The sequence below is a fragment of the Diceros bicornis genome, chromosome 20 (assembly GCF_020826845.1).
Source record: "Diceros bicornis minor isolate mBicDic1 chromosome 20, mDicBic1.mat.cur, whole genome shotgun sequence".
Lineage (NCBI taxonomy): Eukaryota > Metazoa > Chordata > Mammalia > Perissodactyla > Rhinocerotidae > Diceros > Diceros bicornis.
The window spans coordinates 43059526-43131614 of NC_080759.1; positions in this window are offsets into that span (position 1 = coordinate 43059526).

The following is a 72089-nucleotide window of genomic DNA, read 5'->3' on the forward strand; positions in this document are numbered from 1 at the left end:
GATATTGCTTATTTCAGCCCCTATTAAAGAGAAAAGAATAAAGGTAGCAAATATTAGGGTGGTTCAACCATAACTTATTGGAATCCTGTGATAGGTAAAGCATTGCATTTGATGTTAGGAACATATAGTGAATAAAACACAGTTTCTGAACTAGAGGGACAGTTACTTACTTGGAACAGCCACAAATAGCAAAAGATGTCTATATAACTGGGTAAGTACAGAGATGTAAAATAAAAGGTTTGCATGTTAGGGCCAGCCCGGTGGCCAAGCAGTTAAGTGCGTGTGCTCCACTGCAGCGGCCCGGGGTTCACTGGTTCAGATACCGGGCACGCACCGAAGCACTGTTTGTCAAGCCGTGCTATGGCGGCGTCCCATATAAAGTGGAGGAAGATGAGCACAGATGTTAGCCCAGGGCCAGTCTTCCTCAGCAAAAAAAGAGGAGGATTGGCAGATGTTAGCACAGGGCTGATCTCCTCACAAAAATAAATAAATAAATAAAAGGTTTGGCATGTTAAGTGGTTCATTCTGGAGAGTGGAATCTATTCTAAAACTCAGATTATGAATATAACTATACTAGTCAAACAAGTGAGTGGTGTGGTGTGAAACTGTAGACATACACAACATTTTTATGAAAACAGAGTACGTTGCATAGAGCATTTGTCCTGTCCTTCTTATATGTGGAATCTTTTTAATGTGGAAGCAAATTTGAAAATGTGGAGACAATTTGCTTACATTTGTCTTCAATTTTGAAATAAAATTTCTGATTTTCTTAAGAGGGGGAAAAGCATGAACAGTGAACCATGAAAGTGCATGGTATTTATGGAGAATTTAGATTTTACTCTGTAGATTAATGTTTGTCAAAGATTGGCCAGAAAACCACCTAGGTTCCATTCTACCCATAGTATCAGAACCCCTGGGAGTGTGAACTAAGAATCTGCTCCTGCAATTAAATTTCCAGTGTAAATCCCCAATTAAACAGACTGAATGGCAGCTTCCACTCTAGATGAGCTGGAGCTGTTGACCGAACAATTAGCATTTTTGCTAGATGACTTTAGTGGTTTCTAGAGAAACAATTTGAGGAGGACAAATTGGAAGGCATGCAGACAAATTAGAAGGCTATTTATTCATCTATGCAAAAAGAAATCTGCTAAACAATGGGTATACACAGCAGGAAAAAGTAGATACTTTCTGTGAACTCTTGCTGTCTCTATTCTTCCGGAAAATCAAATGGATAACAAATAAGTCCATGTGTATTTTTGAAATAGTTCGACGTCCTGTAAGGGCAAATACACACTGATCTAACCAAGACCGGTGAACCAGGGAAGGCTTGAAGGAAATGATATTTGTACTTAGACCAAATAAGTAGAAATCATATGGTTGAAGCCTGAAAGCAGAATAGAGCAGTATACGAGGTAGAGGAAACACAATCATTGCAAGCCCTAAGGCATGAAAGAACATGGTCATTTGGAGTAATTTAGTATTTTTTATTTTTAGCTGGAGGACTTCTTTAATAGAACAGTATAATCATATAAATCCTCTTAAGGATTTAAGAATTCTTGGCACTTTTATGTGGTGTATTATAAATTATAGGGGAAATTTTTTTAATTAAAGTTTGTATTGTGAATGTATTTCAGTAAAATCTTTTATAGCAATACGAACACAATGTATTTATACATATTTTAGATAAGAAACTTTGAGCCATTTAACAACAAAAAAAGAGGATTATTTACTTTAAATAATTATCTAAGAAAAATATAAGAATAATATGGTAATGAACAATTTATGGTGCATAGGTTATTTTGTGGGAAAGTGCAGGACTAGGTACATAATAAAATGTGGGCTGAAATGTAATTATATTTTATGGTATCTAATATAGATGAAATGCTTTCATAAGCTGTGGTTTGTGTTTCTTTCTTTTTTTTAGCTAAAATAAATGGATGTTCCATTTTAATAACGTTTATAGTTTACTTCTAAATAATGAGATAGTAGAGAGGGTGTTAGATTGCTATTTAAAAGTACAAGTAGCACATTAACACCTCATGTGTGCATATATTTTATTCCCAAGAAATATATCTAAAAACAAATATAATTGCTATTATTTTTTCTCTTTTTACCATTGACACTGGTTTTAAAAGTTGAGACATCTTGATGAGATGTGTATGATTTTAATAATATGAATGAAACATACAATGAGAGTCACCTCGTCTATTTCCAGAATTATTATTAACTTATAATTCAACATCATCATTGCTTATGCTTTCTATCTTCAATCAAGAGTTCCATGTGGAAATAAATTAAAGGCATTAAAAAAGAAGGCAATAAAACAAACTATTATTTTTAAAAGTGACACAGATAAAATAGTTTAGATGAATTGTTGGCTGAGTCACTAGCAAGTTTATCTGAAGTCAACAAATCCTTATATAAGTTCACTTAATATTCACTCAGATTTCATACCATATAAGTGGAAATATGTATGGTATTTATTTTATTATTGAAAAAAGGAAGTTAAAGTAGGTGTAAGTGTCACCTTTAGAAAAATGGACCAATGAAATACATTTGCAAATATCTGGATGTGAGGGAAAATCGCAGATTCAGAAACACTGGAGGATGGAGAAATTGGAGTTGAATGCAATCCAGCGAAGTGAGAAGGAGAGAGAGAGAGACAGGAAGAGAGAGAAGAGTGAGCGAGTTGTATGAAATATACTGGAGAGATAGATAAAAATTTCCAGGAGAAATTTTTAAGGATTTTAGTCTTTTTTCCTGTAACCATCATGAAACAATATAAGGTTATTAATCAGAAACTCACATGATCTAATTAGCATTTTCATTAAGACAATCTAAAAGAAGATTCAAAAATGAATCATATAACTAACAGTGAATAGAAGAAGCTTTGCAAAAGTTCAGGTAAAATTTGATGGAAGATAGACTTTTATATTGGTAAGGGAATGAAGAGAATTAAAGATATTCAAGGAAAGTTTAGAATAAAGCATTGCTGCAATTGTTAAGATGTGAGAGAGAAAGGAACTCCCTATTTCTGGGTTGGTCAACCAGCTGGATGTTAGTGATGTTTTCTGAGAAAGAGAATGGTGAAGGAGAATGAAGATGATGAAGAGGATTACTATTGCGTTGGTGGTCATAGCTATTGTTATTTTTTGTAATGGAATAAACTTAAAAATATATAAATGGTGATGGGAAGTGATGGGTACAGAGGGAGACATTGAAATAGTAAGAAAAGAAAATGTGTTACTATAAAAGAGAAATTGGCTTTATATAAGACCAAAACAGCAAGATACTTCATCTACAATATCAATAAAATGAAAGAAATAGAATGAGGATATATCAGAAAACACTATATGGAGCTTATAATTTTATTGAGATAGTGATACTTTGATACTCTCTCCAAATAGTTTATATTTTATATGTGCAGTAGGAGATAAGTGCAGAGAATTTGTTGGAGGTTTGAGAAGTGTGGAGACCATTTTCAAAATTCTTGGTGGGGAATATGAGACTAGAATTGCGTTGTTGAGGGCCCAATTGAGGTTACACGACCAAGAATTCGTTTTCGTACCACCCTGCCTAATTGTGTGATTTTCTCAGGCAGTACTCAGAAGTCGAGCTGTAGTTGTGGAGAAGATGGGATACTTGAATGCCCGGGGAAAGATTTTGCTAAAGTGGTTTTACCACAGAACGAAGAGACAAAATATTGGCCAAAGTGATTCAAATGGGAAAAAATGAAAAAGCAATAATGTTGAAAGAAATGACAAAGATCTGTCATTTCTGCCACATGTGTTACATTTGAGAATTATCTTGAAATTGACAGAACCTGAAGACTGAGTGGATGAGTGTGTGTGTGTGGGCATGTGTGCGTGCACATACACCTATGTATTATATGAGAGTATGGCTTAATTAAGAGGGAGCAACAGAAATTAAATTCCACTCAAAGCTTCTTTCTTGGATGACTAACAATACAGGAAATAGGGGAGAAACTCCAACTTTCTTGGGGTTGGATTACAAGTTTAATTTTAAATTTGTGAAGAAGTTTTAGGTGTCTGTGGGTGATCATTTGGGGTCCAACTAGAAGACAGAAACCACACTGTATTTTGAACTGGAAAAGTTTAATACAAATAACTATTATCTCTACCAGCGGACTGAAGTTTACAGGGGATTTGCTAATAAGAAGATTACTCCAAAGAGAACAGGAATGGGAGACGTGAGGTGCACTCAAGTCATTACACCCAGGCTGAGACAGAACACGCATGGAGGAGTCCCTCTCCCACAGCCCCCAAGACCTGAGATTCAGATCTCAATGGAAAGGGCATGGCCTTGGCTCATTGAATGCTAGAGAAACCTGAGGAACTAACCTGGCAAAACTTGCTGAAAATCAGCCCTCTGTGGCTCTGGGGCAAGCTGTCCACAGGAAGTGCCATCCCTTGGAACTCTTAGCAAAGCCACTGGAGATTTTGCTGAGCGAAGCTGCAGGCTGTCCTGCACTGCAGGACTAGCTGCTTAAAAAGCCATTTACTGATGGAGCTGAATGCCAGAGAAAATGTCCTGCAGGAACCTGCCTGGAGAAGAACTCTGGAAGTTAGAATACTTGTTTTTCCTTCACTGTTCCTCTAGTATGCTCTACTGACAAAGTTTAAAGTGGTGCCAGCCAACAAAGCACCAATATTTAAAGCGCCCAACTCTCCTTTCAGAGAAGGAAATAAAGAGTAAATTTGAAGGTGAGAGATAATAATTTGATAAATGGCAACTGCACAGGATAATTTGTTGCAGCATCTCCAAGACTTAAAGCATTAAGGAAAATATCAAATTTGAGAAGGGAGCATTGTCAACCTGTAGGAGTTGGAATGAAGAAATGAAACCAAGACATCAAAGATATAGAAGAGAAACAGGAAAAATTGGTGATTTGAACATCAAGGGAGTTTCAAAGTGAGAGAGTGGTCAGCAGGATCAGATACTGAGAAATCTAGTAGGATGAAGATGGTAAAAAATATTCACACTTTAATTAGAAGAAACTGTTAGCGGACACGATGAGAAGAGGCTCTATTTTACAGAAGATGCATGGGGTTTGCAGTAAGTGAATTTATGTTCAAATTCCCACCCCACCATTTATCAATGGCACGTCTTCTAGAGGATTTTTAAATTATTTTTGGGTTTCTTGAGATGTTATATCTAGCTAAGCAGCACTGCTGGGCTTCCCAGTTTTGTGAGCTACTAAACCCCTCTCCGCCTTTTTTTTTTTTTTTGCTGAGGAAGATTGGTACTTAGCTAACATCTGTGCCATTTGTCCTCTATTTTGTATGTAGGATGCTGCCACAGCATGGCCACCAACGAGTGGTGTAGGTCTGCACCCAGGAAGCGAACACGGGTCCTTGAAGTGGAGCTCATGGAACTTAACCACTAGGCCATGGGGTTCCCTTCCCTCTGCTCATTTTTTAGGTTTTAAAATTAGCTGGAGTTAAGTTTCTGATCCTTGTGATTAAAGAAATATTAACTAATAAACCATTTAATCTTCAAAAAAAATCTCTCTGAACTTCAGTTTTATCTGGAAAATAGAAATGTTAATAGCTATCTCAAAGGTTGTTTTTAAGGATCAAATAATCTACTAGTGTTGAATCAATTTAAAACTTCTATTTTGTGGCAATCAGTATTGTTTGTGATCATACTGAAGACTGAGAACAAGGGTTAGAATGTATATGAGAAGGGAGCAAGTGGAGCCTACAAATGTAGAGGCATATTTCAGGAATTTTGACATTTATAGACAGGAAAAAAGTCTATTTAAGTTAAGTGGGGCAGGTTGGAGATGGGGGTTCCAGTAGTCCCAAGTTACTGTGCAAGGCACGTTTTTAAAGCGATAGGGAACTTCTTTGCATAAATCGCCAAGACCAAGTAGTGCGTGCCATTTACATTTGTTAATCAGCAGATACTCAGAATTTAAGCTGCCATACATAATCCAGCATGCAAAGTAGTTAACATCCCCCTACCTAAATCCACTACTCTGAGCTTAATCATGCTATTTAATTGCCAAGCTTAATTTGAAAATAATTGTTCACAGCAATTAAGTAAATGCCCCAATTTCATTAACAGACTTTCTAATTAGAACCTACAGCATAAAAGTGCTAATGTTGCTTCATTAACTTTGATTTACTGTTTCTAATATCACCTTTTTTATTGTTCTTTTCTTCAAATCTGAAACTGTGTTTTAGGGTTAATTATGTTTGGTTCTTGCAAATATCAAGGGATAATTATTCCTGGATTAAAGTATAGAAATATCTTATATTAAAATTTCATTTTAACTTTTCACATTAAACACATATTAGGACCAACATTTTAAAGCCTCCTTATTGTAGAATAGTTTAAAGCAATTAGTGAGAATTGCATTTGGCTTGAATTGTAAGCAAGCAGGTTTTTCAAAATTGAATATGCTCCTTCACATATGGTATCTGATTGTAAAAGAGAACAGTAAAAAAAAAATTTAATTGTTGCATAACCCACTTTTGCAATTTTCTTAAATTGACAATTGAAAGGACTAAAAGGCAACTTGGGTTAGTGATAATATTTTAATCTAAGAGAGTGCCATTAAAAATCCTCAAGTAGGGGCCGGCCCGTTGGCGCAAGCGGTTAAGAGCGCGCGCTCTGCTGCGGCGGCCCGGGGTTCACTGGTTCGGATCCCGGGCGCTCACCGACGCACTGCTTGGCAAGCCATGCTGTGGCGGCGTCCCATATAAAGTGGAGGAAGATGGGCACAGATGTTAGCCCAGGGCCGTCTTCCTCAGCAAAAAAAGAGGAGGATTGGCGGATGTTAGCACAGGGCTGATCTCCTCACACAAAAAAAAAAAAAATCCTCAAGTATATTAACTATTGTCTGCTAACGGAAAACCTAGGGGATTGGTCAATTTTTCCCTCCCAGTTTCTGTCTTTGCCAAGTGAAAAGAACTTGCCTTTGTTTTCAAACAAGTATTGCTATATACCTATTAATAGCATGATGATATACCGAAAAATGAAAAATATACTGATTCCTTATCTTGGCAGTAAGATGAGGCTCTGATAATAGGGGAATCTTAAACATTGGTAGGACTGAAGTTGAAGAGCGAGGGAAGCAGAGCTCAGAGATTCTCTAGGCCAACTCCATTGTTTATGTATGCATGTGTGTATACATATGTATATATCCCACTATATAATGGTCTACAATATGTCAGGTGCTATTCTCAGTCCTGGGGATGCTGCAACAAATTATCCTGTGCAGTTGTCACACTATTTTGTAGATGGACACGAAATGAGCAACTACAATAAATGATATTCTAAGAAGATAAGTGACAACTAATGTCATAAATCTATTTAGTAGAAGATAGTAAAAGATACTTCATGCCTTTTGCTTAATATTATTTCCTTTCTACATATTATCTCTAAACAAAACAACAAAAAGAAAACAAAATAAAAAGAAATATAACTTTAAAGCAAAGTAGTATGCTCCTTTTCTTTCTTTGTGGGTAACAGATAACTTGAATAAAAATAAATTTTACCATAATAAAGTATATAAATATATAACAGCATAACGATTTAATATACAGCTGAATGAAATGTATAAGAAGGAGAAAAGGGTCTTTAGCTAAATAAACTTTATGTAAATTCACATGCATATTCACACACCTCAAAACGTATTTTCCATGGAAACATGTATTTGTAAACATATAGGTGACATATTATAATGGCTGCCTAAGGAGATTGTACAGCAGAGATTGGAGTAAAGAGGGATGATAAAACATGAGAAGACTTGTATGTATCAAGATATAGTATTTTCACCGAGGAAGCTGATTAATTCCCTTTTTTACACCAGAAGTTGAAAAGGAAAAAGACAAAGATTGAGTTAAAACTATTCCCTACTAATATTTTTTAATTAATAAACTTTTTTTAGTGCAGTTTTAGGTTCACAGCAAAATTGAGCAGAAAGTAAAGACAGTTCCCATATAATCCTTGTCCCTACACACCCACAATCTCACCCACTATTAAAATCCTACACCAGAGTGAATACATATTGTGTCGGTTATTCTGGGTCTTTTGCATCTCCATATAACTTAAGAATCAGTTTGCCAATATCCACAAAACAATTTACTAGGATTTTGTCTGGGATTACATTGATTCGATAGATAAAGTTGGGAAGAACTTGACAAAAGAGTATTCCTATCCATGAACATAGAATATTTCTCCATTTATTTAGTTCTTCCTTGATATTTTTCATTAGAGTTTTATAGTTTTCCTCATATATCTTGTACATATTTTGATAGATTTATACTTAAGTATTTTTTTACATCTTTGTCTTCTTTTGGTGTTAGGGTAATGCTGGCCTTGTAGAATGAGTTAGGAAGTATTGCTTCTGCTTTTATATTCTGAAAAAGAGAATTGTTAAAATTTCTTCCTTAAATGTTTGCTAGAATTCACCAGTGAACTCATCTGCGCCTGGTGCTTTCTGTATTAAAAGTTTATTTTTTATTGATTTCAATTTCTTTAATAGAGATAGGCCTATTCATGTTGCCTATTTCTTCTTGTGTGAATCTTCGCAACTTCCAAGATGCCTTTTGTTGTCTCTTTGGTATCTTTCAAAGGAATTGGTCCATTCCATGTAGATTATCAAATTTGCACATACCGAGTTGGTAATAGTATTCCTTTATTATCCTTTGATATCCATTGGTGTGTAGTGAAGTCTGATGATGGTCTGTACTGATGACCCCTCTTTCATTTATGATAATTAGTAATTTGTGTCCTCTCTCTTTCCTTGTTGGCCTGAATAGGGGCTTACTGATTTTGTTCATCTTTTCAAAGAACCAGCTTTTGGTTTCATTGACTTTCTCTATTGATTTCCTGTTCTTAATTTCATTGATTATTGCTCTAATTATAATTTATTTTCTTCTGCTTTCTTTGGAGTTATTTTGAACTTCTTTTTCTAGTTTTCTAAAGAGGAAGCTTAGATGATTGATTTTAGATCTTTCTTCTTTTCCAACATATGCATTCAATGTTATAAGTTTCCCTTTAAGCACTGCTTTGTCTGCAGCCCACAATTTTTGATAAGTTGTGTTTTCCTTTTTCTCTAGTTCAAAATAGTTTTAAATTTCTCTTGAGATTTCTTGTTTGATCCATGTGTTATCTAGAAGTGTGTTTTAAATCTCTAAGTATTTTGGAATTTTCCAGCCCTCTTTCTGTTATCAATTTCTAGTTTAATTCCATTGTAGTCTAAGAGCAGACATTGTATGATTTATATTACTTAAATTTGTTGAGGTGTGTTTTATGGCCCATAATGTGGTCTCTCTTGGTGAATGTTCCATGGCAGCTTGAGAAGAAGGTGTATTTTGTCTTTGTTAAATAGAGTAGTCTACAGACAATGATTATATCCAACTGATTGATGGTGTTGTTGATTCAATTATGTCCTTACTGATTTTCTTCTTGATAGAAATATCCATTTCTGACAGAGGGATGTTTAATTCTCCAACTATAATAGTGGATTCATTTATTTTCCTTGCAGTTCTATCAGTTTTTGCCTCATATATTTTAATTCTCTGTTGTTAGGCACATACATGTTAAGAATTGTTGATTTCTTGGAGAATTACCCCTTTATCTTATGCAATGTTCCTCTTTATCCCTGATAACTGTCCTTGCTCTGAAGCCTGGTCTGTCTGAAATTAATATAGCTACTCCTGCTAATTAATGTTAACATGGTACATCTTACTCCAACACTTTACTTCTAATTTATATGTATCTTTATATTTAAACTAGGTTTCTTATAGACGTCATCTAGTTGAGTCTTGTTTTCTGATCCATTCTGGCAATCTCTGTTTTTTTATTGGTGTATTTAGATCATTGATATTCGAAGTGATTATTGATATAATTGGATTAACATCAATCATATTTTTACTATTTTCTATTTCTTGCCCTTCTTCATTACTAATTTTGTGTTCAACACTTTTCATGCCTTTTGTGTTTTTAATTGAGCATTTTATATTAATATATTTTCTCTTTTTTGTTAGCATAACAATTATAGTTTTGTTTTTTTTTACCTTTTTCTGTGGTTTCTTCTGAGTCCAAAATCACGTAGCATTAGTGAATTCATGGGTAGTATGAATATACATAGCAATTAATGGGTAGTACAAGTACCTTATAATAACAAAATATTCATAATTCTTCCCTCCTACTCCTTGAATCATTGCAGTCATTCATTTCACTTATATGTTAGCATACATAATTGACTACAGTGTTGTTGTTAATATTTTGAAACAACTGTTCTCTATTAGATCAAATAAGAGTAAGAAAGATAAAAGATTTTTGTGTGTGTGAGGAGATCAGCCCTGTGCTAACATCTGCCTATCCTCCTCTTTGTTTTTTGCTGAGGAAGACTGGCCCTGGGCTAACATTCATGCCCATCTTCCTCCACTTTATATGGGACATTGCCACAGCATGGCTTGCCAAGCAGTGCGTTGGTGCGTGCCCGGGATCCAAACCGGTGAACCCCGGGCAGCCACAGCAGAGCATGTGCACTTAACCACTTGTGCCACCGAGTCAGCCCCCAAAACTGAAAGTTTTTATTTTACCTTTACTTATTTCTTTTCTGATGCTCTTTCTTTCTTTATGTAGATTACAGTTCCAGATCTATATCATTTTCCTTCTCTCCAAATAATTTCACTTAACATTTTTTGCAAGGCAGATCTATTGGCAACAAAGTCCCTCAATTTTTGTTTTTCTGAGAAAGTCTTTATTTCTCCTTTACTTCTGAGGGATAATTTCTCAGAGTACAAAATTCTAGGTTGGCGGGTTGTTTCCTCAACAATTTAAATATTTCACTCCACTCTTTTTCTATTCACATGGATTCTGAGAAGTTGAATGTAATTTTAATCTTTGCTCCTCTATAGGTAAGGTGTTTTTATCCTCTGGCTTCTTTCAAGATATTTTCTTTATCTTTGATATCTGAAGTTTGAATATGATATTCCTAGGTGTATTGGGGAGGAGTGTGGCATTCATCCTGGTTGGTATTTTCTGAGCTTCCTGGATATGTAGTTTGGTGTCTAACATTAATTTAGGGAAATTCTTAGTCATCAGTGCTTCAAATATTTCTTTAGTTCCTTTCTGTCTTTCTTCTCCTCTTGGTACTTCCATTATGTGTATGTTACACCTTTCATAGCTGTCTCATTGTTCTTGGATATTCTGTTTTGTTGTTTTTCAGTCTTTTTTGTATTTGCCTGTAAGTTTTGAAGCATCGATTGTCATATCTTTAAGCCCAGAGATTTTTTTCTTCAGCTATCTCCAGTCTACTAATGAGCTCATTGAAAGAATTCTTCATTTCCGTTACAGTGGTTTTTTTTGTTTGTTTGTTTTTTGTGAGGAAGATCAGCTTTGAGCTAACATCCATGCCAATCCTCCTCTTTTTGCTGAGTAAGACTGGTCCTGGGCTAACATCTGTGCCCATCTTTCTCTACTTTATATGGGATGCTGCCACAGCATGGTCTGACAAGCGGTGCATCGGTGCACGCCCGGGATCCGAACCCGGGCCGCCAGCAGCAGACCACGGGCACTTAACCACTACGCCACAGGGCCGACCCCTCTCTTACAGTGTTTTTGATCTCAAACATTTCTTTTTTACTCTTCTTAGAATTTCTCTGCTTACAATGACCATCTGTTCTTTCATGTTTTCTACTTTTTCCATTAAATCCCTTAGCATATTAATCAAATTTTTAAATAATCTCTGTTCTGATAATTTCATGTCTGACTGGTTCTAATGCTTGTTCAGTCTCTTTAAACTGTTTGCTGTCTTTAGTATGCATTGTAATATTTTTGTTGGTGAAAGGCAGACATGATATACTGGGTAAAAGGAATGGCAGTAAATAGGCTTTTAGTAATGTAGTGGTAAGGTATAGGAAAAGGGAAGAATTCTTTAGTTCTATGATTAGGTCTCAGTATTTTGATGAGCCTGACCCCTGAGTTGAAATTCACCCCCTGTGAATTTCACTAGTGCTTCTCAGTTGCCCCCTTCCCCATAGTTGAGAGAGACAGGATGGCTGTAGGGGCCTGGAGTTGGGTATTTCCCCCTGCCCCCCAGTTAGTTCAGTCTCTGATAAAACCCCAGCAGGCTATGCTCTGTTAAAATAGTTTCTCCTGGTGTCAGCCTTGTGAAAAAGAAGAGAATGCTCTGTAGTATTTCAAAATGGTTCCTTTTCTCTTCCCACTGCTAGAAGCATGAGGGAATTTTTCTCTGAGAGTCACTTTGAGTACCTGATAGAGCTCTTGGAGGTAAAACTAACAAAAATATGAGAGCCCCCTATGACTGGATAACCCTGGAGATTTAACAGTCAGACTTGTGTGCATTGAGCCTCCATCAATGACAGTTCAGGGTTTCCTACCCCAGCACTGTTTCCTGGGGAGACTTTGTGGGTTTCTGCTCAGATAAATTATGATTCTCTGTATCTGCCTGTCTCCAACATTGGGGGTAAGAGTTTTTTCCTATGACTTCATGTCTTTGCTGTGTCTAAGAAGAATTGGCAATATTTTTCAGTTCAGGTTTTTACTTATAGTCAGGTTAGAGTGATGACTCCTAAGTTCCTTACATGCCAGATTGGAAACTAGAAATCCCTCCACTAAGTTTAGAAACTCTGTATAACCTCTAAGAGAGTGCAGGAAGTTAGGGAGGAATGAGGATACTATTAGTGTTGTGTACTAAAGCTGGCTTGTAGTGCCTAGCAAGAATCAATCATGCCCATCTCTTCCCAACTCTGAGTTCAGGGACATCGTGCAAGTTGCTTGAAATTGGCCATGTTATGAGTATTTACTATTTACAGAAATTGGTTTATGCTACAAATCAGCCCTCCCTGCCCACACTTGATGTAATGGAATGCTTGAAGATTCCCAGTGACCTGCATACAGGGAGACAAATTTATTTGTTAATACCTGCTTTACAATCTTTCAATTTCAAGTGACATATAACCTAGTGCAAACAGGTTTAAGCAGAAAAAATAAATTTATTGGTTAAAAAACTGAAAAATCTGTATTTAGTCCTAGTTTCAGACACAGTTATATTCAGGAATCAAACTTTTGCCATCAGGGCACAGGTTCTTTGATTCACTAAGCTCTGACTCCTATAATGTTCTCCTTCTCTCACTTTATATGGTAGCCTTGCAGTTCAATGCTCATAGCCTTCTGGGTTCAAAGTCAGCATGCAAAGAGAGATTCTTGTGTGAGAAATAACAGTTCCAGGTATCCCTCTCATTGAATCAATTTAGAACAACATTTCTCCCCTGAACTAGTCACTACTCTGTGTGTGTGTGTGTGTGTGTGTGTGTGTGTAGAGATTGAAATGAACTGGATGGTTGGATGGAGTCATATGCTCCAAGCCTGCAGCTAGTGATAGAGCTCCACCAAGAGCTCAGAACCTTGCTGGGTAGGAGAGGATGCTTCTGCAAGACAATTGCAGGTGCATCTCCAGCAGCAACATGTGACATGATATTAAAAGGAAAAAACACCACTGGTGCCACTACTTCGTACAACAGAGTAGACATAAGAGAAAAGTCTCGTGCAAATCAGAAATAAATTGAGTTGTGCTAACTTCTCTGAAAATTTTGTTTGAGTGTCTTTAGGGAGAATAATTTCAGTGGCACTTGAATTATTTCCCAATTTGGTTCTAAATGGAACTTTTGCCAAATTGTATGAGATGGGAATTCTGGAAAATTGAGAGTTTGGTAAGAAGTAACAATGCTAGAAGTAATAAAACTAAGGCTTTCAGAGTCTTCATAAAGAAAGCATGTATCTGATGCGAGAAGGTTGTCTCCATTAAGAGAGAAAACTACTTGATATCAGTAGGGTATTCTAACTCACCACTGGTGGCACAAGAAAGCAAATACTAACGTCAGTACAAAGGCCATCTGACATCATTATCCGCATTCATTTAGGTGGTAGCAGCAGTTACCATAAAACAGCAAATAAGAGAATTATGAGCCACTGTTTGCTGAATAGAATTTCTACCTTAAGGGAGAATGTAGACCCTAGCCGGCAATACAGTCCCAGAAAAAAATAACCTTCAGAGAGGGACATCAAGAGTCAGAGAACACTGTCTCTGTACCCCATTCCTTCTTTGTAGTTCCTCTCAAGCTGCCACAAGGAAAGGCTGCAGAGAAAGAGGCAAAATTAAGCTAGGAATTTTGACTCCTGTCCAGAACAAGACAGAATAACAGATATTTTACTAAATCTGGGTTTCATTTTTAATTTTGTGGTGAGGATAAACACATGTAAAATTAAGCAAGTCCCACGTCTTTTAATGTAGGTGTCAGTACTATACTGAGTTGTTTATCACATTAAATAAAATTTGTGCTTTATACTAAACTAACTGTGTTAAATATAATTTGTGAAGAATTCAGACACCTTATATTGGAAATGAGTTGGAGGCATGCCACTAATTGACATCACAATATATTCTTGCTTTTTTTTTTTACCACTTTCTATTTCCTCTCTCCTTTCGCTTCCTTTAAAAAATGGCAAACTGACTTATTTTGTATATTGAATGATTTTTGCATACTAAACATTCCATAAATGTTTGTGGAATAAGTTAAAAGTTGGTCTCACTAAGAAGTTTTATTGAAATCATTAGAAGTTGATTTCACAATATATAATTTGTCTATTTTATTATTTTTAAAAGCCTGCTTCCTAATAATAAAATATTCTGAGGCTGTTTTTTAGCTAAAACTTTCCGGGTTGTTCCACCTATGTCTAAGATGAAATGGTCACTATTTAATATATGTACCTATTAATGATTCAATTATAATCATATCCATACTCCTAGAACAGGTTTCAAAACTAAAGTTATTTTCACAATGATAAACATATAGTGAACAAAACACTTATCAGCTTAAGTATGATTAACCTTGCTTGTGAAACTTATATAATGCAAATATATATTAAATTATAGAGACTTTTGAGAATTTCAATTTAAAGGCATCAGTTAATTATTGGGTTATTGATGACTATGGAAACAAAAAATGCAATCTTATCATAGCTACAACATGAACTCCTATTAGATAAAAATGTGTATTACATCCACCAGCTAGAAAAATAAAAGACTAACCTTTCTTAAAGAATATCTGATGATTAAGTTATTCAGCACAATTACAAGATAAACTAATTTGGATATTGAAAATGGCTCTAATGGTAAAATAGATTTTCCTTATGTCGAGTTGAAATCTACTATATATTTGGTTTTGTGGGGATTTGAGGGACATATAATTGGTTTAGTGATCGTTGTTTTCTGCTATTTCCAGGGGATATAAAAAGTAAAATGAGGTTCTTCTGGTAATGGAAATTTCAGTTAAGGAAAAAAGAAACCCACAAATATATGCCATAAGTATGCAAACTTTTTCTATGAAAGGCTAGTTAGTAAATATTTTGGGCTTGGCAGGCCATATGATCTCTGTACCTCTTCACCTCTTCCATCGTAAGCAAAAATACATGCACCCCTGTGTTCATTGCAGCGTTATTCACAATAGCCAAGACTTGGAAGCAACCTAAGTGCCCATCAAAGAACGAATGGATGAGGAAGATATGGTATATATACACAATAGAATACTACTCAGCCATAAGAAACAATGAAATCCAGCCTTTTTTTGACAACATGGATGGACATTGAGGGTATTACACAAAGTGAAATAAGTCAGAGGCAGAAGGTCAAATACTGTATGATCTCACCCATTAAATAGTAGATAGTAACAACAACAAACACATAGAGACAGAGATTGGGTTGGTGGTTACCAGAGGGGAAGGGGGCAGGAAGGAGGGCGAATGGGATAATTCGGCACATGTGTGTGGTGACGGGTTGTAATTAGTATTTGGGTGGTGAACATGATGTAATCCATGCAGAAATAGAAGTATAATGATGTACATCTGAAATTTCTACAATGTTATAAACCAATGTTACTGCAACAAACAAAAAATCAAAAATATATATATATATATAACTTTAATTTACTTCAAAGTGTTTAGGGATGTAAGATAGACCATGTAGTTCTTCATCAATTAATAACTGGCCCTGGTAGTCCGTGGTCCATTTGCTCTCAGATGTGTTCCTCACTCTTTTCTTGCCCTGCTCTCCATCACAAGATAACAGACTTTAGAAGATGTACTTCCCAAGCTCTCATGCCAGCTGGTTGTTGCTGGGTTTAGCCAAGGAAGACAGGACTACTTGACCCACACTTTTACCAGGTAACCCTGGACCTGGGCTCATGTATCACCTCTTCTTTTTGGTCCTCCAGGTTAAAAATAGTTGCTTCTGATCTTTGTGTTACCTCATTGCCCTTTGTTTAGCTTGGATCTTACATGACCAGGGTAACAAATCCCCTGAATTACATTCTCACTGTTTTAAATAATTTCTCTGTGTTCTGCTTTCCTAGGAGGCCCCTGATTCACACCTCTGTAAGAACTGGTGAAAACTCTAGCTAGGCATATTGCAACTCAATAAAGAGAAAACTATATTTTTATTAGAGCCATGTGAACTACCTAAATTAGGTTATCTTGTGATTTTTTTCTGAATAACTTAATTGTCAAGAATTCTTTAGAAAAGTTTATTTATTGTTCTCCCTGATAGGTTTAGTTACTATTGACCTTTATGAGAAATATAAATTTTTATATAAAATGTAATTAAGCATTGTAAAAGTTATCTTAAAAATCAAGAAATTTGCTTTAAGTTTATAAAATCATCACTGTATTCTTTAGCACTTCTAGTTTAATAAGAAAACCAATTTATTGAAATATGGAATAATTACTTAAGTAACCATAACGCAGTTTTGTTGTAATATGCTCTAACTTCAAGATCACACTTTGCCATGAGTAGCTACCCATGTAAAAAAAATATATTATGATCAACTACTTTATAAACTATGTGCATGAGAATATTGCATAATTAACTTCTAGTGTTGCATTTCAGGCACAATTAACCCAACTCGCTATTATGAAGCAAAAGTGAGCCCTATTGTAGCTAAACTGTGTTAGATTGCATAGGTTAATCAAGTTCTTGTACATCACTTATATTTTACATAATATAGGAAAGTAATGTGTAATTACGAGAATTAAATGAGATAATATGTGTAAATCATCTGGCACAAAGTTTGGCACTCAATAGATCTTGGTTTCCTTCCTCTAAAACAGATTATCCTGGTGATGGTAATTCTTAACTGGAAAGAATACAAGTGTAAACATTGAATTTTTTATTCCACTAGGACTAACTAAAACCAAGTTTCTATTTGTTTGTTTTCTTTTTGTTTTTTTTACTCAAAGCAAAATTGTTAGGCAAATCATGCAAATAATTTATGGATCAGGATGCACTATCATTTCTGAAATGTCAAAATAGTCATTTTTTGTTTTTTATTTAAACCATGTAAGATTTGTCTTACGAGCGCAAAGAGAACATATAATTTCTAAAAATATTCTCAAAATATTTTTATGTGCTTTCATTCTAATTCTTAGAATTTATAAGATTATTTTAAAGACAGATTAAACTTATTTATAAATTATGTTTTAACAAGGAAAACTTCTCTGGACTCTAAAATGAGTGGTCCCAGTTGTAAAACAGTAGGAACGAAAGAGAAGACACATGGAATCATTAGACCAGTGTCCTCTGCCCTGGTCTACTCATTGGAGGAATAGATCATTCTAAATTAGAGCTCTAGTCTTGCAGATGAATTGAGGAACATACTCACGGCTGTAAACTAATTAGGTTTTGCAAAGGCAGGTTAATTTACCCTTTAAATCATGGTATTTCTGCAGTCTTTCTCACCTTGGTAATTTACCTCACCATTTTCTCAATTTCTTTAATGAGAAAACATGTTGTTAACTTTGATTCCTCCCTTTGGCTCATTCTATACAACTCATTTCTGAGCAAGTCTTATTGGTTCTACTTCCAAAATATGCCTCATGGTCATTCACTTTGCTCCATCTCCCCTTGTGTCTGCATCATCATCATACACTAGTCAGGGAAAATCTTTTGGCCTGGTGTTGCTGTGTATATATTTGCCTCCTCTAATCAATTACTCACATAGCAGTCTATGTCAACTTCACAAAAATAAATAACTAAGATCTCCTTGCTTAAAACTCTTCAAGATAGATTCAGAGGCATACTTTCTAACTAATTTTATGAGGCCAAAATTACCCTGATTCTGCAACTGGGCAAAGACATTACAAGAAAAGAAAATTATAGTCCAATATTTCTGATGAAGATAGATGCAAAAATCTTCAACAAAATATCAGCAAGTTGAATCCAATATATATATATATAATAATTATACACTGTGACCAATTGGGATTTATCCCAGGTATGTGAGGCTGGCTCAACTTTTGAAAATCAATTAATGTAATCCATAATATCAATAGAATAAACAAAAGAGGTCACATGATTATATCAATAATGCAAAACTACAAAAAACAAAAACAAAACAAAATGACTCAAGGAAACTTTTGGCGGTGATGCATGTATCTATTACACAATCTATTGATTGTGGGAAAGGTTTCACAGGTGTATGCATATGTCCAAACGCATCAAATTGTAGACATTAAAGGTGTGCAGGTTTTTGTATCAATTATACTTCAGTAAAGCTTTTTGTTTATTTTTTAAAGTCCCTCCAGGTGACTCTGTCTCTTTACTTATTACTGCCCTCATACCAGCTTAACTAAGAATCTTTGATACAGTATGTAGCAAAAATAAAGGACTCATATATGGTGGGAGAAAAAAAGCATTTGACAAAATCCAACACCCATTCACAATAAAAAGCTCTACAAAAAATGTACAGCTAATATACTTCATAGTGAGAAACTAGAAGCTTTCCTGCTAAGATCAGGAACAATGCAAGGATGTCCTGACTCACCATTGCTTTTAAACATTGTCCTGCACATCCTAGCTAATGCAATAAGACAAGAAAAAGAAAGAAAAGATAAGAAGGAAGAAATAAAACTATCTTTGTTCACAGATGACATGATTGTCTATATAGAAAATCTGAAAGAATTGACAAAAAAACTGGAATTAATAAACGATTATAGTAAGGCTGTGAGATACAAGGTAAATATACAAAAGTCAATCACTTTCCTATATACTAACAATGAACAAGTGGAATTTGAAATTACAAACAAATTACCATTTTTATTAGCATCCCCAAAATGAAACACTTAAGTGTAAATTTAACCAAATATATCCAAGATCTATGTGAAGACACTATAAAACTCTGTTGAATGAAATGAAAGAAGACCTAAATAAATGGAGAGAGATTTCATGTTTATGGAAAGGAAGACTCAATATTGTCAAGATATCAGTTCTTCCTAATTCAATCTATAGATTCAATGCAATCCTCAACTTTCAATAGGTGAGTGGATAAGTAAACTATGATACATGCAGACAATGGAATATTATTCAATGCTGAAAAGAAATAAGCTATCAGGCCATCAAAGATGTCAAGGAAACTTAAATGTATATTACTAAGTGAAAGAAGCCGATCTGAAAAGCCTACATACTGTGCATGCCCAAGTATATGACATTCTGGAAAAGGCAAAACTATGGAGATAGTAAAAGGATCAGTGGTTGTAGGGATTGGTGGGAGGGAGGAAGGATGAATAGGTGGAGCACAGAGGATTTTTAGAACAGTGAAACTACTCTGTATGACACTATCATGCTGGATAGATGTCATTATACACTTGTCAAAACCCATAGAATGTACAACACTAAGAGTGAACCCTAATGTAAACTGTGGACTTTGGGTGGTAATGATATATCAATATAGGTTCCTTGATTGTAATAAATACACTACATTGGTGCCGGATTTTACTGGTGTTGGAGGCTGTGCATGTGTGGGGGTAGGGGGCATATGGGAAGTCTTTACTTTCTGCTCAATTATCTATGAACCTAAAACTGCTCTCAAAAAAAGTTTATAAAAACAAACAAGTAAGCAAACAAACAAAAACTTTGATAGCTTTTCAATGCACAGGAAAGAAAATTCACACTACCCACCATGAATTCTCTTCTGAAACTAGGCCAAAGCTCACCTGTCTGCTTTTATTTCATTGCCTGGTATAGTTCAGGAAGAGACAAAGCACTTGACTGGCTCTTTCTCTCTTTCTCTCCATTCTCATAATTCACCCCATGACTGTCTCCTTTTCATCTTTTAAGCTGTGGCTTACATGCTGCTTCCCTGATCACCGTATCTTAAGTTTTTTCTATTATTATACTCCCTTTTTTTCCTATGTAACATTGAATGCAATTCATAATTAATGTATTTATCTGAAGATATTCTTATATAATTCCCTCCTTCTCACCTCTAGATTGTTATTTTTCCAATTTCTAGCATAGTGACGGCTATGTTATAGAATTTCATCAATATTTGTTGAATAAATAATGAATCAATGACTGAATATTTACAGAACTGTTTTTGAAATTGGGTGTGATAATTCTCTAGTCAGCCAAATTATTAGTATCTGATGAAAATTTAGAATGTTTTCTAAAATATGGAAGAAGCTGCCTGTATAACAACATATAAAATAAAATCTACCTGATTCTGAGTTCTATTGATTAACTGAACAATTGACCAGGATAAGAATCCATAATAGGAAAGTTTTATTAAAATGGGTTTGAAATGAGCATGGGAATCATTTAAACATGAAAATAACTGTATTAAATATAGTTACAAAATAAATGCAAAATTATGAATAGATGAATGGATAAGGTAATGTAAAACAATATTTATAATTATTTAACTATTTTATCATTTTTATTTTATCTTTTGAGCTATGGACAAAAATTCAAGATCATAACAACAAAAGATGTACCTTAGGGGCAGGTGTTGGAAGCATAAGTATCCAAAATATTCTATTTCATAAGGAGACATTAATACTGTTTTATTTTAAATTTTTTGACGTTAGTTAATCAAAGAATAGGGTTACATAAAGGTATTAAAACAAGTACTTGTAAAAGTATAATGAAGTTATATTTTTCAAATCATTAGGTGTGTGCAGAGTGTATGGTAGCATTAAAAAACAATGCAGATTCCATCAAGAGTGGAAAGTAAGAAAATATAAAGAAAGCACTTAGAAATTATGAATCAAGATGACAGCTATGACACTATAGGTTCTATTTCTATGATTTGAATTAAATTTACCATCAGCAGGAATCACCTTTGTAATGATGTAGCATAATAAAGTTAATATTCTGAAATCATAAACTGATTTTATAGGGAAAAGGAGAGTGGTAATTAAAACCAATGAGAAGAAACACTACCTTTCTTCTTTAATTACGGGCAATTTTATTTAAGTGCAAAATTTATTTCCTTAATTTGGGAGGATAAAATAGGTTCAATATTAAGTATAGCAGGTATTTGGAAATGATTTTTAGAGGGAAAAATATAATAAACTATTTTGTTTTGTATGAGTATTAAACAGAAATAATATAAACTATTAACATAATATAAAACATATTATACACATAATAAAGTATATTAATATAATTTAGACCGTTCTATCTGCAGTGTATATTAAATACAGATGAAATGCACCAAGTTGGTAGTTTTCAACAAAACCTGTTTCAACAAAACAGGAAGTTACTGTGAGAAGCAAAGACAAGAAGCTGAAGCGACATTACATTCTTGTTACTTCACAATGGAGGTGAGCCCAGACCGAGCAGGATTTCAACCAATTGGAACATAAGCTAGTGAGATCCCCTCTGGACGTTGATCCCTTCCATACAGCAATCCTGCAGAGAGGGTAGGATGACCTTCTAAGTCAAGGTCAAGTTTAGGGGAGGGATATTTGCAAGGAGTATTTAGACTCCATGCAGAAGAACAGTTGGAAGGATGTGGGCTGTGAACAAAAAGGGAATGATTCTGAGCAGGTTAGAACATGACCATCCTGATTATTGCAGAGTTGCTGCTCAGCCAACTGAACTGAGTGTTGGTGAATCTCCTTTCCCTACCTTGTTACCACTGCAAGCCACCACTTGGAAGGAGGTCTTCACCGGGGAAAGCAGTCCTCCTTCTCCTGGGGTGTTTTTCAGGTGCCTTTGGGGTGTAGACTTCCCACAGACTTGACCAGTCTCCTTGCTGCTGCTGCTAAACAGGCCTCCTAAGCTTGTCTCATGAAAACAGAATAGAGGGTCAATATGCACCACAAAGTTTGTGCTGTAATTTCAAAATCTACGGATGTTACCCTTATTAATTGATTTGTTGTGAGTGGCAAGTGAAATAACAACCTAAAGAGGAAAGTGCTGGTAGACATGACAAAAGGTGTGGATCTCAGCATCAGACAGATGGTGAAGAAGGGACAGACACCAAACTTGACTTGGTTGAATTCAGAGATTATCAGAGTGTGCACGTACATGGGGAAAAGGTCAGAGTTTTACTTTCTTATGCATCTCTTTATTTTTTTAATGGGCAGTAACAAATTTGTATTAATTTTGTTAATTTGTGTTAATTTAAAGTAAATTAATTACTTTAAAAATTCAAAGTAAAAGAGAGAGAAGAGTGGTAGTTCTCACAAACAACAGAACTGAAATAAAACGGTAACTCATTAAACTTGAAAAATTGGGTAATCTTTATTCTTTTTTGGCAGCTATTTGAACTAAAATTTGTAGACCATGCATTCAGTTAATGATAAAACATGGGTTTAAAATAATATATAAATTGTGTTGGTTTGTGCCTAAGCAGTGAGGTGTAACCAGAGATTTTATAATAATTTTTAGTTTGCTCACTGAGAGTACACCTTTGCCCTCTAACACACAAATCTATTATCTGTCTTTCCTATATTCAGTTGATATACAGATCTTAGGGATAAGTATGTAAAAATTAATGGACTGCTTATAATCATCAATATTTCTCCAGGGTAATATCCACAAATCAGCAAATTATTGAATATATTCATATCATCCCATTTACACTTTTGCCTAAGAATAAGTCTCACAAAGATGATTTATTTTTAATCCTTTGTACCAAGCATAAAGCTATCACAGGCCACCCTATTTAATGTTTCTTTATTCAATTTTTGCTCATCTTTAAACATTAGGGAGTTTTATTTCATTTATGTATTTATTTTTAGCAAAAAGACTTGCTGCCTCACTGTACATGTCTTCTGATAGATTAGAGCACCCTTATGTGATATATTCTGCAAAAAAACAAAAACAAAAAAACAAGAGACCTTAAAGAATTCTATGACTAAGTAAAAATCTGACTTCTCTATGCTTGGTTTTTTTAAACTTCAAAGTGGTTCAAAGTATCATAGCTGTATGCCTGGCATTTTTCTGTTCTTCATTGGAAGATGTTTCATGAAGTTTTCTAAAAAAGAAAACAGAAATGTCAAAGCGTGGAAAGTTAGAATTAAACCTCGACTATGAAAAGGTATCAATGTTGTCTCTCTCAAAGAGACTCTGATTTTTTCCCTGTTTTTTATATTTCTAACCAAGGTATACTTTCATCTGTACTCATTCTGAGCCCATTTCCATGATTTTATTTTTTTTCCCCTCTCACTTTGTTCAGTGGCTGGATTCTATTCACGAGTCAATGTAAGACGTTGTTCAACACAGAGGAATCATGTTGGCTTTCTATAAGAATAGAAGAGATGTCTCAGTTAATTGAGAGTGGTACACGCATGTGGCCTGATTAAAATTATAGTTATTTGCTTCCTTGCCTTATGCCAAGCACTATGCCAAACACTTTAGATATTAAATGATTGAATTTTACCAATAGCCCATTGAGATTGTTCAATTATCATTCTCATTTTACCAATAAAGAGACTGAGGCTTGTAATGTTAGATAAACATGACAAACTTTAAAGTGGGACTTACACCCTCAATGTGATAATGAAGCAGCTGTGGTCAGAAGCAGTGAAATTGTGGCTGGATATACCGGAGCTGTAGCCAAAATGTCCTCTGGGTGAGCCCCTAGTACAAATAGTCATTTTCTACAATGAGTCGATGTAGTAGACTTTGTCTCAGTTAAGTATAATTCCCAGGTCTGAGATTGCAACCTGCATGCTGTTACGTTCCATCGTTAAAATATGGATAATAAACATGACATACTGCTAACTCACCATCTTTCCTCTTGTTTTATTCTGCTTCACAGTTGAGTATGGGAGAAATCATAACCAAATCAAGAGTAAGGATATAGCACAGACGATAAAATCAATCACAGAAATGTATCTTGTATTTATGAACTATAGAGACAATTTTTAAAATAATCCTATTGCTAATCTATTCACCATAATGTCTAATTCTCAACAAACATTCTATAGTTGTCATCACAGAATAAAAATAATGTCAGTAAAAATAGTTTGGCATGTGAATATGTGCTCTAACGATTTTTTTTATAGTAGTAAACGGTATTGATAGAACTTCAATTTATGTTCAGCTTTCAGAGCAACTATTGAGATATACCGTAATTAGTTTAACACGTTTCTCGTAATTTCTCGTATTCATAATATATTATTAATTTTCTTTAAAAAACTTTTAATTTTTAAAAAATATATTCTAAAATTTACTCCAGCTGCTTATATCTATCTGGTCAGGGCTTAAACCAGAGATAATAATTGATATTACTCAACTGTATTAAAATAATCTAGCTTTAAATTGAATTAAACTATGATACTGCTTTTGTGAGTTTTAATATTTGAATGCTTAGTGTGAGTCTCTCTTACTGTGCATTTTGTCGTTGAAATTCTATGAGGTAGACATTATTATGAGGTGATAAATTTGAGGTAAAGGACGTGGAATTTACTCACAACTACCTTGCTGGTAAGTATTAGATCTAGTGTTTGAATCCTGAGAGCAAAACTAGTACCATGGGAAAGATTTATGAACAACAACAGCAAAAACAAAAACTAAGACAACAGGATACTATATTTATGATGTTTTTGTACCTCTTCCAGCTTGATCTAAGCCGAATCTGATGTAAAGCCCCTTTATTTAGACAAGAGTCAGTCCCAGGTGGCCTATAATAAAACAACTCTGTGCAGGCTGCCTTTGGCCCTTTCCCCTTAGGTCTAAATTCGAATGTCCCTCTTCTTTTTGTCTCCTTCCGATAATGAGGGCAGGTTGTGTGGCAAAACACACTCTGTGGAACAGGGCAGGTAGAAAGCAAATACACTAGTGCCTTTAATTTACATTCTTGTCTCTTTCAGCTCACCCCTCTGTGAGTATGGCTCAGTGAAAAGAATAAACATGGGTAGAAGAAAGAAGAGTTATTGTTTCCCCCCTCCCGAACAAATATTAAAAGAGTTTTGCTGAACTTCACATTAATCTTTAAATCCTAGTGGGAAGAGGCAAAAACAGAGGAACAGCCTGGTGATTCAGGCAAGAGAGATGTTTAATGGAAAGAATACTGAGAAAGCGAGAAGACAGAACCGAGAAAAGAAGACAGACCAGAAATGAGACAGCATTCATATTGTCACAAGGGAGGGAGATGAATGGCATGAAAATATGAAGCCAAGAAGTTGGAAGTTGAAAGGATGCTTTTTTAATTGGCTTTCTCTTAAATAAGATCAAGTCTACCACTACAGCAGCTTCCAGAACCACCACAGAGGGGCAGCACACAGTAGTCATTATGCAGATGGTCTCTGGGGCACCTCTGATGAGGTTCAAATCCTGGCTCTGCAATTTATTAGCTCCACATCCTTCATAATTTGACTTAATGTCTCTCTACCTCAACTTCCTCATATTAGAAATGATAACAGATAAAATTTAAGGAGGAGGCTTGTGGATATTAAATGAGTTAGAAGAATTCCTGTCACATAAGTGCCCAATAAATATTACTAATCCTGCCTGTGCTAAATTCTTCCTCTTTATAAGAGTGATCTATCTAAATCACACCCAAATCTCTCTCTCCTCTCCTCTATCTACACTATTATACGACAAGAATGATTAAAAGCCTGAGCCCCCTGAAGTGATATATAATCTCTTCAGGGTTTTGGCTGCTTCCTTATTTTCCATCTGAAACTTTCTTGGAACACCTGCTCCTGCACCATAAACCACTTTCAACTCCTTACAAGAATATTGCTGCGTTTCATCTCCTTGCCTTGTTAACCATACACTGCATGGAGCTTTATTCATCACTGCACATTTACTACCATCAGTAAATTCTACTGTTCATTCAACATCTCAATCAATATTGGTATTACATAAAACTCCGTATTAGTCATCTATTGATGCATAGCAAACTACTAAAAATTTAGCAACTTAGAAACGTACACAATGGGGCCAGTCCCATGGCCTAGTGGTTAAGTTCGGCATGCTCCACTTTGGCTGCCCAGGTTTGTTTCCCGGGCGTGAACCTACACCACTCGTCAGCAGCCATGCTGTGGTGGCAACCCACATATAAAATAGAGGAAGATTGGTACAGATGTTAGCTCAGGGTGAATCTTCCTCAAGCAAAAAGAGGAAGATTGGCAGCAGATGTTAGCTCAGGGCAAATCTTCCTCAGCAAAAAAAAAATGTACACACACATTTAATATCTCATGGTTTCTGTGGGCCCAACTTAGGCGAGTCCTCTGGCTCAGATTCTCCCCCAAGACTGTAATCAAAATGTCAACTGGGGCTGCATTCATCCTAAGGTTCAGGTGGGAAAAGATCAGTTGTCAAGTCACATGATTGTTGGCAGAATTGAGTTACTTTTGGGTGGTGGACTGAGGGCCTCGGTTTCTAGCTGGCTGTCGGCAGGAGGCCACCCTTAGCTCCTTGTTATGTGGACCTCTGCAGCATTGCAATCTGCTTCATTAAAGCCAAGAGTAGTCCACTAGCAAGATGGAGGTTACAATCTTCTTGAGTCCCCTCTTTCAGGAAGCTCCTCTGCTTGTTCAAAGCAGACAAAAGCATTTGGAATTACCATCTTATTTGAAGCTATTTGATTTGCATTTCTTACCCTGTGGCTTGCGTGACATCAGAGTCTATGTCTTCATCTTTTTATGCTTGCAGCACAGTGGTGACTACACCATAATTACTAAAAATGTGTGTTTAATCAATCCAGGAATTAAACTTATAGATATATAGACACTCAGTTTTTTGATGGATGAGCAATTATTTCCCCTACCATAAAATAAATTCCCTTCAGCACACAAGAAAGAGTAATTTCACTGTTGTGTAGATGGCAAATGAATCAGCAGACACCAAATAGAATAGTCATGACTCTAGTTGCAAAGAATGGCTTTGAAGTTACAGCAGAGAAACCTCGAAGTGTAACTTCAAGAACATCTATTTAAATGTGTTGTGGTAGAAATGATAATGTCAATGGACACCATCATTCAGGAATCCACGACTGTTTAGTGTCTACCCAGAATTTCTGCACACAGTTGGGCTCTTGGTATTAATGAGAACTGCATTGGCACATGGAACATGCTTATTGAACTCAAAAAAATATCTTATGAAATATTGCTACTCAATAGATATTGAGAGCGTGGAGTCAAAATGAAAAACCACATTATGAGCACATACAGAGAAAAAAGAATGTGACTTTTTTCCCCTCTGTACCGTATTTCTAAATAAATGTCAACAGTTCTAAACTGTCTTGTAATGGAATTATTAAATTGGATTACTTAATACAATGTCATTGAAATCCGTCTGAGCAATTTCCAGCTCCTGTAGAAAAATAAGAGTAGCAATGACAATGTATTTGGTTTAACAATCAGTATTTATAACATAAAACTTTAGAGTTCAAGCTGAATGTCACAAAGTTCAAAATTTTTCATATCTGAACAAGGTATGAGTTTTGTACTGCACAAAGATAATTATCAAGTTGGTTCAAATACAGTTATGAATTTTTACATCATTAGATACGAAAGGCTGTATTTTCCTGAACTATTTGAATTTTCATGTCCTCAGAACATTCTTTCCTGGCCCCCATGTGGAAAATTCCACTTGGCCCTGAGTTAAACCTGAGTTACTGGGAAGTAACAACCAATACCTTTCTCACGAAATATTGTAGGTGGCATATTTTCTGACTCACACCATGTGTGCTCCCTTTGGAAAATGCACATGCCAGTATAACTGAAGCTTTGCTGGGTTTTCCTTCTCAGAGTTTCTGTGATTGCTCCTCAGAGTAGCTTGAAGCCTTATAATACCTTTCCATGCTTATTCTCTTTGAAGCAGTTTCTTCAGAAACGGCCTTTCTGTTGCATTTCGGACAAAAAGGAAAACTTTTTATTCCTTCTAAACTTATTTTTTATTTTAAGAAATAACTTCATCTATTTTATCTAGCATTAAAATGTAAAATTCAACTCCTTTTGTGATCCTAAAATAATTCATAGAGAAAAAGGGCTATTTGCTTTTTTCTGGAGGTTAATTTTTAAATACTAATTAGTGAAAAGCAAGAAAAAAAACCCACACATTTTATTATGAATCTGTTTATGAATGAATTTTATAATATCCTGCAATTAGAAAATGTGAATTGTTTTTAAATGTATTTTTAAAGCCTAAATTCTCCAGTGACATTTCCACAATAGCACATTTTCCAGTGCTCTGTGGAATTGTGTTTTTACTTATTTTTGGTCACATGCTAAAAAGTGAAATCAATTCTTTCTCCTTTTGCAACTGGTTTTCATATAACGAATAATACAACCCTCATTGTTAGAGTAAAATATAGCAATGCAATTTATAGTTTTTATAGAAAAATCATATCAATCAAACACAAGGAATGTGAAATGCTTCTTCACTAAATGAATCAGAGTCACAGGTAAGAGTTTCAATAATCTCTTAGAGATAAAATAAACTTTCTCGATATTGTCAACATTCTAAATACTATTGCTTATTGTTTAATTGTACAATCTAGGTAGATGTCATTTTGACGAAGTAACTATTTCATCTAGATTTTAGAATTTTAAAAGAAATATTTTTTAAGGGAAGGAAGAATTGATATGTTAGTTTGTTGAAGGGAGAAATAAGAGTAGCAATAAAATTTGTTTTCATTAAACAGATAAATAGGAACTCAAAAATTCAAATAATATGTAAAATTTATACTTAACTTCATTTTATACAGAAATGTGGAGTCAGTAAAGTGTTTTCAAAGTATATTTTGGAGGACATCAATTTTATACCATACTTAAGTTTAAGAAAATTATGATTAGTTTTCAGTAAATCATTAATCAGAAATTATTTTAAATATAGTAAAACAGTTTATATCTTATATTATTTACTGTGGTATTTATCACCATATCTACATCCTGGGTTGTTTCTCTCTCCCTCTCGTCTCTCTCTCTCTCTCAATCACACACACACACACACACACACACCCCCGCTCTAATTTAAGAAGTTTTCTTTGTATATTTTTTTTCTCTTTTTTAAAATTTTTTGTTTATTGCGGTAACACTGGTTTATAACATTGTATAAATTTCAGGTGTACATCATTATACTTCTATTTCTGCATGGATTACATAGCGTTCTCATGTTCACCACCCAAATACTAATTACAATCCATCACCACACACATGTGCCTAATTTTCTCTTTTGCCCTCCTCCCCCCTCCCCTGGTAACCACCAATCCAATCTCTGTCTCTATGTGTTTGTGTGTTGTTAAATATCGTATGATCTTTGTATCTTTTTAATAGAATCTTGCAGTGTTTTCTTTAGTGATTCTTTCAGTTTAGGTGCTACTGACGGCACAAAATTTTCAGAGTATTTTTTCTAAACAATTTGGATATTTATGACATGCCTTCATTACTGTCTTGCCAAAAGATCTGCTATCTTTTATTCTAAGTATTTTGTCCTTTCTTTTTTTTTTTTTTGTGAGGAAGATCAGCCCTGAGCTAGCATTCATGCCAATCCTCCTCTTTTTCTTTTTTTTTGCTGAGGAAGACTGGCCCTGGGCTAACATCCGTGCCCATCCTCTTCCACTTTATATGGGACACCGCCACAGCATGGCTTGACAAGTGGTGTATCAGGGCACACCCAGGATCTGAACTCAGGCTGCCAGCAGTGAGCTGCGCACTTAACCCCTACACCATAGGACCGGCCCCTTGTCCTTTCTTAAAGTATTTACAATTAATAAAACAAAATATTTCAGGAGTGACATCAGCGTCATGGCGGAGTGAGCTTTCCCATAAACTCTTCCCCCAATAAGATACAACAAAAGGAACAGTCACAAACCAACAACAGAATCCCAGACAGTGAAAAGCTAGATCGGAAAGATCCACACTGCGCACATCTGAGAGTGGGACATGCTGGTCCCCCAGAGGAAGTGGGGAGAGGTAAGGAGAACTCCTCTCCCTCCCCATCAGATCAGCAATCCCGGTCCCCACGGCTCCCAGAGAGTGGGGAGGGGCGGCCCTCTGTGGGGAAACTGTAGCTCTTTGGGCTCTCTCAGCCAGTGGGAAACTCCCGCACAGAGGACTCAGAAGAGCCACAGGGCTACCATAAACACCTGAGCACCCCAGAGAGCGGATATCGAGGGGCCAACGAGAAGCCGCCCCATGTCAGGGACTCAGAGGGCAAAAAAGAGAGCCCCCCCTCCCCACACTGGACCCTGCAGCTCAACCAACCAGACCAGACCAAGTGAGAGCAGCAGACCAGACCAAGCGATCCGCACCAGACCAGATCAAGCCACCCGACCATGGATCACAGTGGAAAAAAAAAAACTGCGGATTACACCAGAAAAACACAGCAGAGAGCAGGGGGCTTAGACTACACAGCCCTTTACCACCACACAGTGGCGGCGGGTGGAAATTGCAACCAGAGATTTCCAGGATGAGGAAAAACAAAGCCAACACAGGAACCACAATGCAAAGATATATGAAATCACCAGACCTTAAGCAAAATGACAAGCACCCAGAAACCAACCCCAAAGACACAGAAATCCATAAGCTAAACGACAGAGATTTCAAAATAGCTATCATAAAAACACTTAACGAAATACGAGACAACGCAGACAAACAATTCAATGAGATTAGGAGTTTCTTCACAAAAGAGATTGAAATCATAAAGAAAAACCAATCAGTGCTGATGGAGATGAAGAACACAATGGAGGAGATAAAGGAGAATCTGGAATCTTTCAAGAACAGAGCTGACAATATGCAGGAAAGAATTAGCATTTTAGAGGATAGGAATACAGATATGCTCCAGATAGAAGAGGAGAGAGAACTAAGACTAAAAAGAAATGAAGAAAGTCTCCGAGAAATATCTGACTCTATTAGGAAATGTAACATAAGAATTATAGGTATTCCTGAGGGAGAAGAGAGGGAAAGAAGAACAGAGAGCCTATTCAAGGAAATAATAGCTGAGAATTTCCCAAATCTGGGGAAGGAGCAGGAAATACCAGTAAGCGAAGCCAACAGGTCACCTAAATATATTAACAGACAAAGGCCCTCTCCACGACAACTAGTGGTAAGGCTAGCCAGAGTCAATGACAAAGAAACAATATTAAGGGCAACTAGACAAAAACAAAAAATAATGTACAAAGGAACTCCCATCAGGCTCTCAGTGGATTTCTCAACAGAAACTTTGCAGGATAGGAGAGACTGGAATGGTATATTCAAAATACCGAAAGACAAAAACTTTCAGCCAAGAACACTCTATCCAACAAAAATATCCTTCAAATATGATGGAGAAATAGTAACTCTCCCAGATAAACAAAAGCTAAGGGAGTTCATGGCCACGAGACCGCCACTACAAGAAATACTCAAGAAGGCCCTCAGGCCTGAAAAAAAGAAGAGAAAGGGAATACAAAGCTTGGAGCAAGGAGGAAAATAGGTAGATAAACTCAGAAAAATAGTAGATCTTTACCGGAATAGGTTAGCAACCACTTAAATACTAAAATCAAAGATCAAAGGAAGGAACTCACCAAAAATAAATTTAACCTCATCACTGTAAACACACAGCCACAACACAAGATAGAATAAAGTATAACAAGAACGACTTAGAAGGGGAAGAGGAAAGTGATTGAATTGACTTAGTATAAGGAAATAGGAGGCCATCAGATAATGGACTATCTCATACACAAGATTTTTCACCCAAACCTCAAGGTAACCACTAAAAAAATAATCAAAATAAAACCACATATGATAAACAAAGAGAAAACTAGACGAGTCATAAGACAGAACAACCAAACTGAATTGGCAGTCCGAAACAAATGGGACAAGAAACAAAGGAAACGCAAAAGAACCAGAAATAAGTGACAAAACTGCAACATTAAGCCCTCATATATCAATAATTACCCTAAATGTAAATGGATTGAACTCTCCAACAAAAAGATACAGAGTGGCAGGATGGATTAAAAAGCAAGAACCAACAATATGATGCCTTCAGGAAACACATCTTAGCACTAAAGACAAGCACAAGCTCAGAGCGAAAGAATGGAAGACAATACTCCAAGCTAATGGCAAACAAAAGAAAGCAGGTGCTGCCATACTCATATCAGACAAAGTAGACTTCAAGATAAAACAGGTTAAGAAAGACAAAAAAGGGAAATATATAATGATAAAAGGGACACTCCACCAAGAAGACATATCACTTATAAATATATATGCACCCAACATAGGAGCACCAATGTACATAAAGCAACTATTAACAAACCTAAAAGGAGACATTAACAACAACACAATAATAGTAGGGGATCTTAACACCCCAATTACATCAATGGATAGATCATCCAGACAAAAAGCCAATAAAGATATAGTAGGCTTAAATGAAAAACCGGATGAGATGGACCTAGTAGACATATACAGAGCACTCCATCCAAAAACAGCTGACTACACATTCTTCTCAAGTGCGCATGGAACATTCTCTAGGATAGACCATATGTTGGGAAACAAAGCAAGCCTCAATAAATTTAAGAAGATTGAAATCATAACAAGCATCTTTTCAGACCATAAGGCTATGAAACTGGAAATGAGCCATGAAAAAAAAACTGGGAAAGTGACAAAAATGTGAAGATTAAACAACATGCTACTGAACAACCAATGGATCATTGATGAAATTAAAGGAGAAATCAAAAACTATCTGGAAACAAACGAAAATGATAATATGCCATATCAAACCATATAGGATGCAGCAAAAGCAGTCCTGAGAGGGAAACTCATAGCGATACAAGCCCACCTTAACAAACAAGAAAAAGCCCAAATAGGCAACCTTAAATTACACCTAACAGAACTAGAAAAAGAAGAGCAAACAAAGCCCAAAGTCAGCAGAAGGAGAGAAATAATAAAAAGCAGAGCAGAAATAAATGAAATTGAGACCAAAAAGCAGTAGAAAGGATTAATGAAACAAAGAGTTGGTTCTGTGAGAAGATAAACAAAATCGACAAACCCTTAGCCAGGCTTACTAAAAAAAAAAGAGAAAAGGCTCAAGTAAATAAAATTAGAAATGAAAGAGGAGAAATTACAACAGATACCACGGAAATACAGAGGATTATAAGAGAATACTATGAGAAATTATATGCCAACAAATTGGACAATCTAGAAGAAATGGATAAATTCTTAGACTCATACAACCTTCGAAAACTGAACCAAGAAGAAATGGAGAATCTGAATAGACCAATCACAAGTAAAGAGATTGAAATAGTAATCAAAAACCTCCCAAAAAATAAAAGTCCAGGACCAGATGGAATTTTAACAAACATTCAAGGAAGATTTAATACCCATCCTTCTCAAACTATTCCAAAAAATAGAGGAAGATGGAACACTTCCTAAATCATTCTACGAGGCAAACATCACCCTGATACCAAAGCCGGACAAAGACAATACAAAGAAAGAAAATTACAGGCCAATATCGCTGATGAACATTGATGCAAAAATCCTCAACAAAATATTGGTAAACCGAATACAACAATACATTAAAAAGATCATACACCATGATCAAGTGGGATTTATACCAGAGACGCAGGGATGGTTCAACATCTGCAAATCAATCAACGTGATACATCACATTAACAAAACAAAGAATAAAAACCACATGATCATCTCAATAGACGCAGAGAAGGCATTTGACAAGATACAACATCCATTTATGATAAAAACTCTCAACAAAATGGGAATAGAAGGAAAGTACCTCAACATAATAAAGACTACTTATGACAAACCCACAGCCAACATCATGCTCAATGGGGAAAGACTGAAAGCCATTCCTCTGAGAACAGGAACAAGGCAGGGCTGCCCACTCTCACCACTCCTGTTCAACGTAATACTGATGGTTTTGGCCAGAGCAATTAGGCAAGAAAAACAAATAAAAGGAATCCAAATAGGTAAGGAAGAAGTGAAACTCTCACTATTTGCAGATGACATGATTGTATATATAGAAAACCCTAAAGAATCTGTTGGAAAACTATTAGAAACAATCAACAACTGCAGCAAAGTTGCAGGGTACAAAATCAATCTACAAAAATCAGTTGCATTTCTGTATGCTAATAATGAACTAACAGAAAGAGAGCTCAAAAATATAATACCATTTACAATTGCATCAAAAAGAATAAAATACCTAGGAATAAATCTTACCAAGGAGGTGAAGGACCTATACAATGAGAACTACAAGACATTATTGAAAGAAATCCATGATGACATAAAGAAATGGAAAGATATCCCATGCATGTGGATGGGAAGAATAAACATAGTTAAAATGTCTATATTACCTAAAACAATCTACAGATTCAAAGCAATCCCAATCAGAATCCCAATGACATTCTTCACAGAAATAGAAAAAAGTATACTAAAATTTATATGGGGCAACAAAAGACCCCAAATAGCTAAAGAAATCCTAAGAAAAAAGAACAAAGCAGGAGGCATCACAACCCCTGACTTCAAAACATACTACAAAGCAATAGTAATCAAAACAGCATGGTACTGGTACAAAAGCAGACACACAGATCAATGGAACAGAATTGAAAGCCCAGAAATAAAACCACACATATACGGACAGCTAATTTTCGACAAAGGTGCTAAGAACATACAATGGAGAAAGGAAAGTCTCTTCAATAAATCGTATTGGGAAAACTGGACAACCACATGCAAAAGAATGAAAGTGGACCATCTGCTATCGCCATTCACAAAAATTAACTCAAAATGGATCAAAGACCTGAAGGTGAGACCTGAAACTATAAAACTCATAGAAGAAAATATAGGCAACACACTATTTGACATTGGTTATAAAGGAATCTTTTCGGATGACATGCCTACCCGGACTAGGGAAACTAAAGAAAAAATAAACAAGTGGGACTTTATCAGATTAAAGAGCTTCTATAAGACAAACGAAACCAGAATCAAGATGAACAGACAACCCACCAGCTGGGAGAGAATATTTGCAAAACATACATCTGACAAGGGGTTGATCTCCATAATATATAAAGAACACACACAACTGAACAACAAAAAAACAAACAACCCAATCAAAAAGTGGGCAGAGGAAATGAACAGACGCTTCTCCAAAGAAGATATACAGATGGCCAATAGGCACATGAAAAGATGTTCAACATCACTAATTATCAGGGAAATGCAAATCAAAACAACACTAAGATACCACTTCACACCTGTTAGAATGGCTATAATCACCAAGACAAAAAACAACAAATGTTGGAGAGGATGTGGAGAAACAGGAACGCTCATACACAGCTGGTGGGAATGCAAACTGGTGCAGCCTCTATGGAAAATGGTATGGAGATTCCTCAAAGACTTAAAAATAGAGATGCCCTATGATCCAGCCATCCCATTACTGGGAATCTATCCAACGAACCTGAAATCAACAATCCAAAGAGGCTTATGCACCCCTATGTTCATTGCAGCATTATTCACCATAGCCAAGAAGTGGAAGCAACCTAAGTGTCCCTCAAGTGATGATTGGATTAAGAAAATGTTGTATATATATACAATGGAATACTACTCAGCCATAAAAAAAGACAAAATTGTCCCATTTGCAATAACATGGATGGGCCTGGAGCGTATTATGTTAAGTGAAATAAGACAGAAAGAGAAAGACAAACACTGTATGATCTCACTCATATGTGGACTATAAACTAACACATGGACAGAGAAAACTGTACTGTGGTTACCAGGGGCAATGGGGGTGGGGGGTAGGGGGTGGGCACAAGGGGTGAAGGGAGTCATGTATATGGTGATGGACAAACAAAAATGCACAACCCAAAATTTCACAATGTTAAAAACCATTAAAACATCAATAAAAAAAATTTCATGTTATTCAGTTTACTTTATTGCTAATTTATCAATTTTGTAAAGCATTGCAAAATAAAAAACATACTAAAACATTCAGACACTTGACTTTTTATTCTGTATAACTATTTTTATCATCCAGCTTAAATTCAAGGTTTAACAATTAAAAAACAAAATTCTTAGAAAATATAAACTATTTCAAGGTATTTAAAAATATGGAGGTCTAAAAAATGATCAGAATGTTATAAACATTTTTGTTCCTGTTTTAGTTGCATTAACTTTAAATTCTAGAGTTTGGAAGACATTTTGCGTTCAACATTTTCATGATGTGTGTTATTTTTCAGCTGCATGGTTTCAATTTCCACCTGAAATATAATACTGTTCAACAATGTCATTTTAAAGAAGATTAAGTACCTTGGCGTGTGACAAAGTGAACTCATTTTTAAATTATGAACATTGAAATAACGAAAACAAAATAAAATGGAAACTATTTGTCAGAGACTTGCTGTCTGGTATGCAAATCATTTATAGCACTTGTCTCTTTCTTCCTACTCATTTTTTTGTACTCAGTTGAGTATTTTACTACATTTAGCTATTTCTTAATTTCTCTGTTTAGAAGTTTAGTGAGGAGGCAGAGCACATGGGAATACTAAGGGAAATTTTATTTATATTGGTTCACTTGTCCTAGATACAAGGGAGAAAAAAACTCTGAGATATCAAAAAGCAAAATTTCCAAAATTTATTTAGGTCTCTTTGGGGCTTCGTTTGAATCCATTTTGTGGTCCTAAACGTAAGTCAGATGTACTTTCCCTGAGAATCTTCCAAAAGAAAGAATTGTTTCATTATTGATGGTGGTGGTGGTAATAGTGGTGGTGGTGGTGAAGAGTTATGTTTTACTGCCAACAAAATGAAAGCAATACCAGAATTTATACTAATAATGGAGTAATTATGAATATGACTTTGCCTGGGATATTTCCCTCTTATACTGGGTGTCCTAGGGCATATATAAATAATACCACCTTCACTCTCGAAAGTGTTCTGGCCTGGGTGATCAATTTTATGCACACCTTATAGTACTACTAAGCGAAGTCTCATATTTATATAATAATTCAAAGGTCTTTTCATTTTGTCACTATATTTATTATCTTCTTATGAACCTTCTGATATAGGGAAAAAAAGGATCATTATTCTAAGTTCATCCACAAAAATATTGCATAAAAACAGTAGGTAACTGTATGTACCTCAACTATCTAGGGTCTGAGTAATGAATCCAACCAAGGTCTTTTATTCTGATGTCTTTTGCTCTTTCCATTATGAAACTCTGTGACAGTTGAACTCTTCCAAATATCACCAGAAAACTTGTCAATACAACAAATTACAATTGTCAGAACTTATAAGCATAACAGAGAACACCATCTTGAGAATTTTATCAGTGTCTCAGAAGAGGGGAAGTTAATAGATAATGATAAGATTTTCAGGTCTGGGCTCAAGTGGTTTAGGGTATGTCTAACAAAATGGCAAATTGGTTTAGATTAGGCAAAGTTCACAACACAATATTTTAGGATTAGTGGGCATAGTGAAGTGAACATCTTGTAGTGGTTCATGATAAAGAAATGACTGTTTAATGAGGAACATGTTTGCTCAGGGGAATAGATTGTTATCTAAGTCTATCTACAGACTGTTATCTATAACTTGATCTCCAGGAATTTCCTGAAACACACATAATAATTTCCTGAAGTGAAATTATTAACTGGTATAAGTCTTACCTTTCCTGGCCAGTGTTCCATGGACTAAGAAATGTTGATGCAGATGCTCTCAATTGTCAGTTCCTCCTTGTGGTCATCCATCAGCCTAAGCTGAAGGACACAGCATCACCACCTGGGGACTTTACCATATCAGATCTACACTATCTTTGAAGAGTCATAATTACGTATTATGTTTCTGATGGTGGTAATATCGACCACTATATATGTTAGGTTTTTCTTTCTTGTTGGATGGTCCTTTGTTAGATATTTGATGAAAGAAAAACTGTGCAACAGCATTTCAAACTATGAAATTTACACATTTCAACATTACAAAAAGGGTAGATATTAATAAAAGGTTTTGTTTCGAGTTTATAGTCCACTTCTCAACCAGGAGCCAAAGAGTGCCTCAATCCTATTCTTATCTGAAGATCTAACAGAACAATATAGGGGCTATTAACCAAATTACAAAATTTAATGCTTTCTTTATTTGCTTCCTAGATTGTCTTAGTAACACTAAAGATCTCAAGAAGTTCTGTACAAATTTAAGCACAACATTCTCCTCGTAAAATAGTACTTAACTTTCTTCAGAGACAAATACTATGTTTAGGGCTGCCGTAGTTTTACTTTTTTTTAAACTACTCAAATTTCTCATGTAAGGAATTGAATGATCTTATCCTAATATTAGCTCAGATTTGACTCAACTATAAATTAGAGAAATTAGGAGTTTTTTCTACTTTATTGTTGTAAAGGATAGATATTTGAAGCTTGAAGATATTAATTCAGAACTCCCCTCAAGTGGTTTAGGATTTTGTATCCCAAGTCATGGCTCAGTTTTCTTCCTTCTTTAATCAAATTATGTAGCAATAACTTTTTCCAAGCGTCAGAAATAATGGACCAAAATGCATCCAGAATGTTATCAGGGACTATTTTAAAGAGAGGCGTCAGTTTACCAAGATAAGAAGTTCTTGTTCTGTTTACTGATAGTAGCCAATAATCTTATATACTACAAAGTCAAGGAGCCAAAATAACATTATAGAGCTGTTAAATGATATTGACCCATTTGGTAGCATTAAGATGTAGTCATGTGAAAAAAAATAAAGTGAATACGTCATCAAATGGAGAATAGTTATGCATGGCAGGGAATCAGAAGATGCACCTACTTAGTAAGGTCTATAAACATGAGACAGAATTTGAAAATATATCATCTCTTGCATATTTCCTTTCTGAGCTTCATCTTTTTGAAAGTTTGCTTGTAAAGTCTAGGTCCTACAAATTGTCCTTAGCTGCTGTTTCAGTTAAAGCACAAACTTCCTCTACTAAGTGGAGTATGATAGGTGATTATAGATTAGTTAAATGACCTGTTGTTCTACCTGCCAGATAAAATGTCCATCAGTGTTTGAGTCCATTACTGACGAAAACAAATGCTTTATTATAGGTCTTAGTACTATAAGGAACCAGCTGGCACACAAAAGAAAATGTATACAAAGACAGTAATTGTTTTTTTGTTTGTTTTTTGCTGAGGAAGATTCATCCTGAGCTAACGTCTATTGCCAATCTTCCTTCTTTTGCTTGAGGAAGATTAGCCCTGAGCTAACACCCATGCCAATCCTCCTCTATTTTGTATGTGGGTTGCCACCACAGCATGGCTGATGAGTGGTGTAGGTCCGTGCCCAGGATCTGAACTGGTGAACCTGGGCTGCCGAAGCGGAGCTAAACCTAAACTTAACCTCTAGGCCATGGAGCCGACTCCAGTAGTTGGTTTCCTTGAATGTTTTAGCCAAATTACCAACAGATTGCTGCTAGGTATTGGACACATATCAAGAAGTAACCAAGGTTACAGAAAGCAACATTAAGGACAGGGACCTTGACGTGTCATGGTGAAGAAATGGCAAATGTTCCTTTTTTAAAAAAAAATACAGAATGTTAAAGCATTAAAGGGAATATAAAATAGCTAGAAAAATAAAGAATAAAAACATGCAGTGCAGATTAAGGCATGCGAATCTGTAACTTCAGTCATTTAGGTCTTGTTTCAAGGTTTTAGGTGAAAGTGATATAAGTTGCTCAGTCATCTCCTTCATCCAAAGGTCTTTGGTGGAAAATGCCTTGTTCCAAGGAATTTCTGCTTCTGAAATATTCCAATTAATCTTCAGCCATAAATCTTCCAGTGGGGCGGGAGGACAGTTAAAGTGTAAGAGGTAGAAATTTTGTGTCTTTTAGCAGGAAGACATGAACCCAGGGATCTACACCCTGAAGCTTAATTATATACCAGCAGTCAAACACACTTGATAAGGTATTTTCCAATTTGGATCCAAGGCATCTTTTCCTTTTGAAGTCTTTTTCATGAGATAAAGCCTACATGTAGAAGTTGTTGGAGAATCTGTCAAAGAAAAACAACCTACGCTATTGGTGATCTACAGAATAGATTACATGGCCCCTTTGCAGTAGTTTCTCGTCTCTGCCTGAAGTGAGGTAGAATCCAAATTACGAGGTAAATAACCAGCCCATAGGAAAAAAAGATCATAAGGTTTGACGAGCGCAAGAGATTGTGGACCTTATGGACATAAAACCATAGATATAATTCTTGGCCAAGAAATCTCAAGAGGACTAGATAATTTTGTTATTTTGTGTTTTAAACCATCACTGGATCTCTCTACTTCTCCTGAATATCTTCAATTTTGGATTAATTTAGAAACAAAGATACCAGTAAATCAATGTTCAAAATTACTGTGATTTTATGATGACTAAGGGAGTCCTCAAAGATCAAGAAAAAAGTCATTAGAAGATCATTTAATTTGCAAACTCTATTGAATAAATGTATATACATTATGGTAGAAGATGTAGTGTCATAAAGGAGAAAACAATGAAACTCAGAGTCCAAATATGATGGTTACAGATTGAAGCAGAGAGAGAGTGGATTACCAAATATTCTAGTCTGTTGAGTTTGAAGGAGAGATTGTACAGAGGTGGCAAGGTTTGTGTTTGATATTATAGCTCCTATTTCAATTTAAAAATGGAAAGTTTGTACGTAAATATTTAGAAATATATCTCCTTTTGAATTTAAGAATATAATGGAAAAACATGAACTAAAATCACCCTGACACAGCATTATTTATCATACATTTATATTACTTTCAGTTCTCAGCTAGCACAAATCAGTTGTTTTTACAATGTCATTCTTGCTTGTATTGTCTAAGAGGTCTCAATCAAATGGCTTATTCTTCTGGGACTTACTGAGTAGAGTAGGATCATCTAGTTATTTTTCTGTAAGACCACCAGTTTATTTCAAGTTCTTGAGAAATGTTCTGATATTTGCTGGGACCACTTTCTAATCTAGTTTTTGACTGCATCTAAAATCCCCTATTGTTGTCTTAAGTCTATTTACAAAAAGTGAAGAGAAAGCTGGAGTCACATCTGTTCTAGAATTTACAAATGAGCCTTGTCTAAAGATGGCAAGGAGACTATCTCTGAAGTCCTCAGTGGACTATCCTTCCCTTACCTGCAGGACTATATCAGGGTCCAGCCTATTGTCATGGGAAAGATGTTGGAAATAGCTTACAAAAGATTTTTGTTCAAGATCTACATGTTTTCTAAATCCCACTTGTTTCCTATGCAACATTGACTTCCTTAAGTCATCCTTGGCATCTTCTCATTCTTCCTTTTCCTTCCACACACTCTGTTTGAAGATCCCGCTAACATGTGAACCGAGATAGAATTGGGAGTAATGGATTCTATATTCCAAGAAGTATTCTGAGTCCTTCTGTTAATTTTTTGTCTATCTTGCCTAGGCTTTGGAAAGTCTTTGATGATGGTTTGAAGCTCAGGTCGTAATATCAACCTTGAAGTGCTTGCCCTATTCTGAAAGGGATTTAACTTTAAGAGGCAAATTAGCTTTGTAAGTATTTGAATAACCATAAAAAAAGGGGATTATACCAGAAAGAGAGGTAGAGGCTAACGATACTGTTAAAACATAGGTTGTAGTAAAAGAAACAGTAATGCAATGGCCATTAGATTCAAGTTGTGCTTGGAGAATCTAACATAAAGACAGTTTTAAGTTTTTCATATTTTTATTTGCCTTAGTAGAGGAAACAATTTTGGAATCTGAATTTCTTTTCGAAGCTTCCTCAAAATTCCTCTCCCCCAAATGCAGACCATTAAATATTTGTAATGTCTCCCTCTTTCATTTCTAAGATGCTTCTCACATGAACAATTTTGTTCATGATGACAGATCTTCAAAGTGATCACTGTAATTCTAAATCATCCTTGGTGAAATTGTAACAGTTAGAAAGATATTCCCATAAATTAGAATTATAGTGTAAATTATAATTATAATATAAATAGAAATACAGTGTGAAATAATAGGTGTCTGGCACACAGAGTTAGGTTTATATCAATACAACATCTTCAGAACTACATCAGTCAGTAACAGTGGTGCTTGTCCAAGTTCATATCTCTGGAATCTAGTCAATAGATTAGCCAAATCAAAATTATGACAAAACCCTTAGCTCTTGGCAAACAGAACTGAGCAAAGCAGTTCTTAGGAACACAAAGGCAAGACTAATGAAAGTGTGTACAAGTGATGTATGATCAGACCGTCCTAACTAATTTAAAGGACAGACTTCTTGGCCCTTTGTCCATCATCTTCGTATAAATTCTCTCTTGCAGTCTTAGAACACAAAGTAACAAGGAAACATGGGAATAAAACATGTTTTCACCAAAGATTAGAATTTTCAAACTTGATCAAATGATTACAGGATAAGTAGAAGCAATACTATTTCCTAGGAGAAAAAATTAATTCAGCATTTGAAATCTTGGTGAAAATAATACAGAATTCAGATCCAATGTGAGACTGGCAGAGTTCCATGCGTTGGAGGTCAAGGGGCATCAGTTGAGCCTGCAGTTTCAAAACTGAAAACTTTTAGCTACGACAGCAAGTGAGTCTCATGAATTTTGGCAAAACCTACATATTGCTGAACTCCCCAAAATATCACCAGACCACCTATTAATGAAGCAAAACAAAGCTGAATCAAACACATGCCATTGAATGAGAGAGAACATCATTACACTCTTAGTCGTGGACTGTTGATTAAGTCTTAGTGTATTCTTAGAAGTGGGATATTTGTAAGTTTTTAAGGAAATGGGCTGAAGTAGTTTAAGGAAGATCTTTCAAGGTAAAGGGCTGATTGCGATTTGGCAAAGTTCAAGGTATTGTAGTTTAGGATATGTGTATACAGTTAGAAGAGGTTCTTCAAGTGGAGCTCAGGAAGTAAAACGCTGATTGTATCAGTGTGCTAGGGCTACCATAATAACGTACTGCAGACTGGGTGGCTTAAACAACAGAAATTTATTTTCTCACAATTCTGACGGCCAAAAGTCCTGTGTCAAGGTGTTGCTAGGGTTGTTTCTGAGGCCTCTCTCCTTGGCTTGCAAATGGCCATCTTTCTGTGCCTTCATGCGGTCTTTCCTTTGTGTGTGTCTGTGTCCTAATCTCTTTTCATAAGAACACCGGTCATATCAGATTAGGGCCTAACCTCATAACCTCATTTATCATTAATTAATTATTAATCCTTAATTTTTTCCTCTTTAAGGGCTCTTATCTCCAAATACAGTCACGTTCTAAGGTACTAGGTGTCAGGACTTCAGCATATAAAGTTGAAGAGGAACACGTTCAGCCTATAACACTGATAAATAAGCTAACTCAGATGAGTAGATTGTTGTTTTAGATAAACTGATTTGCTGGAATTTTCTGAAGCAAATAGTCAAGCTTTCCTGTCTTATCTTTCTATGAAATGTGTTCATGTGACATAGGTAGTCACCTCTCCAATCATTTATTTAACGTTTTTATATTGATCAGTTGGCTTTGGTGTTAACAGGCCATCACTAGTCACAGCTACCATCACACAGGGTGAATTTGGAGAAGAGATTTAACTCTTATAAAGCTCTTCTTTGAAGATATTAGCAATATGTACTTCACGGAATTCTTGTGAGATATGAATAAGAAAATTCTTATAAAACTCTTAGCAGAGTGCCTCACATTAAATGTAAGCTAGGATCTGCTGCTGCTGCTGACGATGATAATGACGATGATAATGCTGCTACTATTGCAAGAGCTACAGAATTGTATATTTTAGAGTCAAGTTCAAAAGAGAAAATAACAACTGGAGTCTTTAAGATTAGGGCTTCCTCTTTTGGGAAGAGTAATGGGTAACAAACTGAGGTTTTCTTTCATGTGATTTGATATTGTGAAATCTGATATGATTTAGGAACTATTAAACAAGCAATTATTGTATGGAGACTTTTATTGTTTTATTTAATTCTTAAACAAGTCAGTAAAATTGATCATTTCTGTTTTAACTGTGAGAACAATGAAGCACAGAGATGCTATTTAATCTGCTCAGGGTTATTTAGTTAGGGAGTCAAAGAGTCAGGAATTGAACTCAGACCTGTCTGATTCAAAAGCCCATGTTCTTAGGTAGCATTTCATTTAACCACTGATTTAACAAATACTAGAAAGGAAGACACAGTAATAAACTATTTTTACCCCTGGAACTTATATTTGTTTTTTCATTAAAAGATTTGGACTTATTTTTAACTAGATAAGTAGCCACAAGAGAATCACCCAGATAAAAGTTTGACTGTCTGATTAAGCATGCATGCAACATGCCATAACTCCGAGAATTTGGTCACCATTTCAAAAATGCGATTTGACATGGCCTAGTAGCTGAGGGAATAAAAATCCTTAACACTATGGAATAAACTCCCAGCTTTTTTTAGGTGCCCCGGGAAGAAGTATCTATAATTGATTACGCAAGTTCCAGCTCTTCTCAGAACTGTGTCATTGAAGTCATGAATTATTTGCTGAATCTAATGTGTGGATAACAGTTAAATCAACACAGTGAGTTTATTTATCTGTTGCATAATCTCTTTTATAAACATGCTTGTCCAAACAGAAGATATATATATCAAAGAAATTAGTCTAAAATTATTGAACAAGGTATAGATAGTACAGAATAAATATACACACACACAGAATAGCGTTATGGAATGGGTGCCAAGATGGCTTCACAGAATTTTCAGAGGCATTTGTTTGGAAGATGCTTGTAAACATCTTTCACATGATTTTCTTAAATTGGTTCACTTATTTCCTTGGGTGTTGTTATTTTTAATCTATCTCCTTGAATTACCAATTAACTCTAAAAAAGTGAGGGAGGCTCTGTATACCCAGCTTACTAGAGCAGTTTTTGCCAATTTTCTTTGATAAGAATTCCCTGAGGCCTTCCTGATAACCTCTGTTAGAAAAGCACTTCTCACCTTTAATGTGCACATGAATCACAGGAGGATCTTTTTAATCTTCAGTAGGTTTAGGGTCAGGGCTGAGATTCTGTAGTTCTCGCCAGCTCCCAGCTGATGCTGACACTGTTGGTCCAAGAACCACTCTTCGGTAGCAAGGGAGTGGGCCTGCACTGTCCAGTAATGTAGCCACTGGTCAGATATGACTGTTGAGCCCTTGAAATATGGCTAGTCAGAATAGAGATGTACTGTAAGTCTAAAATGGACAGGAGATTTTGGAAGCTTAGTATGAAAACAAGAACATAAAATGTACCAATAAAAAAGTTTTTATAATAATTACATGTTGAATAGAGAATATTTCAGATATATTGGGTTAAGTAAAATATATTATTAAAATTAATATCATTTGTTTTCTTTTATTTGATTGTGTGGCTGCTAAATAATAAATGAATATTTGCCTGCATTATGTTTCTTTTGCACAGCACTGGTCTAAATAGAGAATCAAGACTAGAATGTGAATCAGTGGAACTGAGATGGAATCTTGGTATTGTCACACTTTACTACTCATGTATATTAATGATGCCAAAGTATCAGCCTTACCCACTGGATTGTGAATTTCCTGAACGCAGGAATTCTTCACACTTCTATCACAAGCAAATAATAGGGTGTTGGCAAAGAAGAGGTTGTCCCGTAGGTTAGATATTTATAGCACATCATTTTGATGGTACAGCCATCCTGTGATTGTTACAATAAGTGAGGCAATGGAGGAAAAATATCATTTCTGGAACACTAGATTTTCTAAATTTAATGTTAGGTAAGCTTAAAAGAACTTTGTAAAAACTCCTAACGCTTCTTTTATTCTGGTGTTATTATGGGCAATGTGTGAAGTCATGTCATAACCCCTTTTCAAATATATGATTATCTTACCTGAAACCTAAGGAATGATAAAATGCAGCTCATTGGAGTTTTGTACAGGGAATCTTGAGATGATAAAATGTCTTGTAATTCTCAGTTATGAATGACTCCGCTGAAATGGAAAAGTTTTGTTTCAACAAAGTAATACTCTTCAAACACACAGAAACTTTTTTGCTGCTGTAATCTGTTACAAAACGAACTGTATTATCAGGATCTGTGTGGCATACAATGGAGCATGCATTTATATGTGCACAGGTACATAATGCATTTTAGACTGCACTGAAAGTTAGGTATTTCTCACCTTATCAGATATTAAGGGAACTCAGAACTTAAGTCACAACTGTTAGAAATATGGTGCTATGGTTTTTCCTATATGTGAGGCTATTGAATATAGTGATTAAAATCAAGGTCTCTAGAGCCAAAATTGCCTATGCAATTTACCATCTTCTCTGTTTATCAGTGTTCTCATCTCTAAAATGGGGATGATAATAGCACTTATCTCATAGGGTTGTTATGAGGATAAAATGAGTCAAAACCTGTAGACTATACAGGACTGTTTGGCATACAGTAAGTACCTGATAAACGTTGTCATTATTAGATACTGAAATGCTCCTAATTATGATCTGATATAATAACTGACATAAAAGATCTAATGGCTCAAAGTAAAATCTATATTACAATTTAAGTATAAGAAACGTGCATTCTTTAGTTCTTGTCATATTTCCACTGATGATAAAATTTGAGGGCAACTGATATATTCTATTGTCTTTAAACAAATAGCATCACAATGTTATCAAAATTCATTTGGAAACATTTCTCTTTTGAATCAGAAAAAATCTTAGTGTTTCTCACAGTTCAAACTAAAACATATAATATTATTTTCTCTGATAAAATTGCAAAAATATTATTCTGTGTGTAACAGCCACTTTATCTAAATTTGGAAATGTATTACTTTTGGATTTTTGTGTGTGTGTGTGAGGAAGATTGGCCCTGAGCTAACATTTGCCAATCCTCCTCTTTCTGCTGAGGAAGACGGGCCGTGGGCTAACATCCACGCCCATCTTCCTCCAGTTTATATGGGACGCAGCCACAGCATGGCTTGCCAAGCGGTGCATCGGTGCATGCCCGGGATCCGAACCAGCAAACCCCAGGCCGCCACAGCAGAGTGCGCACACTTAACGCTTGCGCCACCGGGCCGGCCCCTACCTTTGGATTTCTGAAAGTATATTATATTCTTTTTCAGCTTTGGTCTCAATATTATTCAATATATAAGATTTCCAAGGTAATCTTGAAGATGTGAGCTATGCATTATTTATGTGCCTTGATGTGTTAGTACTTTGATAATCCGTTTTCCACCTGTGTAACATGGCTGTTTTGTTTCCATAGTTTAGCAGTTCCAGTGTGCAATGCATTCTGTTATATTCTACATTTAAAAGTTACAAAAGTACGTTTTGGAAGGAGATATGACTATTAAATGTAATGTGGCATCTTGCATTGGATCCTGGGACAGGAAAAGAACATTAGGTAGAAACTAAGGAAATCTTAATAACATACTGACTTTAATTAATAATACTGAATTGCTATGGTTCATTAATTGTGACAATTATACCATAGTATTGTAAGGTGTTAATAATAGAAAAAAACTGGGGCATGGTATACACTGTAACATTATGTAACTTTTCTGTCAGTCTGAAAATAATCCAAAAAATTTTATTAACCGTCAAAAAATACATTTCCGCCTTCAGGAAATTTCTAATACTAAACTTCTTCTCTCTCCATTCTCCCGCCCCCTCAACCCTCCACCATGCCCTTCTGTCCTTCACTGTCGCTATTATTATTCAATGCGATATTCTTTCCAAGACATAGAATTATGAAATCTTAACAGAAGCCTATATTGCATTTCTAGACTTCTGAGTTAAAGTCTAAAAGTTTAAAGTATAAGAATGATATTTATCTATAAATTTAGAAGCAGGCTTTTAATTAAAATTCAAATCTGCTTACTTACACTATTCTCAAATATGGATGACACTTGTAATGTGAAAACAAAATTTTGTAGTCTAACTGTACATATCTACAGATATTTCTAAATCTATGTACAGGACTGAATGAATAACGCACGTCTCCCCTGGAATAGAAAAATAGCATCTAGTCACCATTCTCTTCCACTTTCCTGTCTTTCTGGGACAAATATTTGTTGAAACAGCAAATATCAAAAAAGAATTCCTATCATGAGTCTTGTAAAAGCTACTTCATAAAATTTAAACAATTATTTTTACTTCATCTCATAAATTTAGTGACTCAATTATACTGTTTTTTTCTTTTTAAAATTTCTTTATTAAACCATACTAATTTGAAGTTTTATATTACTTTTTGGACTTTGGATACATGAGCAAATTTTGATTCAGAAAGAGGTCAAACAAATGCATTTTTGTAAATGTTCTATTTGGAATGCTTTAGTTTCTGTTCCCTTACTCCACTGCTCTAGTGCTCTACCAACGTTTTTAATACGACTCTAAAAGGGAGGATGAAAATTAGTGTATTTTAAGGATATTTCTCCTCCAGAAAACCTAAGGGACCTCAGACCCTGACCTCCTGTCGTATACATGATTAAGTGGTTTCCAGAGCCAGTGTTACCTGGATTATAGATCCGGTGTATTTTATCTTCTTTATATGGAGTTTTCATCCCTGTTGCCTGATTTCTTGGATTTTGGAGTCTATTTCCCTTCCTAGTCACTATGGTAACATAACTCCATCCATTAATCTCCCTGCATACTGCCTGATAACTTGGGACTTAATGCTTCTGAACCTAAAGAAAATTAGACAACTACAAAAATAATATAGAAATTATAGCACAGCTGAATCAGTATATGTCAGTTCTATGGTGCAATTTATCCACTTATTTAGGTACCTTATTAAAAACACCCAACCCATATATGGAAAATCCCAGGACTCACTACCATTTAATAGCAAAATACTATTGCTGTTGTGTCCAAAAAATAAAATATATACATAAGTGTCTGTGTGTATATACTTAAAAATTATTAAAAGCTCTTGTCTGTTAATTTTCATATTTCATTATGGAGTTACAGGGTCATAAATTATCTGTATCTTCAAAAACTGAATATTATTTTTATTTTTTTATCATTATAAACTACAAAATATTTCTTAATGGAATCAGAAAATGTTAGCTAAGTTTAGAATTCATATAAAATAGATGGGCTGCAGATCTAAATCAAGGAAGTTAGCAGTTACGTGTGGAAGTCAAATTTAGACTCTACGTAGAAGGGGTCAGATGAGTGACGAAGGGTAAGCTGTGGATGGGAAGGACCAAGGAGGTCAGGGCTAGTAGCAATCAGGGAAAGCATGAAGGATGCAATGGAAGAGGCTCTGTATTTAGCGCTGTCTCTGGCTTGACTGTTTTAGAGTAATTACATGTATTAGCCTTCATACTCCACTTGGGATGGCTCTCATGAAGTCAAATTACTGCGTCAGATTCTATCTGAAGCTCCACTTCTTCTGCATTGGCTCTGCCTGCTGTTTCCATTGCTTTGGTTTTAAGGAAATCTTGCTCCTTTCCTTTCAGAACTTCTGTAGGAGAGTGACCTCTGCAGTCACTCGCATCCTCAGAAAGTCGGGAAAGGTTTCTGTCATTGGAATGTTCATCCTTATTTTAGTGCCAGAGGCATAGAGCACACCTCAGGCCAAAGCTCTGAAAGGAGACTAGAGATATGAATGGTTATCATATTTTTAAATGGCATTTTTTTGGTCAATCATGTATGTGTTATTATGAAACAAAACAATTGTGTTAGTTACTGATGTTTTCTTGAGATATGTGAACAAAGTAGTACTTTTACAACATTTAAAAATCACAACTGAGACTAGGCCCCCATAAAAGCTTTGGGCCCTGAGACTCATTTGCATTTCCCTGGTGAGAGACGTTCCATGCATGTCCCTTTAGCTCAAGGCCAGAAGCGGAGCACTCCTGTGTAGTCTCTGGCAAGGAAGTTCTCAAAGCCTGTGCTGGACCCCCATGGATTCCTTTGGACGCGTGTCATTTTCCTTCTGCTTTTGTTCTGTATCTTTTGTCCTAATAAATCATAATGGTGACTATTAACTACAAAAAAAAAAAAAAAGTCACAACCAAAATGGAAATCTTTGGATTCTTTCCAGAAAAATTGACATGAGAAATGAATATCTTCGTTTTATTAATCTCCTTGCTACAATTTTAGGTAAATATGCTGTAAGTTTAAAAAAATAGTTATCAAAAATATATCTCTACTTTTTTTCCCATAAATTTAACTAAGGTTATCTGCACCTGCCAATTTAAACACAGTATATATGATGCATAATTATCTTGCAGTAGAGTACAAAGAAAAGCAAAAGTTGCAATACCATTCATCTACAAATCCTAAATATATCTTCATGTCTTTGACATGAGATTTAGGGACATCCCTGGATGAAATTAACCAGTCAAGCCTGGTGTTAATTTATGCTCTCACACAAAGAGAAAAGAACAAAACAAGACATCTCCAGAAAATTTAGGAACATAGCCATGTTTAACACATCTATGAGCTGCCACAAGCCTATCTCTGAGAACGGCACACGATTTTAACTCTTATAAGACATAGTACTAAATGTTGAAATAATTGGTGCATTATTGACTTTGTGTTAGAAACATTTAGACTCTTCATGTAATCAGTTTATTTGTCCATGGTCACTTGCAGTATATCACAAACGTACAAGTCAAAGAGTGAAATACAACAAAGTGTAAGATAAAGAGCTTTCTCACTGGAATTTTATGTTTTCTTAAATGTGCTAAATGTGTTTCTTAAATGTGTTGACTGTTTACTCCCTCAAAGGCTAACGGAACAATCTGTTGATCAAAGAAAACGGAGTTAATTAAACTTACTGCCATAAGAGAGAATATCTTTTTGACATTTTCTTAAAAAAAGGAAATTGGAAAATTTAATTACTGGATTTTAGCGTCTGGACTCCACTTGTTTGAGGTGGATCTTTCAAAGAGGAGAACAAGCTAGGATGGGGCAAAGTTTAGGAGGTTTATGACAAAATAGTTTATGATCAATAAACAAGTGAGGTCAGGGTCCTGAAATCAGACTTACTGGGCAAGTGGTTGCAGGATAAGCAAGCAGTTTTCCCAGAGAAGTGAGGTATGGGATTCTTCTGAAGGAAAGAGCAGTTATTTATTGGCGAATCATCTTATCTTTCTGAATAAGAATTTTCCAGAACAAATACTTGTCATATTATCATAGGAATTTTAAGTTCTTAGTAGAGAGACATAATCCAAATAGTAAAAATTATTTCTTACCATATAAAGTATTGGGAGACTTTGACTCAAATTCAATCATCCACAGATATTGACCATATGGCACATGCTGTGTTAGGTGCTGTCTCCTATGTGTGAACATTAGAGAAATGGTCCCTCACTTCAAGACCTTATAGTCTGGCAGGCAAATGAAAAGGCAATTCAGTGTGGGGTAACAAGTGTTTGACAGCATGAAGTACAGGGATACAATGGCAGCACGTGGGAAGAACATATAATCCAAATCTGGAGGGTTCTCAGAAGGCTTCTTGGAAAGTAATGGCTTAAATGAAATTTTGTAATGGAAGCTAAGGGATTAGATGTAGGGAATGAAAATATGAGAAATATGAGGATGGAACTTTGGAGAAGAGCAACTTTTGGAATAACAGGATTTAATTATAGCTAGAACATTGATTGCTTTAAAATCTAAGAAAAGCAAAAGCTCCACACCTGGAAAATTTACAGACATGTTAAATTAGAAATTTATTTCTATTACAACCACATGTTATAATGTATATTATATATATCATTATATATTATTATTTTTTTCATTTCTACTAAGATCCACTTTATAAACTACATAAATAAATCTAAATAGTGCACACAAAAATAAATTTAATTCTGTTTAGATTTAACTTCAAAATGAAGGCTACTGAGTAGTATTCCATTGTGTATATATACCACATCTTCTTTATCCATTCGTCCCTTGATGGGCACTTAGGTTGCTTCCAAGTCTTGGCTATTGTGAATAACGCTGCAATGAACACAGGGGTGCACGTACCTTTGCAAATTGGTGTTTTCAAGTTCTTTGGATAAATACCCAACAGTGGAATAGCTGGATCATATGGTAGTTCTATCCTTGCTTTTTTGAGGAATCTCCATACTGTTTTCCATAGTGGCTGCACCAGTTTGCACTCCCACCAGCTACTCAGCCATAAGAAACGATGAAATCCAGCCATTTGTGACAACGTGGATGGACATTGAGGGTATAATGCAAAGTGAAATAAGTCAGAGGGAGAAGGTCAAATACCGTATGATTTCCTTCATTAAGTAGTAGATAATAAGAACAATAAACAAACACATAGGGACAGAGATTGGATTGGTGGTTACCAGAGGGGAAGGGGGGAGGGAGGAGGGTGAAAGGGATAATTCGGTACATATGTGTGGTGATGGGTTGTAATTAGTATTTTGGTGGTGAACATGATGTAATCTATGCAGAAATAGAAGTACAATGATGTACACCTGAAATTTTTACAATGTTATAAACCAATGTTACTGCAATAAACAAAAAATTAAAAAAAAAAAAAGAAGGCTACTGTTGTTTAGTCAATCTGAAATTGACATTTCTGAGAAGTCATTGATGTAGCAATGTGTATAACATCTTGTAAACCAATCAATATGTCTTTTATATATATCTATATATATCTATATATATATTTTGTGTGTGTGTGTGTGAGGAAGATCAGCCCTGAGCTAACATCCATGCTAATCCTCCTCTTTTTGCTGAGGAAGACTGGCTCTGAGCTAACATCTATTGCCAATCCTCCTCCTTTTTTTTTTCCCCCCAAAGCCCCAGTAGATAGTTGTGCGTCATAGTTGCACATCCTTCTAGTTGCTGTACGTGAGACACGGCCTCAGCATGGCCAGAGAAGCGGTGCGTCGGTGCTCGCCCGGGATCCGAACCCGGGCCGCCAGTAGCAGAGCGCATGCACTTAACCACTAAGCCACAGGGCCAGCCCTATCTTTTATATTTTGATAACACTAAAAATATACAAAATTCAAGAGATTCCCCTGTAATCCAGTGGACTAAATTTAAATTCAGGGATATCGGAATTCTCTAAAACAGTTTGAGTTAAATTCAATGCATCTCTTTCTTTGTCCTCAATTTATTCAGGATATGTTTAAGATGGGGTGTATTTTTTATGCTATTTGTGTCAACATGGAAACTATTAAGAATATGCTTCTTTATTGCTAAGTTTTTCTAAGAACTCTGAGAAGAATTCTTAATTATTCCTAGTGATTGTAGATTTATTTTTTGTGGAAAACAACAAAGCTTTATTATTCTCAAAGTAGGCAGGAATGCTTCCTCTTTCACTGGAAAACTCATATATTCATTCATATCTATTCTTTTCTTGTCCTTTGGTAACTGTTAGAAAACTCTCATTTTTAGATAATATTTCATATTAGTGAGTCCAGGGCCTTTAATTAAACAAATATTTACCATACTCAAATGTCCAAAATACATATACTCTTCCCCAGTCAGCCAAGAAATAAACTTCTTTTTTGTCTAATTATACTGAATTTGAGTTTGAATCTTCTCTTGCTCAAAGAAACTTAACTCAAAAAATTAATAATTAATAATTTTATATCAAGTTCAATCAAACATTGAAAGATTTATTATCTCTAAAATCACACCTCTATTGTATAGAATATGAATTCTAATCTATTATTTTAAAAAATATTTTTAAAATGTTATTTTTCTGTTATAGAAAACAATTTTCATAACAAAAGATGAAAACTTCTTTGGAGACCATTGGTGATTTATTAGATGTGGGATGAATGAATTATGTTTGGGGCTTTTTTCTTCATCAAAGGCACAAAACTAGCATCAAGAGTCCTCCATTTGTGTAGAGAATACCAAGATTTTCTTTATTATTTTTGACCCAGTCTTTCTTCTTTTTCTTTTTTTTAGCAGAGAAATGTGCCACCATATCAAGAGACATCTATGGTCTTTCAAGTGCTTAAAAGGAACTCAAAAATTGAAATGTGTCTTTGATGCTGTCAGCATGCTCACGGTGGATGACAAGCAACTGGCTTCACTGAGAAATTCCTAAACTTCCACTCAAATACACACTGACCAGAAATGGTAGAGATGATAATTGCTAATTCTTAAGAATGTGTTTCAAAATATTACAAGAAATGTTAAAGTTTCTGGAGTGGGACCCATCATCAGACAGTACAAATGATTCTGTTTTTATTTTTTTTCTCTCTTTATGCCAAAACATAATTTCATCACATTCCCTTAAAACACAGTTATTTATTTTGTTTTCAATAATATTAGGTAATTGTTAGTCTGCTTTATGAAGAATATTTTAGTTGGGATTGGAATGAAACTTCTTTTCATAGTAAATTTATATATTGCATAATATAGAGTCAAGCATAGGTAGAATATGCAGTCAAAGATAGAAACCATCAGATTATGGTTTCAGAAAAATTAAAAAAGCATTGCCAACAAGTACTGGACTATTAAAAGACTCCACTGGGCTTATCTGCGTGGTGGTTTTTGAGGTCTTCCTATAATCAACTTCTATAATCTGAAGAGAGGAAAGTGAAAGTGCTGTGAATTGAGAGGGGCATGGGAGGGGAAAAGCAGTCACGGAATAGAGAAAATCTCCAAGAAGCCTGAAGGGAGATAAGAGGAGCTTTACTTGGTGAGGGAAGCAGGGTGATAGAAAATTTAAACTTTTAGGACAAGAGAGAGTTGAGTATGTTTATTATAGGGAAGAAGCCCATTAAGAAGGAGATGACTAGAGACATTAACTGTTAGAGACTTAAGATCTTTGTGATGAGATTAAAACTTTGATGAGTGGAGATGGTTTGAAATAGCTAGTAGAGAATGAGAGAAAAAAATGACCACACAAATACACAAGGGTGGACATTAAACGCTGGAAATTCAATTGAGACAAAAGAAGATATGTTTATCATGGCACCAAATTTTGAGGTCATATGTTTCTGTAACAATTTTTCTTTAATCACATCCAAGAGTGTGGATGTTGGTAAAGAATATATGGATATTTACCAATAGGTATATTTGAATTCTAAGAATATACAAGGCGTCGTATGGAACAGAAAAAACAAAAAGGCTCTTTCCTTTAGTAGAACTATAATTCAGCTGAACATAATTAGCGAAAATTAGTTTTAAAAGTAAGTAGTTCAAACAGCAATGAATAATTGATCTCTATATTCTACATCCGGATAAAAGGTGATTATGTTATTTAGTTGTTTTTGGATGAACTCCCCTCTCCCCTCTAACTTTCATAGTTAACTGCCCATCCTCAGCAATATATTACACGATTGTACTCTCAACTAGGAAAGCAATCATATCTATTTAAACACATTTCAAAAGAAAAAAAGAAATGCATTCTTCATGTGCATGCAACAGTTTATTAACCGAAAACACTGTTTGCCAAGGTGTTTTGTCTATCCTGCTTCAATTAATAGCTGTGACTCAGTGCCTCCTTTCTGGCTGGGATCTCGGTATAACCAGGAAGAACCTTGGTAACAAAGAGCTCTGACTGTAGTTCTAGGTTATTACCATAAGATGGCGGTGTTATTTAGTACAGAGCATTTAACCCCTCAAACTAAATTCAACCTGATTTAGTTAACCAAACCGATTTTTGAAAATAACTCATAAAATAATTAAGACAGAGTCTACAAGAATTTTATGGTAAGTTAGCTGTCACTTTAGAGTATTAAAGGAGCAATTAAAATCCAGATTCTCTTATGCCTGTGATTATTTTTTGCTGTTCCTCTTGGGAACGATCATGGGTTGATTTATCTGGCAATGCAAGCTTGAACCCGGTCATCCCCCGTTGCTCTGTGAGTTGTTTGTCTACTTCCCTAGCTGGCTCTTGTCAATTTTGGATTTGACTAAAGCCAGTCAAGTGTCAACGTCTTTCTGCTAACCCAGGGCCCTACTCAAACTGTTTCTTTCTAAATAATGATCAGACTCGCCCTATTTACATGACAGGAAGAATCTGTCTTTTCTAGAGCTCCAGTCAGATAATAGACAAGGGAACTGGTTTAATACTCTGTTTGCTTTGTAAAAGCAGTCAGGTATTATCCCTGACAATTGAATTAAATTCTCTTCACAAAAGCAGCATTTTTTAAGGCACGCACATTTTCTATTTTTATAAAAGCCTGTGTAATATTATTATAATGATTTAATAAGTGAATTACATTAATAAAATATATTTTAAATGTTAAAATTAAATACTAACATTCTTATGTACATATTATGCGTATGTATAAGGTAAGTGAATACAAATATATTTTGAAAGTTGCTATCTTATTATGTAATAACAATACTAGTGACTATTTATTATGTTTCACAGCATGACAAGGTTAATCATTTCACTAAATTTATTTTATCATTTAATTCTCACAGTAAAGGGATGGGATCAATTTTATAAGTCCCATTTTTACAGATGATAAAATGGATGTTGCGGTGATTTTGAAGATCATATCCAATAAGGCCTTTGCTATATTTCAAACCCAGGTTAGTCTATCACCACACCTACACTTCTATTCATTTTGCTACACCAAGAAAATATAGTCTTCTCATTCTCCATGATTTTTTTCCCATAGTGGAGATGACAAAGCTAAATGTCATTTCAACCACCACTGATTCCACGTTATTGCCACACAACTGAAGATCTCCTTATTATAATCTCTCGTTCAGCATACCCTTTGTGTTCATTGCGAAAGCAATTGCTCACTGGACTGCTCACTCCAAAATCTTCACACTTTGAAAACTAATTTTAAACATAATTCAAGTTTCTATATTTCAATAGGTTATTGTAGCTAGAGAGCATGCCTTGATATGTTTGAAAGCCATTTTGTTTGATTTTAGTTTGATTTTGTTTCAATTCTCAAAAAGACAGACTGTAAAACCCATGGGTACCAGTTCTTATATTGAAAAATACAGTAAGATTGATGCAATAATCCCTATTATTCATGTAGATTAACATTTTTAAGGGGGAGTACAGTTTTATTAAAATATGTTTTGGTTTTCACTGTTTGTATACATATCTTATTTGTTAGCTGAGAAAATATTTAATAAAATGTGTTAAATAATGTTATTATATATATTTTTTATTGAGGTATAATTGACACGACATATTAGTTTCAGGTGTACAACATAATGATTCGATATTTGTATATATTGCAAATTTTATAACTGGAAATTTGTACCTTTTGACCCCCTTAACCCATTTTACACACCTCCCCACCTCCCAAAAAATGACATTATATTGACTTCAACAGTTTCTTGTAATTGTCATTTATAAATATAAATTTAATTAAATCAGTTTACATGCTTTTTCAGCTTTAATTTTTATTATTCTAATCAGATCTCCATTTTTACTTAGAGTAACTTCCAAGGTTAATATGTTGATAATAAATGTAATGTAATAAATAGAACGTGTTTTTATCTGATTCTTGAGAAAAAATTTCCTTGGGAAAGTCTAATTAGGAAAGGACTTATTGTTCAGGTACACAAGAATACCAAAGTTAAGCAATACAAATTGTGTCTAGGGAGGAGGCTTTTGGGACTTAGATTCTTGGACGTTCTGGTATATCCAAAGAAGTTAGGAAAATGCACATAGCTAAGGTTAGCACATTATGCTAATTACTATAAAGTTATATGAAGTTTAGTTTAGCAATAACCATGCTAAAAGTCTAGATAAACTCTTGATAAGCCCTTCATTTCTGATTCTAAGGATACAGTAGTACTCAATTTGGGCATTTTGCAGGTACAAATGTACTTCTGAATTAGATATAATTTTTTTAAATGATTCCTCATAGATTAACATCATGGCTTGATTTTAGGAATAACATTATCCAGAGAAAATTTATTAGAAATATTGCCATGATTTTTTTCTTGGTTGGAAATAACACATGTTCTAATATCTAGTCAATAGATAGATAGATACAGAGAGAGAGGGATAGAGAGATAGAGAGATATAATAAATAGATATAGATATAGATAGATATTGATGATATGGATGTAGATATCTATCTCCATCTCCAGACCTACCTATGATCAGATGACCTGGTTCCATGCTTTGCTCCTCTTTCATTTAAACAAGCTCTACTTTTGAGAGCCCAGATATCACTTCCATGTTAATACTCAGGACTGTACCTGGATTTCACTTCTAACACCAGCATCTGAGTATAATGCCCATTTAAACTTATTTCCTACTGGAAGTTTACATTTTCCATCATTATCTCAAACTGAAAGCGCTAAAAGACATTTCACTCTCAAGACCTCATGCCACATTTTCTACCTTTTTCATTTTCTGCCAATCACTTCAGGTAGAAAGCTATTAGCTATTTCTAACTCAACCTTTCTTTCATTCCTGTATTAGTTTCCTATTAATGGTGTAATAATTAAAGTAAACTTAGTGGCTAACCACAGCACAAATTTATCGTCTTACAGTTTGGAGGTCAGAAGCACAAAATGGGGCTCACTGGGCTAGAATCAAGGCGTCAGCAGGGCTGAATTTCTTTCTGGAAGCTCCAGAGAAGAATCTGTTTACTTGCTCTTTCCTGCTTCCAGAGACTGCTTGCATTCCTAAGCCTGTGGCTCTCTCGCTCCTTCTTCAAAGCCAGCAAGGGTGGGTGCAGTTCTTCTCACACTGGCATCTTTCTGGTTCTTTTTCTTATGCCTCCCTCCCCGAAGTTTAAGGGCCCTTGTCATTAGATTGGGCCCTCCCAGATTATCCAAGATCACCCTATTTTAAGGCAAGCTGATTATCAACCTTAATTCTATCTGCAATCTTAATTCCTGGTTTGTCATGTAACATAATATATTGACAGTTTCCAGGGATTAGGATGTGGACATCTTTTTTTTTCTTCTGAGGCTGGGAGTACTTTATTTTTTCTACCCATATCACCAATCAACAGGTGACAAAGTCTTGGAGGTGTTTCACATGATTTTGTGGTCTTTCCTCATGTCTCCTACACACTACCTTTTACATATTTTATATTCAGCTTCCAAGTTACCTAATCCCATTCCCTCAATTAGAAATTAAGAAGCATGTTTCCAGTAGTCCTGTACCACTAATTAACTCTGTGTCTTATACAAATGATTTAAGTTTATTGGTTTTCTTATACATAAATCAATGTTATTGGACTAGATAATTTACAGGACCCCTTCCATTTTTAAAATAATAGTATATATAATATAATATTTTATAAAATAAATAATTATAAATGATTTTTATTATCAGTTCTTAAGTAATGTCTTATTAACAGTCAAATTTAAAAGCATTATGAATATAATTAAAACTTGATTTGAATAAAATGTCTTCTCTTCAGTCATATAAGAAATTGAAATCCGTTCCATGAGTGTTTTTCTTAAGTCAAAGTAATGAGGTAGAATGATGCTTTCTTTACTGCATTAAAAATAGTCCTTGAATCTTCTGCTCATAGAAGAGAAGAGATTATTTAGATTCATTTTCCAAACTTTTTCTATGACATTCTTTATTAAACTACCACTATTATATTTGACAATATTAACTAAGATAAGAGACTAGAATACTATATACTAGTCTCTACATACTGGCATTTCTCTGTAGGTTATGTTTAAAGTGATAATTTGGCTACTACAATGAAAAATATTCAATTATGTCAAAATATTGTGACTGCCTGGGAGGCGGTAACATGATAGAAATTTATTTTATTTTTATTTTTTTGTTTATTGTGGTAACATTGGTTTATAACATTGTATAAATTTCAGGTGTACATCATTATACTTCTATTTCAGCATGGATTACATCATGTTCACCAACCAAATAGTAATTACAACCCATCACCACACACATGTGCCTAATCATCCCTTTCGCCCTCCTCCCTCCCCCCTTCCCCTCTGGTAACCACCAATCCAATCTCTGTCTCTATGTGTTTGTTTGTTGTTGTTATTATCTAGTACTTAATGAGTGAGATCATGCAGTATTTGACCTTCTGCCTCTGACTTATTTCACTTTGCAGAATACCCTCAATGTCCATCCATGTTGTCACAAATGGCTGGATTTCATCGTTTCTTATGGCTGAGTAGTATTCCATTGTGTATATATACCACATCTCCTTTATCCATTCATCCCTTGATGGGCACTTAGGTGCTTCCAAGTCTTGGCTATTGTGAATAATGTTGCAATGAACACAGGGGTGCATGTATCTTTACGCATTGGTGTTTTCAAGATCTTTGGATTGATACCCAGCAGTGGAATAGCTGGATCATATGGTAGTTCTATCCTTAATTTTTTGAGGAATCTCCATACTGTTGTCCATAGTGGCTGCACAAGTTTGCACTCCCACCAGCAGTGTATGAGAGTTCCCTTCTCTCCACATCCTCTCCAACACATGTTGTTTCCTGTCTTGTTAATTATAGCCATTCCGACGGGCATGAGGTGATATCTCATTGTAGTTTTGATTTGCATTTCCCTGATAGTTAGTGATTTTGAACATGTTTTCATGTGTCTGTTGGCCATCTGTCTATCTTCTTTGGAGAAATGTCTGCTCAGGTCTTTTGCCCATTTTTTAATTGTGGTGTTAGATTTTTTTGTTGTTGAGATGCACGAGTTCTTTATATATTTTGGAGATTAACCCCTTATCAGATGGATTATTTGCAAATATCTTCTCCCAATTCCTTTTAGCAAATTTTTGACATACTGTGTTTTTTTATACTCATAAATAGAATCTCCTTTGAAACAATCTCTAAACTAAATTCTGCATGAAAACTTTTTATGGATTTTATGAATATAATAAATGAGCGCCCACATTTGTCCTTTAAGTGTATATGACATTGAGTAATATTGAATCAAAGAAGATAATATTGATTTTTTAAAAGAAAAATGACTCCTCAATTATAATTCTTATTTAGCTGCTACTATTGTTAATGTTCATGGTGTTTCCTCAAGGTGGAAGAGTTGGAGATTACCTTTGTTTTCTTGATGTCATAATGTAAACACTGTTAAATTTATGGAAAGATGTCTTTTTCTTGTTATCACATGTGATAGGCAAATTGCAATTTGTGTTTGAGGGCTTTCTGTCCAAATTGGAGACTATGTTTTACTTTATTTAAATTTTCAGATGATGGATGATAATTGGATGAACTTTAGTGATGAAGAGTCAAGCTTTTTTGACTTTTTATTTTGCTTTTAGCATTATGCAACAAAACTGATCTTGCTCAAAAAGAATGAAAACAAAATACTCCTTCAGGTTACATTAAATTCTCCCTTTGGTTACCAGTATTCTTTTTTTGTTTCTACAAACAAAAGTGTTGATTTTATTTCTTTTCTTTTTAGCTGTTTTCCATTGTCATTAATATTTCATATATCTTTGTTAACTGCTTCTAAGAAGTTAACAGTATGTCTTCTGCATAAATTCTGAGTCAACTAGACTAAATTAGTTGAATTTTTTTCAATGGACTGACTGTATGAGATACAAATTTATGCCCTTGGTGTAATTAGGATTTGAGATAATTAGTTCTAATTACTATTATAATTATAATATTTGGTGAATCAAAGAGTGAAACAAACATACCAACAAACAAACATGTAGCCTCCTGGAAGTACAGTGGAATTCCTGATTCTTTGCTACTTCCATACAGGATGGCCATGTTCACTGGTCATAAAGGTCCCAGCAAATTTTGGGAAAATGTATTTTCTGTTCTTTATATTCAGTGTATGCTTTGTTGAACACTATTCATTATTTATTATCCTTTGTTCAGCAATTTTTTTTAACTTTAATCATTTGCTTCTAATTCTCATCTGTCAATATGGAGAATACCAAATAATCTCCCACAAATCTTTTAAGACAATACATAGGTCATGACATTAATTTTCTTTAAATTGATTTGCAATTTTCAGTTTTATTTGCAAGATGTGTAATATTGGGACTTGTATATAGAAACATAATAAAAATGATATATGTAGGTTTAAGCATTAACAATTTTATATTATCTGTAGCTAAACAGCATGTATGTATAAAACAATTATGTTGCTCTAGTTAATGTGAATTTATTCATTTCTAAATAGTTACAATGCACATTTGTCATGCATAAATATTTTTTAATGAAAACTTCCCAAGTTGCCACATAAATATTACATGCTAGCCAAACATCTGAAAAAAAAGAGGGGCCAGCCCTGGTGGCCTAGTGGTTCAGTGCAGCGTGCTCCACTTTGGTGGCCTGGGTTCAGTTCCATGGGCGCAGACCTACACCACTCTGTTAGTGGCCATGCTGTGCTGGTGGCCCCTATACTAAAATATAGAGGAAGATTGGCATGGATGTTAGCTCAGGGCGAATCTTCCTCAGGAAAGAAAAAGAGAAAGAAATCATGGAATGTGTGACTATGATCCAAAATATAATGATCTGCTCATCTGTCACTGCTAGAGATCTTTATGACTCTTTTGCATATTATTGGTTATGGATTAACAAAAACAGAATTGTGATTTTTAAAAAAGTGAAAAAGATGTCTTTAAATGCAGACATAAAGGCGGATGTGTTTTAATGGTGTTCCAGAGATAGCTCATCACCTTGTATTAAAAACAACATACCTTGTATTAAAAACAACACACAAAGTCTACAAAGACCCAAACACTAAGTGGATGCCATCTTTTAAGTCATAAAAGCGAAAGCACTGACACGAGGAAGAAATCAGCAGTAGCAGTATGTAACAAAGGACAGGCAACACACAAACAAACAAAGAAAACCTAGCAAAAAGTGAACAGCAAAATTACAGTTCTCAGAAAATAGAGATCCACACAAAATGCATGTGAACTGCAATTATGATCTGACGAAAATAGAAATATTCCCCAAATATTAAAATGGAAGACATTTATGTGATAGATTGTCACACCAAATCAGCACTTCAAAAAAAGCAAAAGGATATTTGAAAACTATTTTTTCAGTTTCTTGTTTATAAATATAATTTAGTACATTGAAAACAAGTGTGTTAAAGCCAGCAGAACAATTGCACATTGACAAAATGAGTCATATTAAAAACGATTTGTAATGGAATAATACCACACCCACTGGGAAAGAAATGTGTTGCTATTTTAAAGGGCTCAGGCAGGGGTGCTGCTATTTTAGACTCCCCAAAAGGCAAAAGCGAGGTCACAGCACAGAAAGAATTAAAAGACAGACTGTATGATACCTGCATTTTCACGGCTACGCGGTGGCAAGGTAGATGGCCCACAGCTATGGCAGTGGAACTAATCAAACATGTACATCGGATTAATTTTGATGTGTTGGAGGGCGTTTGACCTCCTGAAGAGAGAAGTCAGGAATTCCATAATGAGACCCAAAATGGAACAAATATAGCTACAGCCCTGAGAATATTTTCTCTGAAAATGCTTTCCTTATAGAAAAGTATCATTTCTATTACATTTTGGCATTTGTCTAAAGTCACAGATTTGATAGAGCCCACTTCATAAAGGATCTCTCAACTAAGCTAAGAGACAGAAATTCTATTATCAAAAATGGGACACCAACTGAAAGACCAATATATTACTCGCCCACTAGAATTTACAGAAATAAGATTGTTAGTACATTGTCACTTCCTTTCTAGGACAGTAATAGCTCTTGATGAATTGTCTGTTTAGGAATTCCTAATCAAAGAGCCTTATTCTCTATCTTTTCCCTTTTCTAATTTTAGTTACTGAGAAAAAAAACATTCAAATTGGTTATTATGAGAACTGTTATTCTATATAAAAACAAGAATATAATTGAAAAACTCCCAGTATACTTTTCATACATTATAGAGAAATCCGAGATGTTTTAAATTAATGTATTTAGCATTGAAATGTATTTAATATATGTTCTGGAATAAACAATGACATCAACTGAAGATAGCTGACTTTCCATTTCCCAATCAGATAATTTTTTACAAGTTTGGGACATATTGATTATTTAAACTTTTAGGAAAATAGATTAATAGGGCAAATGTTTGTGACAATGTTTATAAAAATTTAGATAGATCTATCTCTATAAATTCTGTATATAAAACTACTTGTATATATAAATTTAGCAATATCATTTTTATCTATTCTCACATTTCATATAAATATTTTACACAAACTCCTTACATGAATCTTTGATACTGACTTCTATTTCTAGAGTTAACTTTTACATCATGAAATATTTTTCCAAAGCATATAATCTTACTGTCATCTAAGTTTCTTAAGAAACTATATATGGTATCGCTGGAAATTTTATCCATAATATTTGCAGGTCATTAAAATTGTATTATTTTAAAATTTTTCCTTGAAGCACATAATCACGGTTGCTAAAACTTGGCAATTATGAGGTCTTACTCTCAGATGTAAACTTAACTTTGGCTAAACGTCTTTACTTTTTTTGTCTGTTTGTTTTTTAGTGATTCTGCTGGATTATGTCTAAAGTCATCTAAATCTTTAAGATTTTTCAGGCAACAGAGCTTGCTGAAAATAAGACATTGAAAGAGGCTCAAGTAAAATGTGAGACTTAATAAAATTAGAGTATAAGAAGATATCCTTGGTTCTGTGGGGAGATTTGTGAAAGAGGGGTAACCCATCCTTTAGGAGGATGTATGGCTCAGGGAAGAGGAAATGTGGTGGAGATGAGAGAGAGAACAGTTGTAGGTGGTCAAATTCATTTCTGTCACACAAAAATAAAATATACTTAACTCTATATTTTAAATTTTTTTAAGTTTTAGACTTTTACATTAAGTACTTTATTGAATATATTCATACGTTAGATTCAATAGGATACTTTCCCTAAGAATCTATAATTAGGATCTTGGCCCTCTGGGAAAAAACAAAAATTATCTGGGATAAATTTTTCCGTGATGAGTGTTTGAATCAATACCTGTAGAATGAAAATTATAAAACATCACAGAGATAAATAAAAGTCCTAAATGGATGGAGAGCTATCCCATGCTCACAGATCAGAAGACTCAATAATGTCAAGACTTCCAAGTCTTCTCATGTTGAACCACAGATTCAGCACAACCCCATTTATCATGTTAGCTGCTTGATTTATTTGAATTGACAAGATAATTCTAAAATTTATTTAGAAATGCGAAGCGAAAATAAACATGAAAAGAACAATAATGTTAGAGGACTCATTCTACCAGATTTCAGACTTATTTTAGAGCTACAATAACCAAGAGAGTGTGGTATTGGCAACAGAAGAATATATAGATAAATGAAACAAAATTAAAACTCCAGAAATGGACTCACACATGTATGTTCAATTGAGTTTCAACAAATGTGCTAAGGTACTTCAATAGAGAAATAAAAGTGTTTTCAAAAATGTTACTGCAACAATTGGGTTATCTATCTATCTATCTATGTATCTATCTATGTATCTATCTATCTATCTATCTATCTAAAAGAACTTACACCTCTTCTACCCATCATATACAAACATTAAATTGAAAATAGATAATTGACAAAACATAAGAGCTAAAACTATAAACCTTTGTTATTTTTTTGCTAAGCTTTGCCGTGAGCTACCATCTGTTGCCATTCTTCCTCTTTTATTGCTTGAGGAAGATTTGCCCTGAGCTAACATCTGTGCCAATCTTCCTCTATTTTGTATGTGGGTCACTGTCACAGTATGGCTGACGAGTGGTATAGGTCCACTCCTGGGATCCAAACTGTGAACCCGGCCCGCCAAAGCGGAGCATGCCAAACTTAACCATTACACCACTGGGCCAGCCCCTAAAACTTTTCTAGGAAGAAATATAATAGGGGAGAAAAACCTTTCTGCACTTGAGATAAGCAAAGATTTCTTAAACTGGACACAAGCACTAGAAACAATAAAAGAAAAAATGTTACATTGGAATCTATGAAAATTAAATTTTTTTGCTTTTTAATCACTGTTAAAAATGAAAAGGCAGGCAACATAGAGGGAGAAAATATTTACATATATTTTGTCTCTATATAAAGTATTTCTGTTCAGAGTATATAAATAATCATTACAACTCAATAATAATAAGACAAACAACTTTATAACATAGCAATACACTTGGACATTTCATGAAGGAAGATGTAGGAATGCAAATAGGCACACAGGAAACTCATAACTCACTAGGAAAATGCTAAGAAAACAATAAAAATATATCACCATATACCCACTAGAATGATTGATTCAGAAAACTTGACAATACCAAGTATCGGCATTTGGGTGCACCTAAAATTCTCATTCTTTGCTCAAGGGTGTGTAGAAATGACACAGCCACATTATTAAACACTTGGACACTTCCTCATAAAGTTAAACCTACACTTATATTATGATCCAGCAATTCTACCTCTAGGTATATATCCAAGAGGAATTAAAACATACATCTTAATTGTGCACTTATTTGGAAAACACAATAGTACATAAATCATAGCTTAATAAATCTTACCTTAAAAAAACCAAGAGAAACAATAGGTAACAAAAGCATACCTGAAAATGAATTTAAAAAATGGAATATAAAACATGGATCTTAAAATAGCAATGTTACATATGTTGAATGAAATAAAACACTAGATAAAGATTTTTTTTTGACAGAAACTTGAAATTATGAGAATTGACAACATAGAGATTTTAGTATAGAAATATACCAAAATTGAAATTAAGAATTCAATGGATAGGTTTAAAGGCAGATAAGAAACAGCCAAAGAGATAATTAGAAAACTGGAACGTATATAGGTGGAAAAGAGTAAATAAAAAGCAAGCTGAAAGAACATGATGTGTAATACAGAAACATGGAAATGGAGTAGAAGCTATATTTAAAGAGGTAATTGCTGAAAATTTTCCATAACTAATGACAGAAATCAACCCTCAGATATCAAAAATCATATAAATCCCCAAGCTATCTATCTATTATTTACTTATCTATTATCTCATTATAGTACAATTTCTAAAAGTTGCATGAAAATAAAATTTTACAAATAGTCAAAGAAAAAATCATTGTCTTTAGATGACAGCTGATCTCTCAACAAGAACACTGGACTGAGAAACAATAGAATAATATCTTTAAAATATTGAGAGAAAGCAACTACTAATATGTGATTCCATATTCTGTGAAAATATCCCTCAAGAATGAATGAGAAGTTAAGAGATTTTGGAAAAAGAAAGATGAAACATTTCATCAGCATCAGACTTGCTAGTGTACCTCAATATGAAGAAAATGACTTCAGATGGAACCTTATCAATTTATAATAATCTTTAATAAATCAAAGGTACATGTAGACTCTAAGACATTCACTAAAAGGATAGTTTTGAAAAGTGTAAATATCAAGCTAATAGAACCACAAAATACTAAAGTATAATCTAAAAGAAAGGGAAAAAGTGAGAATATAAAAACACCTTAGTAAAAGAAAACAATTAAAAACATATGGTGACAAGTTATTTCCAAAGCAAATTATATCATTAATTTCCTTAAACTGAATAGGCTAACTTTTCCAAACAAAAGGAAAAAAGTTTGTCAGATTGGATTTAAAACATGAACCAATTAATACATTGGTTATAGGTGAAGCATAAAATATTACAGTACAGTAAGTTTGAAAGTGAAAGTGTAGAAAGAGATATACCATGCTAATATGAATTAAACATAACTGGTGTAGCCAGATTAAAAGATATTGATCTTTCTGTTAGAAGAGATCACGTTATGTCGCGATAACAAAAAACTCTAAATCTCAGTGGTTTGCCAAAAGTTTATTTCTTGTGCTCACTACGTGAACCTCACAGACGCATGGCAAAAGAGAACACTGGCATGTCTTAGGTTGTCAATTTAAAGGCTTGGCTCAGAAGTGATATCCTAATTACAACTAACTCACTGGCCAGAATTATCTCAACTACATGGAAACTGGGAAGTGGGGTATCCCAAATAACTGGATCACTAAAAACTAATACACAGACCCAAAGAATGTGTGTTCCTTGGATCAGACTTACTGGGAAAGTAGAATGAAAAAGGAGTTTTAGCAAAAGTAAAAGATTTGGTTTTGAAGAGAAGGAGAGATTTTTCTTCTCAACCATATAATAAAATTTTCTTTGGAATGTATATATCTATTTTTAGAGGGAATCTTTTTAGTTTCATATAACAAAAATACAAACCCAGCTAGCTGAATCACAATGTGAATTTTTTGGCTCACTAACTGAAATCTAGAGATTGTTCTGCATTTGGCTCTGTTAAATGTCAGGTGCTCCAACTCTACTGTTAGCAAATTGTGGTTCATTTCTCTCTCTCACCCCTCATTGTGTATGTGTTTCTTTTATATATGCAGTCTCTCCCCATATGGCTGAAAAGATGAATTTTGGAAGATTCAGATATGCATGTTTCTTACAGTAGCTTATTTCATAAGAGAAAAATTAATCTATCCCAGAGCCTATGAGGATTCCCTAAAAAACGTACTGTAATTGACTTACTTGGGCTACATGGTCACCCATGTGACCAACGAATCTGAATCCCATGGCTTGGATGAAAATGTGGCTTCCTAATTGACAAGTATATCCCATTATAATTTCCATTTAGCAACTATTTTAACCTGATTCCTTTTTTTTTTTTTTTTTGCTGAAGAAGAGTCACCCTGAGCTAACATCTGTTGCCAGTCTTCCTCTTTTTGTTTGAGGAAGATTTGCCCTGAGCTGACATCTGTTTCCAATCTTCCTCTATTTTGTGTGTGAACCGCCACCACAGCGTAGCCACGATGAGTGGTGTAGGTCCGTGCCCAGGAACCTAACCCAGGCTGCCAAAGCAGAGCATGCTGAACTTAACCACTAGGCCACCAGGCTGGTCCCATTAACCTGATTCCTATTTGATGAAAGAAGCTTCTTGAAAGACTTCATGGTTCCTGCTGTAAATATGCCCTTATCTCCCATAATCTCTTCATTCCAGGTAGTCTGGCTTGTGTCCTCACCATGTCCTCACAAGCACCTCATTGCCAAAGCAGTCAATGGCTCCTGGTAGATGAATTCAGAGACATTTCATTGCTTATTTTATTTGTTTGACTCTTCTACCTTTCCTTTGTTTTCCTAAAGAAAAAATTCTCTTTTGAGTTCCTTGACAATATTTGTTCCAATTTACCCTCATGCTTTTGTAACCATCTCTCAGCTCTATCTACAGCTCCTGCCTTTGGTTAAAAGCAAATGTTCACAACCCTCAGGATTCTGTCATACTTGCTGTCTCTGAAACCTAATCAGGTTGACCCTTCTGTCTGCCATGGCTTGTCACTTGGTATTAATCAGTATAACTCCAATTTGTCCCTAAAATCTAGGTGAGGTGTGTTCTTATGAATTAAGGTTAGCAAAGAGCCTCTGGAGCATTTTGGCATACCCCTAACATAACATACACATCACTTTATTGAAATTATCTTTTTGTCTCTCTCCTGGTTGCACACACAATACTTTAGGCTGGAGTCTTTAAATTTTTCTGTGCTAAGACCCTGGAGAACAGTAGGTACTCAATAGCTAGAGCAAGATGGGAGGGTGGGAAATTAAGAGTGTGCTTCTGCTTGACAGACCCAATTTCATCTGTGAAATAGGAAACTCAGTCATTTATTGACAGAAAAGTCTACAGAGCTGGAATAGAGTGTTGACAAGAGTTAGGACTTTTGAAGAGCTGATAAGGAACAAAATCATTCCTAAGAGATGCAATTGGCACCTCTAAAGTTTCTAATTCCTGGGTCCCAATAAATCTCACAACGTTATAACCTCCTTCACTGATGCTCACTACTCCAAATGGAGAGGACGAGGCAGATAACTGGATTGATCAGCGATAAAGTGTTCAGGGGAGGGAGGGATAGAATAAGGAAAAATGTAGGGTGGATGTTTGCAAGATAGTCATTCGAATGTAGCACATTTAGAGCTGGCTTGCTTAGAGAGAAAAACTGAAACTGTGAGAGGGAGGAAAAGGAGGGTAAAGACTGGAGAAGTTAATGAAGTCATAGGTCTTGTGTAGTAGATGTAAGAAAAGAAAGAGACCAGGTCTTTTCCCTCTCATTTACCATGATGTTTAAAAAAAATACATGCATACTTTCCTTCACCACTTACCATTCCCTACTTATGTTTATAAACTCTAATACTGAATTCTCCACATGCCCCTATATTGAGTCTGTTACCTGAAGATTACCCATAACTTCAAGTTGGTAAATCCAAATGTCTTTCAAAATTCTTCATCATTCTTGATACAACAAATGTCAGTGTTACTTATTCCTTTGAAAAATTTCTCTATCTGTTCTTCCATGCTTGGTGTGCCTACCAGAATTCCTTCCACCCAGTTTTAAGGAAGGATCACATGACTCCTGCTAGCCAATCAGCATGATTCTATCTTCTAGGCTATAGAAGTTACTCCAGGGAAGAGTATTTGTATCAAGTTAATGCAAATATATGAATTCTAGGCATTGCTCAGGAGTTTTTTAAAAGAACTCTTTCTAATGAGTTTGGGATAGATAAGAATTATGCTAGCCTGGAGCTACTGGTGGGGGGTTACTAATTATAACCTAAAAATAAGCCAACCTTATTAAAAATACAGCAGAAAGTTGGGTTAGAAACATTACAGTGATATTGTTTGAACCCTAGCACCAAACCCTGCTTGAATTTAGCAATAACAGTGGACCGTGTAGTTATGTGAGCCAACAAGTCTCATTTGTAATTTAAGCAAGTTTATGTGAGTCTTTTGTTATTTGTAGCAGAGAATAATAAAGATATATCCAACATATCCAGTGTCTTAAACAATTTTACAGATTCTATCTTTCTCATTTTCTCTTCTATGCTTTTCTTACATGTTGCTGTTTTATAGTTTCCTAACACTGCTCACCCCAATCCTTTCTTCTCACTATTGTCAGGTCAACATTTCCAAAATCACAAATTTAATTTTAACATTAATCTGCACATATCCTCATTGCCTTCCAGTTTTGTACAGAATGCATAATACGTTTCACTTTGGAAACCGAGTTCATCTATCTTATTTGTTTGTTTATTTATAAATTAATTTATTTTTCCATAGAAAATTTTCATCTCATCCTCTACAATAACCCTGCAGAATTGCTAAATAGAATATGCTTCCTGTTTTTCTACTGCAGTCCATTTTCTGTCTTTGTGTTAATGGTCTTCCCTAGAACATAAATGTCCTTTCTAGTTGGTGCCTTGTACTCATTCATTTACTTCATAAATTTTTAATTCCTTTTAAGACCATCACATTTTCCTTCCATCAACATTCTACCCAATCCATAAATCTTTATCATATATTACTTTCTTCACAGTAGTGTTTCTGAGAAGTTAAAATACGAGTAATTTTGGTGTAAATTGAAAACTCATTAGACCTTGTACAGTTTTTAGAAAATTTTCTTATTTTATCTCAAAATGTGGGAATATTTTTCTGTCTTAACTTCCTAAGTATCACTAGTTTCTTCAGTGCAGTGTTGTTTTTAAAATTAACCTCTTGTTTGTATTCTTTATAGTTTATACAACATTGCATCGTACATGGTAAGTCCTTAATAGTTAAGATGAATTTTTAAAAAATTTAATTGGATAGATTTAATCAATGGCTGAAATTAGTATGATTTTATTAGAACACTTTTCCTTTCTCTTATAAATGTATTATACCATAGAATATTGATATTAAATATTGGCCTATAGCCATATTTTAACTTTTAAAGAGCTTTCTGGAATGTTATTTAAACTGTCAACTCTATAGGTAAAACAAACCCTCCTATATGAGATGAGGAACAAGTTATTAGAAAAAGAGGCAACTTAAATTGCAAAGTTAGGATTATTTATGTTTTTATGGTTATATTATATTTAAAAAATTACTTGTATCCATAAATATTTTAACTTTTTAAATAATCAAAAACTCCATGTAAGCTGTATGTTAGGTTTTTAAAGTTCTAACTTTGTATTTTATTACAGGATTTTAACAATGGTGATCTGACGGAAGATCATGTAAATTACAAGA